Below are 71766 nucleotides of genomic sequence, written 5' to 3'. Positions count from 1 at the left end.
TGTGCACTATATTGAAGTAAAAAATGTTTAGTATAAGTAAATAACAACCATTAGTATATGCTCCCACGGACGAGCAAAATAGTGATGAAGTACTAGAGAAATGCAGAGCAGCACCCGGGTGCCCCCCTCACCGACGTCCCTGTCTGACACATGTCCTGGGTCCACTGCATGCTGCATGCTGCTGTATTTTATCGCTATTATTTGGTGTATCGACTGTTTTCATGGTAGCGTATTTCCGGCATAACCGTACCACCTGGCCCACCGCTTTAAACTATGTGTACTGGTTCTCTTCTCACGCGCTCATCTCCCTATTCTCCTCCGCGAGTGTCTGAGAGAGGCCAAAGCTTTCCCACCGCGCCGTCGCGTCGCATCGACGCTCCGGTTGCCTCCGACACTAGCCAATCATGCCAAGCTCTTCACCTCGCCGCCCTCATGGTCTACACAGAAGCAATCGAGCCCGCACCCCTCTAATCGACGGAATCGTGCTCGCCTTCCCTAGCTCCAATCGTCGCCCCTCGCCACCGATTCCACCATGTCCGGTGTCCCTCGACCTTGCCGACCATGCGAGAGTCCTCAGGGTGAGCCTCCTCCCCGTTTTCCCCTGCTCCCCGTCCCTCTAGTGCCTCTGAACGTGCCCCTTCAGCCGGAGAGCCGAGCGTGGTCGCGGGCATGACCTGGCCAATGTAAGAGCATGTCTAACAGGCCCCGTATTTCTCTGCCCCGTATAACGCGAGTATTTCGCCCCGTATAAAAAATTGCTCACGGAAGAACCATTCCGTCTAGCAGACCCCTATTTTGCCCCGTATTTTTAAAAATTAAAACCCCGGGAAATTTATTGATAGCATTGATCATATGGCGGATCATACATACATTGCAAGATCCTACATTGCGCGATCCTATCTACTCGTCAAGGATGACGAACCGGATGAGCGGCCCCCTGGCGGCAGCCGCCCGTGCCTCGAATTCCCTGGCGGCAGCCTCCCGCGCCTCAAATTCCCTGACTGCGGCGATGGCCGCCGCCTCCTCCACTGCCTCCGCCCGAGCAGCTTCAGCGGCATCCTTCTCGGATGCGGCCACCGCTTGCAGGAACAGGGCCTCCACCTCTGCCTCCTCCGCTTCCTCCTCGCCGGCTCGCGGATCTCCTCCGCTTCCTCCGTCGCTGGTGCTACCGATGCGCGTCGCCCATGCCGCCTTCGAAGCGCGGTCTCTCTCCCACTCGGCGCGCCACTTCTCGAAGTCCGCGCCGCTCATCGGCTTGAGCGGCGGATCTTGTTGGTACCACCGCCCGCCCGCGGCGAACTCACGGAGCGACGGCGGCACGTAAAGCGCGCCGGCGTACCGGCACGCTGCACGGCGACTCCCCGTGGCGGAGCGCTTGCATTGGCGCTGCCACGCCTTCTCGACGGTGTCCGGCGAGCGGGATCGCTTCGATCCGCTCGCCAGACACGCGGAACGGCTTCGGCGACCCGACATGGCGACCTGCGGCTGGAATGGGGAGGCGTGCAGTGGGGGATTGCTTGCCGGAGCTTTGCGGGAAGGCGGTGGCGCACGGAGGAGCTAGGGTTGCGAGTGAGGGTCGAACCCCCTCACTCGCACCTTCTCCCGGTATAAGTAGGGGGCAGCGGTGCGGATTTCCTGGGCTCGTATTCCGCCGAAACGGGCGGGCCCGAATACGGGGCCTGGTAGACAGCCCAAACCACGTCTGCCCCGTATCCCGCCGGAATTTTACGGGGTGGGCGGATTTTAAGGGGCCTGTTAGACATGCTCTAACCTGGCTAGCCCGGGCGAGAAAAAAAAAACACACGCCGCCGGGATCGACGCCGACACCCTCGACGCCTGCGTGAGGATGGGCGGCAAGGACGCAGGCTGCTTCAAGTCGCTCCGTCGTTCCGCCTTTGCGCCGTGGTGCGTGCAGGCCCAGCCCACGTCGGGCAGTTTCCGGCCCAGGTTCGGCTTCTCGGCGCGAGGTCAGGTCGGTGGTGGTCTGCAACAAGATGACGTCATCAGCGTCCACGTATTCCTGGTGTAGTGGTGTGTTGCAGCTCAGCTACGTCGACATGGGCGTCGTGTTCCTGGTGTGTTGCTGGCTTGCTGCTCAGCTACGTCGACATGGCCGGCGTGGTCGTGGTGCGTTGCTGCTCGCCTACGCCGACATGGCCCATCGTGGTCCTGGTGTGTTGCTACTCACCTACGCCGACATGGCTGTCGTGGTCCTAGTGTCTTGCTGCCTAGCTGGCCACCTACTCCTGTGACCTCATCGGGAAGCTGGCAGACGTGCACGGAGCTCGCCGGCGACGTCCATGGCGTCGAGCATCGGCGCAACGTGCGAGCACTACCTTTTTAAAATTGAAACAAGCTTTTCCTGTACTCATATGTCCGGGTGCAAAGTTCTTCAATGTGGGCCGCCAGCTTTAACTACGGTGGGGAAGACGACAGGGTATCTGTCAGGTACACATACCTCTATACACTGTATTGCAAATAGAAACATGTCCGGTCCATTCACTTTTCCTTACTTTAGCTCCATCTCAAAGGAAAAATATGCGATGGATCTATGGGGTGTGTAGCATCCATGAGCCAAAAGTCTGCGTTATGAAGTACTACCATTATTATGTCGCGTAACAAAGTACATAGGTTTAAAAATTTACAAGACAAAATTTGATTGTAGGAAACTAGTTTTAATGTCTAGATCTAATTAAGTTAATTAGAATACGTAACTTAATTATGAATTTACATTTTGTTTATCAAAATTATCTTCCTTTAGCATAAATGTTGTACATAGCATATCGATGTATCAGGATGAAGATGAAAATTTCAGCCACTTAAGTTTTCTTTGGTTGATTATTTGTTTCAGTAGAAAAATAGGTGGCTGCAGCCACTTAGAAAAATGAATATAAGAAATAAAAAATGAAATGTACGGTAGTTATGATTATTCTTAAGAAATTTTTTGAGAAATATGGAAATTTTAAAAATGGGAAAGATTAATATTTAGGGCAATATATTTTGAATTTATACCAAATTCAATGATATATTATAGGAAAATTTCTGATTGATATGATCTTTTAATTCACAAAATCTTTGATGAAATTACGAGAGTATTACACTACTAGGAAACTGCATATCTGTGGCGCACGTTTTTAATTCCATGTGCCACAGAAATCACGCCGCTAAATTTTATTTTTGTGGCGCATATCTACATGCGCAACATAATTATCAAACTTCTGTGGCGCATATCCATGATATGCTCCACAAAATTCTTAAAAAAATCAAAAAAATAAAAAAGAATCAGGAAAAATAAAAAATGAAATAATTCAGAAAAAACTAAATATTTGAATTTTCTTTACATCTAGTAAAACTACGAACATACCTCAAATCATATTGAAATAACAACTTCTCGCTTGGTCACTCATCCTCAAATAGCTCAAATCCACGCTTAACTTCTAAGTTCTATTCAATTAAGCTGCCCTTATGGTACTATAATTCTTATTCATATTAGTATCATATGAACCCTCTTAAGACAAGAATTTCAAAATGAAATTAAAAATGTCAAAAAATCCAAAAAATTGATTTTTTTAAGAATCTAATTTTTTATAAAAATGGATTAATTTTAAAAATTCAAAAAATGTAAATTTTATTAAAAATTAATTTTTTCAGATTATATCAAAACATTAAAAAATAAATTCAAAATATCAAAATAAAAAATAAAAAAATAAATGTAACAAAAAAAAGTTTAAAACAAAAATATTCAGAGAAAAGTAAAAAGTATCAAAAGAATATAGAAAATAGAAATTACAATTAAGGATGGCAATGGGCAGGGTGTAGGACAACGTTGCATAGAAAACAAAAATTTTCCTACCGCGAACACGAAATCCAAGCCAAGATGCAATCTAGAAGACGGTAGCAACGAGGGGATTATCGAGTCTCACCCTTGAAGAGATTCCAAAGCCTACAAGAGGAGGCTCTTGTTGCTGCGGTAGACGTTCACTTGCCGCTTGCAAAAGCGCGTAGAAGATCTTGATCACGATCGGTTAGAGGCGCCACGAACGGGCGGCACCTCCGTGCTCGGTCACACGTTCGGTTGTTGATGAAGACGACGTCCACCTCCCCGTTCCGGCGGGCGGCGGAAGTAGTAGCTCCTCTTGAATCCGACAGCACGCGGGGGTGGTGGCGGGGGCGGTGGAGACGTCCGGCGGAGCTTCGCTACGCTCCGCGGGAGATATGGCGGCGCGGGGGGCGGCTCGGGTTTGGGCGGGGGGGGCCGGCCACTTCAAGGGGGGCGGCCAGCTTGTGGTCTTGGGGTGGCCGGCCCCCTCCCTTGGCCCCTCATTATATAGGTGGATTCCCAAGAGTTGGTCTCCAAGTCTTCGAATAAGACCCGAACCAAAAACTTCCCATAAAAGGAGGAAACCTAGCCAAGCTAGGACTCCCACCAAAGGTGGGATTTCCACCTCCCATATGGGGGGGTGGCCGGCCCCCTAAGGGGGAGTCCACTTGGGACTCCTCCCCCACTAGGGTTGGCCGGCCATGGAGGTGGAGTCCCATGTGGACTCCACCTTCCTTGGTGGTTTCTTCCGGACTTTTCTAGAACCTTCTAGAACCTTCCATAGAACCTTCCGCGACATTTTAATTCACATAAAATGACATCCTATATATGAATCTTATTCTCCGGACCATTCCGGAACTCCTCGTGATGTCCGGGATCTCATCCGGGACTCCGAACAAATATTCGAACTCCATTCCATATTCAATTTCTACCATTTCAACATCCAACTTTAAGTGTGTCACCCTACGGTTCGTGAACTATGCGGACATGGTTGAGTACTCACTCCGACCAATAACCAATAGCGGGATCTGGAGATCCATAATGGCTCCCACATATTCAACGATGACTTTAGTGATCGAATGAACCATTCACATATAATACCAATTCCCTTTGTCACGCGATATTTTACTTGTCCAAGGTTTGATCTTCGGTATCACTTTATACCTTGTTCAACCTCGTCTCCTGACAAGTACTCTTTACTCGTACCGTGGTATGTGGTCTCTTATGAACTTATTCATATGCTTGCAAGACATTAGACGACATTCCACCGAGAGGGCCCGGAGTATATCTATCCGTCATCGGGATGGACAAATCCCTTTGTTGATCCATATGCTTCAACTCATACTTTCCCGATACTTAATCCCACCTTTATAGCCACCCATTTACGCGGTGGTGTTTGGTGTAATCAAAGTACCTTTCCGGTATAAGTGATTTATATGATCTCATGGTCATAAGGACTAGGTAACTATGTATCGAAAGCTTATAGCAAATAACTTAATGACGAGATCTTATGCTACGCTTAATTGGGTGTGTCCATTACATCATTCATATAATGATATAACCTTGTTATTAATAACATCCAATGTTCATGATTATGAAACTAATCATCCATTAATCAACAAGCTAGTTTAAGAGGCATACTAGGGACTTCTTGTTTGTCTACATATCACACATGTACTAATGTTTCGGTTAATACAATTATAGCATGATATATAAACATTTATCATAAACATAAAGATATAAATAATAACCACTTTATTATTGCCTCTAGGGCATATCTCCTTCAGTCTCCCACTTGCACTAGAGTCAATAATCTAGATTACATTGTAATATACCTAACACCCATGGCATTCGGTGTTGGTCAAGCCTTGCCCGAGGGAGCGCTTTAGGCACCGGAACAGCTACATTCAGATCAGTGGGTACTTTGCAAATCTTTACTTCTCCATCTTCGATGTACTCGCGAATCGAGTGGTAACGCAGCTTGATATGCTTCAGCCTCTTGTGTGACCTTGGTTCTTGTGCATTGGCGATGGCACCCATGTTGTCACAATATATGACTAGTGGGTCCAATGCACTAGGAACCACACCGAGCTCTATAATGAACCTCTTCATCCATACCGCTTCGATGAAGCCTCAGAAGCCGCTATGTACTCCGATTCTGTTGAGGATTTCGCCACCGTGCACCGCTTCGAGCTTGCCCGACTTGCTGCTGCACCATTCAATATAAACACGTACCCAGATTGTGACTTAGAGTCATCAGGATCAGTGTTCCAACTTGCATCGGTGTAACTTGTTACAACGAGCTCTTGGTCACCTCCATAACAAAGAAACATATCATTAGTTCTTTTCAAATACTTCAGGATATTCTTGACCGCTGTCCAGTGTTCCATTCCTGGATCACTTTGATATCTGCTAGTCAAACTAACAGCATGTGCTATATCCGGTCTTGTACATAGCATGGCATACATGATAGAGCCTCTGCCGAGGCATAGGGGATCTGATTCATCCTTTCTCTTTCTTCTGTAGTAGCCGGACCTTGAGTCTTACTCAAGACCTTGCACAGTAACATAGGTAAGAATCCTTTCTTACTTTCGTCCATTCTAAACTTCTTTAGAATCTTGTCCAGGTATGTACTACTCTGTGATAGCCCTATTAGACGTCTTGATCTATCTCTATAAATCTTGATGCCTAATATATATGATGCTTCACCAAGGTCTTTCATTGAAAAACTATTATTCAAATAACCCTTTACCTTTGCTTAATAGTTCTATATCATTCCCAATCAATAATATGTCATCTACATATAATATCAGGAATGCTACAGAGCTCCCACTCACTTTCTTGTAAATACAGGCCTCTCCATGACCTTTGTATAAACCCGAAGTCTTTGATCACCTTATCAAAGCGTCGGTTCCAACTTCTCGATGCTTGCTTCAGTCCATAAATTGAACGCTGAAGTTTGCATACTTTATCAGCATTTTTAGGATCGACAAAACCTTTGGGTTGTACCATATACAACTCTTCCTCAATGTCTCCATTAAGGAACGCCGTTTTGACATCCATCTGCCAAATCTCATAATCGAAAAATGCAGCTATTGCTAACAAAATCCTCACAGATTTTAGCTTCGCTACAGGTGAGAAAGTCTCATCGTAGTCAACTCCTTGAAGTTTTCGGAAAGCCTTTGCGACACGTCGAGCTTTATAGTCCGTAATATTACCATCGGCATCTGTTTTTCTCTTGAAGATCCATTTATTCTCAACAGCCTTTCGGCTATCAGGTAAGTCTACCAAAGTCCATACTTTGTTATCATACATGGATCCCATTTCGGATTTCATGGCTTCTTGCCATTTGTTGGAATCTGGGCTCATCATCGCTTCTTCATACGTCACAGGGTCCTCATCATTGTTATCCACAATCATGACATTTAGACAAGGATCATACCAATCAGGAGTGGCACGTTCCCTTGTCGATCTGCGAGGTTCGATGGTTTCCTCGTTCGAAGTTTCATGATCATTATCATTAGCTTCCTCTCGTTGTCGGTGTAGGCGGATCTTGGTACAACTTCAGTGCTTGCGCTACTCGATCAACGAGTATAGATTCATCAATCTCATCGAGTTCTACTTTTCTTCCAGTCACTTCTTTAGTGAGAAATTCTTTCTCAAGAAAGGTTCCGTTCTTAGCAACAAAGATTTTGCCTTCGGATCTGTGATAGAAAGTGTACCCTATAGTTTCCTTAGGGTATCCTATGAAGACGCATTTCTCCGCTTTGGGTTCTAGCTTGTCCGGTTGTAACTTCTTTACATAGGCTTCGCAACCCCAAACTTTCAGGAACGACAGCTTAGGTTTCTTATTAAACCATAATTCATACGGTGTCGTTTCTACGGATTTTGATGGTGCTCTATTTAAAGTGAATGCGGCTGTCTCTAATGCATAACTCCAAAATGATAACGGCAAATCAGTAAGAGACATCATAGAACGAACCATATCTAAGAGAGTTCGATTACGACGTTCGGACACACCGTTACGTTGTGGTGTTCCCGGCGGTGTCAATTGTGAAAGTATTCCGCATTTCTTTAAATGCATGCCAAACTCATAACTCAGATATTCACCTCCGCGATCAGATCGTAGAAATTTAATCTTCTTGTTACGTTGATTTTCTACTTCACTTTGGAATTCCTTAAACTTCTCAAAAGTCTCGGATTTATGTTTCATGAAATAGATATACCCATATCTACTCAGATCATCTGTGAAGGTTAGAACATAACGATAACCACCGCGTGATGCTACACTCATAGGTCCGCACACATCGGTATGTATGATTTCCAATAAGTCAGTAGCTCGCTCCATAATACCAGAGAATGGAGTCTTAGTCATTTTTCCCATTAGACATGCTTCGCATCTATCAAGTGACTCAAAGTCAAGTGATTCAAGTAATCCATCGATATGGAGTTTCTTCATGCGTTTCACTCCAATATGACCAAGACGACAGTGCCACATATAAGTAGAATTATCATTCAATTTAATTCGCTTAGCATCAATGTTATGTATATGTGTATCACTACTATCGAGATCTAACAGAAATAAGCCATTCTTTTCAGGTGCTTGACCATAAAAGATATTATTCATAAAAATAGAACAACCATTATTCTCAGACTTGAATGAATAACCGTCTTGCATTAAACAAGATCTAGAAATAATGTTCATGCTCAACGCGGGTACAAAATAACAATTATTGAGGCTTAAAACTAATCCCGAAGGTAGATGTAGAGGAAGTGTGCCGACAGCGATCACATCGACTTTGGATCCATTTCCAGCGCGCATGGTCACTTCATCCTTTAGTAGTCTTCGTTTATTCTTTAGTTCCTGTTTCGAGTTACAAATATGAGCAACCGAACCAGTATCAAATACCCAGGTACTAGTACGAGAACCAGTAAGATAAACATCTATAACATGTATATCAGATATACCTTCTTTCTTCTTCTTGACAAGGCCGCTCTTCAGATCCGCCAAATACTTGGAGCAATTACGCTTCCAGTGTCCCTTCTCCTTGCAGTAATAGCACTCAGCATCAGGCTTAGGGCCAGTCTTAGGTTTCACAGGAGGCGTGGCAGCTTTCTTGCCACTCTTCCTGTTCTTGCCTTTAGACTTGCCCTGTTTCTTGAAGCTGGTGGTCTTGTTGACCATCAACACTTGGTGCTCTTTCTTGATCTCAATCTCAGCAGATTTTAGCATGGAGAAGAGTTCAGGTAACTCTTTGTTCATGTTCTGCATATTGTAGTTCATCACAAAGTTCTTGTAACTAGGTGGCAGTGATTGAAGGACACGATTAATCCCCAGTCTATTAGGAATCACTATTCCCAAGTCACTGAGTTTCTTCGCATGCCCGGTCATGGCGAGCATGTGCTCACTAACGGAGCTGCCTTCTTCCATCATGCAGCTGAAGAAGTGTTTCGATGCTTCATAGCATTCCACGGCCGCATGAGTCTCAAATATAGTCTTTAACTCATTGATCAACTCATGTGGATCGTGGTGCTCAAAACGTTTTTGAAGATCGGCTTCCAGACTGCATAAGATGGCACACTGAACTTGAGAGTACCGAGTTTTCCGAGTTGCGTAAACAGCTTTTACTTCATCGGTTTCAGTTTCTGCAGGAGGGTCACCTAGCGGTGCATCAAGCACATATTGCAGATTTCCGCCATTGAGGAAAATCCTCACATGACGGAACCAGTCGGTGAAGTTGCTACCGTTGCTCTTAAGCTTTTCGTTCTCTAGGAACTGGTTAAAATTGATTGAGGACGCCATATCTACAACATATATTTGCAGTAGTTTAGACTAAGTTTATGACAAATTGAGTTCAAATTTTAATTCAACTTAATTAAAAACTAGGTGAACTCCCACTCAATGTAGGAAAACGTTGCATAGAAAACAAAAAATTTCCTACCGCGAACACGCAATCCAAGCCAAGATGCAATCTAGAAGATGGGAGCAACGAGGGGATGATCAAGACTAACCCTTGAAGAGATTCCAAAGCCTATAAGAGTAGGCTCTTATTGCTGCGGTAGACGATCACTTGCCGCTTGCAAAAGCGTGTAGAAGATCTTGATCACGATCGGTTCCGGTGCCACGAACGGGCAGCACCTCCGTACTCGGTCACACGTTCGGTTGTTGATGAAGACGACGTCCACCTCCCCGTTCCAGCGGGCAGCGGAAGTAGTAGCTCCTCTTGAATCCGACAGCACGACGGCGTGGTGTCGGTGGCGGTGAAGAAGTCCGGCGGAGCTTCGCTAAGCTATGCGGGCAATATGGAGGAGAGGAGCTTGGCTAGGGTTTGGGAGGGGTGGCCGGCCACTCTATGGGGGGCGGCCAGCTTGTGGTCTTGGGGTGGCCGGCCCCCTCCCTTGGCCCCTCATTATATAGGTGGATCCCAAGTGTTGGTGTCCAAGTCTCCGAATAAGACCCGAAACCAAAACCTTCCATAGGAGGGGGGAAACCTAGCCCAACTAGGACTCCCACCCAAAGGTGGGATTCCCACCTCCCATGTGGGGGTGGCGGCCCCTATGGTGGAGTCCACTTGGGACTCCACCCCATCTAGGGCTGGCCGGCCATGGAGGTGGAGTCCCTTGTGGACTCCACCTTCCTTGGTGGTTTCTTCCGGACTTTTCTAGAACCTTCTAGAACCTTCCATAGAACCTTCCGCGACATTTTATTTCACATAAAATGACATCCTATATATGAATCTTATTCTCCGGACCATTCCGGAACTCCTCGTGATGTCCGGGATCTCATCCGGGACTCCGAACAAATATTCGAACTCCATTCCATAATTCAAGTGCTACCATTTCAACATCCAACTTTAAGTGTGTCACCCTACGGTTCGAGAACTATGCGGACATGGTTGAGTACTCACTCCGACCAATAACCAATAGCGGGATCTGGAGATCCATAATGGCTCCCACATATTCAACGATGACTTTAGTGATCGAATGAACCATTCACATATATTACCAATTCCCTTTGTCTCGCGATATTTTACTTGTCCGAGGTTTGATCTTCGGTATCACTCTATACCTTGTTCAACCTCGTCTCGACAAGTACTCTTTACTAAACCGTGGTATGTGGTCTCTTATGAACTCATTCATATGCTTGCAAGACATTAGACGACATTCCACCGAGAGGGCCCAGAGTATATCTATCCGTCATCGGGATGGACAAATCCCTTTGTTGATCCATATGCCTCAACTCATACTTTAGGATACTTAATCCCACCTTTATAGCCACCCATTTACGCAGTGGTGTTTGGTGTAATCAAAGTACCTTTCCGGTATAAGTGATTTACATGATCTCATGGTCATAAGGACTAGGTAACTATGTATCGAAAGCTTATAGCAAATAACTTAATGACGAGATCTTATGCTACGCTTAATTGGGTGTGTCCATTATATCATTCACACAATGACATAACCTTGTTATTAATAACATCCAATGTTCATGATTATGAAACTAATCATCCATTAATCAACAAGCTAGTTTAAGAGGCATACTAGGGACTTCTTGTTTGTCTACATATCACACATGTACTAATGTTTCGGTTAATACAATTCTAGCATGATATATAGACATTTATCATAAACATAAAGATATAAATAATAACCACTTTATTATTGCCTCTAGGGCATATCTCCTTCAGTCTCCCACTTGCACTAGAGTCAATAATCTAGTTTTACATTTGTAAAGATATAACACCTTGGCCTTCTGGTGCTTTATCATGTATTGCTCACGGGAGAGGTTTTTAGTCATCGGATCTGACATGCTCAGAAACGTATGTATTTTGTAATTCATTTGCGTCTCAACGCATCACTCATTTCCAAATGAGTTGGCATTATATATGTTTGATCTTCTGGTGGAACCTTAATTCCGCTGTCTGAAATATGTCACTTATATTGTCACACACAATATAGCTTCAAAGTTCTGACTCTGTCGGAACTACACCAAGTTCTCAAAGAACCTCTTGACTTAACATCCTTTGTCATTGTCAAAACAATGACATACTCTGCCTTCTTTTGTAGAATCCGTCATCATATTTAGAACCCTTTCTAAATCTAGCATAGACAACTTCTAGCTCATTGTGCTACCTTTTAAACAACACTTCGTCTAATTTGAGATTGAATTTATATTTTATATGTGATAAAACCAATATCGATGTAACACCTTACATCGATTTGTTTGTCATTTCTTCATACAAAAATATATATATATATATCCTTAGTTCTTCTAAAGTACTCAAGGATATTCTTACTGTCGTCCAATGATCATCATATGAATCATTCTGGTATATGCTCATAACACTTTATAGCACATGATATCTGATTGTGTATATATTATTCGTGATCTATAATCACTCATGTGTTTTTAATCATTGAGTGTCAGATACACTCAAGTCTTGTTAAACCTTCACATGACAAGAACATTTTCTTAATATTTCTATATTGAACTACTTCAATATCCATCATATGCACTTTGACTTAAACTTATTTATGTGTTTCAATCTATCTTCATAGATCTTGACACTAAATTTGTTTCAGTCCATATCCTTTCATTGAAGTTAATTCTCAATGAAACCTTTTAATCAAGTATATAATTACATCATTTATAACCAACTATATGTCACCTACATAAAGTATTATAAATGTGTCTTAGCGCTCCCACTTAATTTCTTGCAAATGCAAGCCTCTTCATTGTTTCTGATGAAATAAAAAACTCTTTGACTATTTCATCTCGTGAAGATTCCAACTCCGTGATACTTACTTCATCCAATTGAAGCTTGTATAGCTATCTAGTATTCCACGGACCAGCAAAACTCTTGGTTGTATCTAGTATACACCTTTAATACATACTTCTGATAAGTAATGTATTTTGCCATCCTACTAGCATATCTCATAAAAGAAATATGTAGTGGTTACTAGAATAATCCACATAGACTATAAGCATTGCTACGGAAGATCTAATCTTGTTGTAGTCAACTATTTGAACTTTGTCGTAAACAACTTTTCGACAAGTCAAGCTTCTTCAAGGATATTTCATCCAAGTCCATCAATTTTATAGATCCATTTACTTTCATAAAGTATTCATCTATCTTGGATTTCATGGCGTATAGCCATTTTAACGGAGTCAGGGCCCATCATAGCTTCTTTGTTTGTAGTTGGTTTATCATTGTTCATAATCAATCCTTTGTCCACAAATCATTTATTTGATCACAAAGTAAACCATACCTACAAGGTTCAATATGTACTTTGATTTCCATGGCTAAAACACTTTGTAGTCATGGGAGCCATAATCGTCGTGGCCGCTTCCGAAACAAATTCCGATGCTGCGCTACTCTGATCATTATGCTCAGGTTCATAAACCTTATCAAATTATATTGTCCTCCCACTCAAAAACTTCACTAGAAACAATTTCTTGGAAATAAGAAACATTGACAAACACTTTTGTCTTTGTCTACATAGTGGGAAGAATTCCCAATCAATTCTCTGGGATAACCAACAAAGACATTCATCCGATTTTGGTTGTAAACTTATTTACTTATGCTATGCATACCAAAATTTTAAGAAAAGACTATTAGGATTCATACCCATACCATAACTCGTATGGTGTCATTTCAACGGATCATGATGATGCTCTACTAAGTGTAAAAGCGGTAGTCACTAAAGCATAATCCACAAAAATATAATGGCGTCATAATATTTTATCTCATCATTAATCCAACAAGGTTTGGATACATCTCTCGGATATTTCATCATCACTATGATACTCCAAGAAACGTGAGTTGTAGAACAATTTCATAACTCTCTTAGATGTTCGCTAAAACTCGTAATTCAAATATTTCCACCATGATCCAATCATAGATACTTGACTTTTCTATTACGATGATTTCCACTTCATGCTGAAATTTATTTGAATCCATTCAAAAATGTTTCAAACTTTTCCTTATTGAATATATCCACATATATACTCAATTCACTGTTTGAAAGTTTTCATGAAGTAGAAGAATCTCCCGCACACAACTATGCCCAGTGAACCACATACATCATCATGTATTCACTAAGTTAGTTGCCCGTTCAACTTTTGGCCTATGAACGGTATTTTAATCATTCTCTTTAGAAAAGATTTGCAAGCGCCAAATGATTCAAAAATCAAATGACTCCGAAAACCCATTTGCATGGAGTTCCTTCATGCGTTCCTTTCTAACATGACCTAAATGGCGGTTCCACAAATAAGTGGAATTCAAATCATTTGCCTTATGGCATTTTAGCGTCAGTGTTATGTATGTGTGTTTCACCATTAAGATTTATAATAACTTATCCATCGTACATGGAGTAATGTCATAATTTAAACAACTCATTGTTTTTATTTGACCAGAGCAAAATAACAATTTATTAAGCTCTTTATTATAAATTCTAAGGGCTAGATAGAATGCCAATGACGAACATAATAACACTTTATTTTTGTTCCTGACGTGCATTCCTATCATATTCCTTGTCAGTCACTTAGGCCATTGTATTCTTGTATTGCGTTGTTTTGTATGACACTTCATACCAACCAATATAGTACTAATACCTAAGAATTTCATAGTGTGAGTTAACTAGGAATACAACCATAACATGTATATCATTTATATACACCTGAGCTAGACTTTCTAGTCTTCTCTTTTCTTTTTGCCAAAATATCTTTTGTAGTTTCTCTTTTAGCTTTCCTCATTATTCAGAAAAACACTTCAACATCATTAACTTCTAGGTTTGTTGGTCAAATACCAATAACCTTGAGGTTCTTACTTTGAAGTTGATCATCATATGACAAGTGTTCCAGATTTCACTATTAGTAACTTTGTAATATGATGAACAATTTCACTCATAATTTTATCCATCATATCATGACGACTTTCCGAGACCATGTCTGTACATGCTAGGCTCGTAAAGTTTTAACCTTGGTATTTGCATGTGCAAATCTAGCTTGCACCCGTTTTATGCACACGTAGAATCTATCACACCCGATCATCACGTGATGCTTCGAAACGACGAGTCTTAGTAACGGTGCATATATAAGGATGGTCACTTCATGGATATGCGAATATCGTTAGTGCCCCAATAGTTGGAGGATTGTGACGCCTTGCGTCTTCAACCTTCGTACATTCCCATAAAACTTATGAGTTTATGTAGTCTCACCAAATTTATATTCTATCATCTTGCAATAAGGTCTTAGATATCACATATATCTCGTACCTTGATTATTTCTGAAAACTAAATTTTCAGCTCCTTACTTTTCAAACAAATTTGAACTTCAAGTTTCACGGAGACAAGATAACTTTAGGTACTTAATTGAAACCATAGCTATTTGAATCAACAATGTGAGGTTTACTAAAAGTTTGCAATAGGACTTAATCATTTCTTGATTTAACAATACGGTACCAATCCGTAAAGTTTCTTATCAGATTTTAACAGTATTTCTATCTCAATAACAAGACTAGCGCATAGTAGAAAACGGATGCCAAAACTACAAAATTAATTCAAAATACTACTTAGACTATGTTTATGATAATTAGTTCATGTTTTAATCTAATTACTAATGAACTCCCACTTAATACAACATCCCTCATAGTTGTTAAGTGGTACACGATCCAAATCCACTACACCAAAACCGATCATCACGTGAGATGATGTAGCTTCAATGGTGAACATCAACATGTTGATCATATCATCCATATGACTCGTGTTCAACCTTTCGGTTTCCGTTGTCCCGAGGCCATGTCTGTACATGCTAGGCTCGTCAAGCAAACCCAAGTATTCCGCGTGTGCAACATGGCTTACACCCGTTGTATGTGAATCGTTGAATCTATCACATCCGATCATCACGAGATGCTTTGAAACGACGAACTGTTACAACGGTGCATACGAGGGGAGAACACTTTATTATCTTGATATTAATGTGAGGGATCATCTTATAATGCTACCGTCGCGTTCTAAGCAAAATAAGATGCATAAAGGATTAACATCACATGCAATTCATATGTGATATGATATGGCCCTTTTGTCGTTGCGCCTTCGATCTTCATCTCCAAAGCACGGACATGATCTCCATCATTAACGGGCATGATCTCCATCATCGTTGGCGTAGCGTCAAGGTTCATGACGCCGTCTTCATGGTTGTTCACCTCATGTAGCAACTATTACAACTACTTTGAAATACTACTCAACATGAAAATTAAAGACAACCATAAGGCTCCTGCCGGTTGCCACAATACAATAATGATCATCTCATACATATTCATCATCATATCATGGCCATATCACATCACCAAACCCTGCAAAAACAAGTTAGACGTCTCTAATTTGGTTTGCATATTTTACGTGGTTTAGGGTTTTCGAGAGAGATCTAATCAACCTACGAACATGAACCACAACGGTGATACTAGTGTTGTCAATAGAAGAGTAAATTGAATCTTCACTATAGTAGGAGAGACAGACACCCGCAAAGCCTCTTATGCAATACAAGTTGCATGTCGAACGAGGAACAAGTCTCATGAACGCGGTCATGTAAAGTTAGTCCGAGCCGCTTCATCCCACTATGCCACAAAGATGCAAAGTACTCAAACTAAAGATAACAAGAGCATCAACGCCCACAAGCCATTGTGTTCTACTCGTGCAACAATCTATGCATAGACACGGCTCTGATACCACTGTAGGAAAACGTTGCATAGAAAACAAAAAATTTCCTACCGCGAACACGCAATCCAAGCCAAGATGCAATCTAGAAGATGGGAGCAACGAGGGGATGATCAAGACTAACCCTTGAAGAGATTCCAAAGCCTATAAGAGTAGGCTCTTATTGCTGCGGTAGACGATCACTTGCCGCTTGCAAAAGCGTGTAGAAGATCTTGATCACGATCGGTTCCGGTGCCACGAACGGGCAGCACCTCCGTACTCGGTCACACGTTCGGTTGTTGATGAAGACGACGTCCACCTCCCCGTTCCAGCGGGCAGCGGAAGTAGTAGCTCCTCTTGAATCCGACAGCACGACGGCGTGGTGTCGGTGGCGGTGAAGAAGTCCGGCGGAGCTTCGCTAAGCTATGCGGGCAATATGGAGGAGAGGAGCTTGGCTAGGGTTTGGGAGGGGTGGCCGGCCACTCTATGGGGGGCGGCCAGCTTGTGGTCTTGGGGTGGCCGGCCCCCTCCCTTGGCCCCTCATTATATAGGTGGATCCCAAGTGTTGGTGTCCAAGTCTCCGAATAAGACCCGAAACCAAAACCTTCCATAGGAGGGGGGAAACCTAGCCCAACTAGGACTCCCACCCAAAGGTGGGATTCCCACCTCCCATGTGGGGGGTGGCCGGCCCCCTATGGTGGAGTCCACTTGGGACTCCACCCCATCTAGGGCTGGCCGGCCATGGAGGTGGAGTCCCTTGTGGACTCCACCTTCCTTGGTGGTTTCTTCCGGACTTTTCTAGAACCTTCTAGAACCTTCCATAGAACCTTCCGCGACATTTTATTTCACATAAAATGACATCCTATATATGAATCTTATTCTCCGGACCATTCCGGAACTCCTCGTGATGTCCGGGATCTCATCCGGGACTCCGAACAAATATTCGAACTCCATTCCATAATTCAAGTGCTACCATTTCAACATCCAACTTTAAGTGTGTCACCCTACGGTTCGAGAACTATGCGGACATGGTTGAGTACTCACTCCGACCAATAACCAATAGCGGGATCTGGAGATCCATAATGGCTCCCACATATTCAACGATGACTTTAGTGATCGAATGAACCATTCACATATATTACCAATTCCCTTTGTCTCGCGATATTTTACTTGTCCGAGGTTTGATCTTCGGTATCACTCTATACCTTGTTCAACCTCGTCTCCTGACAAGTACTCTTTACTCGTACCGTGGTATGTGGTCTCTTATGAACTCATTCATATGCTTGCAAGACATTAGACGACATTCCACCGAGAGGGCCCAGAGTATATCTATCCGTCATCGGGATGGACAAATCCCACTGTTGATCCATATGCCTCAACTCATACTTTCCGGATACTTAATCCCACCTTTATAGCCACCCATTTACGCAGTGGTGTTTGGTGTAATCAAAGTACCTTTCCGGTATAAGTGATTTACATGATCTCATGGTCATAAGGACTAGGTAACTATGTATCGAAAGCTTATAGCAAATAACTTAATGACGAGATCTTATGCTACGCTTAATTGGGTGTGTCCATTATATCATTCACACAATGACATAACCTTGTTATTAATAACATCCAATGTTCATGATTATGAAACTAATCATCCATTAATCAACAAGCTAGTTTAAGAGGCATACTAGGGACTTCTTGTTTGTCTACATATCACACATGTACTAATGTTTCGGTTAATACAATTCTAGCATGATATATAAACATTTATCATAAACATAAAGATATAAATAATAACCACTTTATTATTGCCTCTAGGGCATATCTCCTTCACTCAAAACAATATCCCTCGCATTGTCTTAGTGATCACATGAACCAAATCCACCGCACCTAAGTCCGATCATCACGAGACAAGGTGTGATTTCAATGGCGAACATTCAAAGTGTTCATCATATCAATCATATGATTCATGCTCTACCTTTCGGTATCACGTGTTCCGAGACCATGTCTGTACATGCTAGGCTCGTCAAGGCCACCTTAGTATCCGCATGTGCAAAACTGGCTTGCACCCGTTGTATGCACTTGTTGATTCTATCACACCCGATCATCACGAGATGCTTCGAAACGACAAGTCTTGGCAACGGTGCTACTAAGGATGAACATTTTATTATCTTGAGATTTTAGTGAGGGATCATCTTATAATGCTACCGTCGCGATCTAAGCAAAATAAGATGCATAAAAGGATTAACATCACATGCAGTTCATATGTGATATGATATGGCCCTTTTGTCTTTGCGCCTTTGATCTTCATCTCCAAAGCACGGACATGATCTCCATCATCAACGGGCATGATCTCCATCATCGTCGGCGAAGCACCAAGGTCAATGGCGCCGTCTTCATGATTGTCCTCCATGTAGCAACTATTACAACTACTTTGAAATACTACTCAACATGAAATTTAAAGACAACCATAAGGCTCCTGCCGGTTGCCACAATACAATAATGATCATCTCATACATAGTCATCATCACATTATGGCCATATCACATCACCAAACCCTGCAAAAACAAGTTAGACGTTCTCTAATTTGGTTTGCATATTTTACGTGGTTTAGGGTTTTCGAGTAAGATCCAATCTACCTACGAACATGAACCACAACGGTGATACTAGTGTTGTCAATAGAAGAATAAATTGAATCTTCACTATAGTAGGAGAGACAGACACCCGCAAAGCCACTTATGCAATACAAGTTGCATGTCGAGCGTGGAGCAAATCTCATGAACGCGGTCATGTAAAGTTAGCCCGAGCCGCTTCATCCCACTATGCCACAAAGATGCAAAGTACTCAACTAAAGATAACAAAAGCATCAACGCCCACAAACCATTGTGTTCTACTCGTGCAACCATCTATGCATAGACACGGCTCTGATACCACTGTAGGACAACGTTGCATAGAAAACAAAAAAATTCCTACCGCGAACACGAAATCCAAGCCAAGATGCAATCTAGAAGACGGTAGCAACGAGGGGATTATCGAGTCTCACCCTTGAAGAGATTCCAAAGCCTACAAGAGGAGGCTCTTGTTGCTGCGGTAGACGTTCACTTGCCGCTTGCAAAAGCGCGTAGAAGATCTTGATCACGATCGGTTCCGGCGCCACGAACGGGCAGCACCTCCGTACTCGGTCACACGTTCGGTTGTTGATGAAGACGACGTCCACCTCCCCGTTCCAGCGGGCAGCGGAAGTAGTAGCTCCTCTTGAATCCGACAGCACGACGGCGTGGTGTCGGTGGCGGTGGAGAAGTCCGGCGGAGCTTCGCTAAGCTACGCGGGAGATATGGAGGAGAGGGGGCGGCTAGGGTTTGGGAGGGGGTGGCCGGCCACTTCAAGGGGGGCGGCCAGCTTGTGGTCTTGGGGTGGCCGGCCCCCTCCCTTGGCCCCTCATTATATAGGTGGATTCCCAAGAGTTGGTCTCCAAGTCTTCGAATAAGATCCGAACCAAAAACTTCCCATAAAAGGGGGAAACCTAGCCAAGCTAAGACTCCCACCAAAGGTGGGATTTCCACCTCCCATATGGGGGGGTGGCCGGCCCCCTAAGGGGGAGTCCACTTGGGACTCCTCCCCCACTAGGGTTGGCCGGCCATGGAGGTGGAGTCCCATGTGGACTCCACCTTCCTTGGTGGTTTCTTCCGGACTTTTCTAGAACCTTCTAGAACCTTCCATAGAACCTTCCGCGATATTTTAATTCACATAAAATGACATCCTATATATGAATCTTATTCTCCGGACCATTCCGGAACTCCTCGTGATGTCCGGGATCTCATCCGGGACTCCGAACAAATATTCGAACTCCATTCCATATTCAATTTCTACCATTTCAACATCCAACTTTAAGTGTGTCACCCTACGGTTCGTGAACTATGCGGACATGGTTGAGTACTCACTCCGACCAATAACCAATAGCGGGATCTGGAGATCCATAATGGCTCCCACATATTCAACGATGACTTTAGTGATCGAATGAACCATTCACATATAATACCAATTCCCTTTGTCACGCGATATTTTACTTGTCCGAGGTTTGATCTTCGGTATCACTTTATACCTTGTTCAACCTCGTCTCCTGACAAGTACTCTTTACTAAATACCGTGGTATGTGGTCTCTTATGAACTTATTCATATGCTTGCAAGACATTAGACGACATTCCACCGAGAGGGCCCAGAGTATATCTATCCGTCATCGGGATGGACAAATCCCACTGTTGATCCATATGCTTCAACTCATACTTTCCGGATACTTAATCCCACCTTTATAGCCACCCATTTACGCAGTGGTGTTTGGTGTAATCAAAGTACCTTTCCGGTATAAGTGATTTATATGATCTCATGGTCATAAGGACTAGGTAACTATGTATCGAAAGCTTATAGCAAATAACTTAATGACGAGATCTTATGCTACGCTTAATTGGGTGTGTCCATTACATCATTCATATAATGATATAACCTTGTTATTAATAACATCCAATGTTCATGATTATGAAACTAATCATCCATTAATCAACAAGCTAGTTTAAGAGGCATACTAGGGACTTCTTGTTTGTCTACATATCACACATGTACTAATGTTTCGGTTAATACAATTATAGCATGATATATAAACATTTATCATAAACATAAAGATATAAATAATAACCACTTTATTATTGCCTCTAGGGCATATCTCCTTCACAGGGTATGGGCAGGGTTGTAGAAATACCATACCCATACCCGTATAGTCGATGGGTACAAACTTCTACCCATATCGTGCCCGTGGGTATAACTTTACCCATACCCGGCAGGTACCCGTACCCATTGGGTACCCGTACCCATTGGGTACCCGGTGGGTAGGTTAAATTGTACACAAGTTTCTAGCAATTTTACATTTACCGATAATAAATTCGATTAAAAAATGAATTATCTCAGCTCGATAATAATTAGTTGAGTACATAACTGTTACAAAAATATAGAAATCTCACTCTCATATATTAACTCATAAGTCAACAAAAATAGACGTGTAACATAAGAAATTAACAATAAACAGACAGGGTATGGGTATAACCGCGGGTACAAAGCTATACCTGTGCCCTACCCATGACTTAACGCGTAGGGTATGTGTACTACCCATGGGCATAAAAGTGTACCCACACCTTGGCATACGGGTACGGGTACCCGTGGTATGGGTACCCGTGGTACGGGTACCCATGGGTAAAATTGCTATCCTTAATTACAATTTCAACATTCAAAAAAATAAAATTATAAAATTCAAAATTTTGAAATTTGGGAAAAAAATCAAAAAATGTCAATAATATCAAAAGTATATAAATATTAAAAAATAAATTTTAGAAAATTTTGAAAACTAATATAAAAAAATCTTATAAGTTCAAAAATTGGAATTTTTTGAAAATTTTAATATTTCAAAAAATCTATTTTTTTAAAAAAATCTAGAATTTAAAAATCCAAAAACAATTATGGCGCATGTAGCAATATGCACATGTATGTACCTTAGAAGCCTCAATTTTGTGGCGCATTTTTTATGCGCCACTAAATTCCAACAATTATGAGAATAATTTTATGCGTTAAATAAATATTTTTGTGGAGCATGACTTTTTAAATGCGCCACAAAATCCATTTCTGTCTATAAGCATTTTCCTAGTAGTGATATAGTTCCATACTATAAAATTTTCCTTCTACTTTTCATATTTATATTTGATTTTCCACATCATCATCAAAATTGTATCAATATAGCAACATGCAAAATCATATCATTTTAATACTCCCTCCGTTCCTTTCTATAATGCCTATTGTTTTTTTGCATTTGTTTCATATTATAAGGGTAAAGCTGTGTTTATTTTGCAGAAACACCCTTCCACCGATTTGCTTAAGTTCTACAAATAAGGAAACAATCACGTAGGTGCTAAAAATCTGGAAACAATCAACGTACCTGCTAAAAACATGGAAACAGATCGTCTCACGTCCCGATCACGCGATCTGTTTCCATCTCATGCGATCGGTTATGGCAAGTCCACGATTTCCTCCGATCTGATTTCGTTTGCTTTTTCCTCTCTCAGATCGGTAAGGGGTTTTCTGTTAAAACGATTGCTTGCGCTAATTTCCGTGCTAAAAATCAATAGGCACTATAGAAAGGAACGGAGGGAGTATAAGAGAACACGTTTCCTGTCTTGTACAGGTTTAGAAATGCATGGAAAACACATGCCAAATTTCTTCCCTCGGGCCTAGCCGTTTGGCAAAATCTATGAAAATAGAGTGTAGTGAAGCAACTTAAAGTTCCTTTGTTCCTCCTTTGTTATAAATTAACTACATTGATTACTCTCAGTTCCATATGGGCCTGGAATTAAAACTAAAAAATTGCAAGCTTAAACGAGTAACTAGCGACACGACCCAACTCGTCTCGACTCGAACTTAACATATAATGGGCCGAGCCAAGTTTCAACTTTTATCGTCAAACGGGTTCAACCTAAACAAGCCAAGTTCACCTAGCTCGCAAATAGCTCGTTTAGCTCGGTAAAAATTCCTACGGCCCAATGCTCACTTATGTTATGTGATAACTCAAGTACACTGGTGGCTTGTTGACTTTCCTTTAAACAGTTCTGGTTAATATGATTTATGCCTTGTATCATAATCTAATTTTTTGACATAATTATTGATTATTGTGGTTTATCGACTATATTTTTGTGCAAAAACATTTCTAATGATTGTTGTGTATCATTCATGCCTAAATAATCAAATAATCAGAAACAATACATCATATATTATACATGTTTCTTTTGTTAATTTTTAACGAGCTACTAATGAGCAACTCAAGAACTTTATGAGTCGAGTTGAGTTTAAAATATGGACTCAAGTTGTTAAATGAGTTGAGTCGAGTTCACTCGCTATTTGAGCATTGGTGGCTCAGCTCGGCTCGAATTCCAGGCCTAGTTCCAGAAATCACAAAAGAACTGAAGCTGGAAATAGAAGTACTGATATGAATGAAACTAGCAGGAATAGGCGCGGCGGCACGCCGCACCGACCTGTATTATGATGGTGTTAATAATTTTAAGACCACACTTGAATTGATAGAAATAATTAATACTTTGCTTTTAAGTAATGGATCAAGGTGGTTGATAACGAAATTTGATATATCATACATTAAACTTATGTGCATAAAAAAGCTGATCCTGAGAATCAAGTAAATAAGCGGGCATCAGAAAGAAACCAAAATTAAATCTAGTAATAATAACTGACACTACATATTGACCATCGTACGCCACGCCTGTGAGGTAACATTGGTGGTTGCAAGGAGTTCGTCACAACATTGGTGAGTGGTGACACTTAGGAGGGCAAATTCAATTATAAAACGGAGGTTAGCCGGTCGTATTAATTTATACCTGGAACTTGCTTACATAGTTCATGGAACTGCCTTGCATAAATATCATAGATCCTAAATTCTATTTGGTATACATGACTTGCATAAATATCATAGATCCTAAATTCTATTTGGTATACATGACAGCTCTTTTCTAGCGAGAAAAGCTAAGCAGAGATCCACAAGTACGTACCACAGTAGGATGGGTGGTGTCAGTGTTCCCACGTCTTTGAGTTGTCATTGCTCGGTGCCGTCATCTTCATGGTTGGATGAGAGGATGGTGAGCTCTTCACTTGGTCCACCGTGATCTTCAGTAACCGATAAAACACCCATATGCAAAAGAGGATCCTTCTCAGCTCCAGTGCCTCTATGATCTTTTCATCCCCTAGAATAGAATGAATTGCTTTATTAGTTGCCAATCTCTAAAACTGAGAGGGGTACTCTTCTTGAATCGCTCATAGCCTTAAACTTGGCATGTACACAAACAGTCGATGTACTATGAAATTTAGATTGTGTGTGAAATGAAAATAGATAGTCGAACTCTAAAAACTAAATAAGTAGTAAAGAAAAAATTCTGTTAGGGACGATTTCAGGGAAAGGACATAAAAATAGTGAAGAGTTTTTTTTTATTTGGGCATATGACAAACATTTTAAGAGTACAAAAGAAACAATTTTTCTGGGCTGGTAAAAAAAATTCGTAGCAACAAAAAAATCTGACGAATAACATAATATTATATCTGAAAAGAACCAACCAAAGTAAGCAAAGATAGGTGGATCGTTCTTACCTAGAGCAAGAACAAACATCCAGTCGACCATGTATGTATGAAGAAATCTTTGGTGTTGCTATTGGAAGTTCAGACCTTTGGCACCTTAGGCCGCAGCCATCAACCTGTCAGGGTAGGTATTCTGTAGAGTGGCCAAGACTGTAAGGTAATGGCTAGCATTGTTTTCCTTGCAGTAGTTCCATGATGAGCAAGTATATGTTTGATTGTAGTGTCGCTCTCAGGTCTCTTCTTTCCATCAAGGTGGAGAATCTAACCGTCAATCCAAATAGATTACCTAGTGTTGAAACATAGGGGTACAACTACAAATGTAACCATAAATTTTCTTTTTTGCCCTAGGTAAGAAATATATAAAAATATTTAGCTAACAAAATTGGTGTTCAATCGGTAACAGTATTGAATTTTATGTGGGCTCTCGAAAATGTGAATCATACTGCCAACTGATATCATTGAAGCATATAAGTACGTTTTTCTGATAGCTGCATGTTAGTAATAGCTTATAATAGACATTTTTCAATGGTTGGATAGAAGAGGTAGTATGTGCATATAATATTTTTGTAAACATATTTAGAAAAATGATTGACATATTGCAAAGAGGATATGAGAAGAACACAATCGCACAAACCAGATAGCATTTACATATGCACTAACACTGAGAAAGCAAATAGCTGATTCATTTCCATAGAGAAGAGTGGCAATCTCAAATATCCCAAATGAGTTGTTGACACGACCTGTAGGGATGGTAAGTATCTGCTTAAGCGCACTCCATAGAATCTGCATATAAACAAAAAAGTGGATCACTCGACTTGAGATCAAACGCACATGAATCAGCTAACTGGGTTGAATTGTACTTAATGGCTCCAGCATTATATTATTACATTGTAGAGCTAATTAGGGGAATTGAAAGTGTACTGATTCAAAGAGAGAGACATATTGTACTACTTAATTTTGTTGCCGATGCGACTGCCATAGAGCTGTGTTGCCTCTTGTGTCTAATTGAGAGAGTGAAGCGGTCTCTACACCCAATCAAGACCAATCGAGTATTACCCCGGATGTCAATCGAAGATCACGCCACCATGTGCAAGATTATAATAACGAAGGCACAAACACAATAATCTGGAAGCTCCTACGACAACCTTTTCTATATTAAACATTAGCAAAAAAATAGCAGGTGTAGTAATGACAACCACTGAATTATTATCAATCCAGTTTCTAGGCAAAAACATCAGGTAATACATGAGTGTTAGGACATGATGAGTGGGTGAGTAACAACAAAAATTTCAACCTAAAAATCCAATGAGTGTCACCTGAAGTGCACTAATGCCTGCCACTCAACATCAGGTATTCCTGACTTCACCGTTGATCAAGAGCCTACCGTGCCGTCGTCCAGGAGCAGGAAGCCTGCCCAGTGCATGAACCAATATGCAATTTATGTTTCTCTGCATGCCACTTGCTCAATAAGGAAAACCCAGAATATGAAGCTATACATAACCATAGCTCACATAATAGAACAATCCAGGTCTCAAAGAACTCGTACAAATTAGTCTAGTGGGGCTGGTGATCTGGCAGTGTATAATCCGTGTCGTGCCAGCTTCTTGGCTTAGGTATGAACATGTCACTGGAGCTTAGTTTACTGTCATGGAACATATGACAATGTTGATTTAGAAATGCAGTGTCCCTTAAATTGAACACAACGGTACAATCTTTTCTCAAGTGCAAACAACCATGAGCTTGCTCGAACACAACATTTTATTTAAGTAGGACACCATCGTCTTTATTATCTTGTAGGAAAGAATTTGATAATACTTCTTGCAGTCTATAAGTGAGATTGCAGAGGGCGCAAATGCACAAATATTCGCAATAATTAGTACTACTCATACTCTCAACAGAACACTGCATCTCTAGACCAAATTCTAAGTAATCACTCAATTAGTCACCATAATTAGTCAGCTAAGATAATTGTTAAACTGAGCCGACAGTTATCCTAAATGAACGACTTAACTGATTAACTAACTGGCACCATATGGATCCAACATATAAAATGTAGGCCTACCGAGGCATGAGCTACTTTAGAGAGCCAATTAAAATGTTTGGTAAGCATGAAGATTGTGGAGTCAGATCATAACTTTACCACCAAATAAAATGTTTCTATACCTCTTAGTTGGTTGGGCTAGCTTGGTTCAGAATAATAACTGACAATCTAGCTCTCAAAATTATGATATGGTTTAATTTAATAAATAAAGCCACAAAATTATGTTGTTCAGCTTTGCTTTGGCAGACCGGGACGCAGCTGTATCAATCACATGTAAAATTTCTGAAAAACGTGAAAAAAATCTTCATTTACAGAAGGAGTGGTATTCTGATTGCCAAGTTGTTCAGAAAAGCATGAATTCTAAAGGCCTACAGGCCAAGATACGTAGAGGCTGACTCGGCAGCAGAATCAGCCGACATAGCCATTAGAGGAATTTCCCCGTGCAGGATCTGAAGGCATACCTGACGGCCGGAGGCCGGCCACGCCTCGGACACTAATCACCAGGTGAGCACGGGCACGGCATCTTGAGCATCGAACAGGGGCGGGCAGCATGGCAGGACTCTGGCGCAAATAGGGGCGGCGTTGAGGTGAACAGGAGACGCGGCGGGACTCGGCGTCCAGCATGGGCCTAGAGCTGCGTGCGGCGCGGAGGAACTCTGCAGTGAGCAGGGGCAGGAGGGAGCTTTGCGCTGCGCGACGGAACTGCCGCGAGCAAGAGCTGCCGGGAGGTTGGCCGCAGCGAGTTCAACGTCACTTACCTGTGGCGCGTCGCCGTCGTGCTCTCCACCGAGAAATCCGCCACCACCGCTCGTGGCTCGTCGTCGGCGTCGGTGGCCGCGCTCGAACCTACCGCGCGCAAGACCTGGAGACCGACGGCACCTCGGACGTGCACCCAGGCGCGACGGTGGCTAGGGAGAGAGAGGGCCCCGGCAACCTTCAGCGCCCCCACTCCAATCCAGCCGCTCCGTCAGCGACACTATGAGGATGGCCGCGTCAGCTCTTCTCCAATACATGTCGGGGAGAAGAGGAGGGCGCCCAGGTCCTCATCGGCTCATCCACGCCCGCAGCCGCCTCTAGAAGAGAGGGGGCCCCGAGCTCCTCCACCGTGCTGCGCCGGGGGCAGCACCCGGCCAGGGAGAGAGAATAAGGGGCGCCGCCAGCACCATCGCGGTCCCTTCTGCTACCGACACAGATTCTCGCTTCCCCCCAACGCCGACCCCGGCCGCCGACCTTCGCAGCGCGCCGTCGTCGATGCCTCCATGGCCGCCGTGCTGATTCCTCTCGTCTAGAACAGCACGATGACGTGCCGGACCTGCAGGGGGTTGGGGGAGGCCGCGGTCGCCTCTTTCTCCGTCCCATCTCCATACCGCCGCCACCCCGTCTCCCTCCCGAGTTCGTCGGAGGCCGGATCGGCGAGGCACCGCACTGCCATGGCCGGCCTAGGGAACTCGGCGAGATGCCCCTCCTCCTCTTGTGCTGCGCCCGTGGAGGTCCACAATGGCGAGCAGAATAATAGAGGGGCGGCCTGCCGGCATTGCCGTGGGACGTGACCCCATGGAAGCCCGTGAGGCTATTCTCGGGAGGGGAGGAAGAGGATAAATCGGGAGAGGAGGAGAATTCCAGAGAGAAGTTACGCCGCTTTGACCGAGTTGTGCCTTTACGGCTACAGCTTAAGATACCCAAATAACTGAGTAACAGAGGAAAGGAAATTAAAAGCTCCTACATAACTGCTAGAGAGCACCAAAGCGTACACAAGAGGAAAAACTTGTGGGAATTAAACCACCACGGAACACACGTGTTGGCTCAGCCTTAATTGCAAAAAAAAATCAAAACTCTGTGAAAAATGGAAGCTGTTCATGTTTAGTATAGTAATATAATAAGGACTAAGGAGTACTCCCATTTAACAGTGGGGTGGCTTTTGCTAGGAAGTTACTTTTTTTTTTGAGAAAGCTAGGAAGTTACTTGGTGACTCTTTGATATAGTACTCCCTCCGTCTATAAATAGATGCTAAAGATTTATTTAAATTCGGATGTATCTATACACTAAATCGTGTCTAGATACATTCAAATTTAGACAAACTTTTGACATCTATTTATGGACAGAGGTAGTAGTATTTTTCGTGGGGCGTTCCCTATACATTGCTCCAATCTATATTATCTCTACCGGCGTCCTGTCGCAAGTGGACAAAACCGCCCATCTGCCGCGAATATACAAGACGAGATGTGCGTCGTGCACGAGCAAACTGACTCTCAAAGCACCCAGTATCCTGGAAAACCAACGCCCCCGCCTGTTTTACTCCGGCCCTGCCAGCTTGCCATCTCTATATAACGAATCCCATCCTCGCTCTTCTTCCCACCAACACAAGGATCGATCAGCATTCAGCCCAATTTCACACCCCACAACAGAGAAATCACAGAGCTCGTACAGATCAGTCAAGTCAACAATCCCCTCCAACGCAACAACAAGAAGAGAAGATGGCGGCTGCAGCGAAGGCATCGTGGACGGTGGCGATGAGCGTGGGCGCCGTGGAGGCGCTCAAGGACCAGGCCGGCCTCTGCCGCTGGAACTACGCGCTCAGGTCCATCCACCGGGCCGCCAAGGCCAAGGCAAGCGCCCGCGGCGCCGTCTCGCAGGGCAAGAAGCAGCTTCCGGTCTCTGCGGCGGCTGTGGCAGAGCAGCGGCGAGCGCAGAAGGCCGAGGAAGGGTTGAGGACGGTGATGTACCTCAGCTGCTGGGGACCCAATTAGTAGATGCAAGCTTGCGGTTAGCAATCACTAGCTAGGTGTGTTTGCTGCAACAACCGTTGCCTGAGACTTGGCTGGTTGATTGTTTCCCCATTGTAATATACCACGAGACGATGATGATGAAACTTTTCAGTACGCTCATTCGCAAAATCAAAAGAGAGTTTATACTACCCTCCTTGTTCGTTTGCTTCTGTGATCGTTTTCGTGGGACATTCTGAATTGGTTGAGAGTAGTTTTCCGTGCTCGATTGTTGTGCGGCCGGTGAGAACATGGCGAATATTATCTGAAATCTTAAATCTTAAGTAAGTGTTTCTTCACTCTTGCACTTGCTGAATTGACATGATAAAAATTCTCCTATCACTAGTGAAGGGATCATATTCGTAGTCATTTGGGAGGAACATGCCTTCAGTTCTTTGGTCCGACCGACCATATTAAACAGCAGGCCGGATCCATCTCCATGTTATCATCAAAATGACAGAATGAGCCACATCAGAGTCTCACGGTTCCAGTTTCAACACTAAACGACTAGGAGAACTGTTGCCTAGTGTCTTTCTGGGAACAAGACCAATCTTCTTCTTTTTTCAAACCATGCAAGAGCTTTTTTTGCGATTTTTTTTTCAATCTTCTTTTTTTTGGAACCATACAAGAGCATTGCATGTAGTGTATTATATTCGAATAGGGAAAACCACCAATGAAGCTGAAGTTTTACAAGATGAGCGGCCCACATCAAGAATACAAGAACGACCAATAATGCTAGACCTACGGACGCAATGGTCTTACAAAATCCTTACGGACTGACGTGTGCGTATTCTGTTGGTTCAGTCGGAAATTCACCCCTAAAAAAGCGGGCCAAGTTTTCATGTTTTGCCTTCGTTTTGTGAGTCCGTAGGGTGATTCCGTAACAAATGTCCGTATGTGTAGCATTGTTGCAAGAACGACACAAAGTTCAGAAACAAAAATAGGCACCACTAGCCCAAGATTCAGAAGCTCAACATAGAGCTACGCAAAACAAACAGATGGAAGGCTTACTATCGATGAGCGACAAACGACCAACACTAGTTATTGCCTAGCACTTGGTTTCGCTTTGATCTGATAAATCAGCACATTCACAAGCTTGTACCCCTTGTCAAAAAACCCTGGAGTTCCTTTCACACCAGATCGACCATGAGACCTGCATCACAATGGAGCTTTTTTTTTTTGAAGGGTCAACAGTGGGGAAAAAGCCCCCACTGCAATTTTTATTATTAATTATAAAAGGAGTTTACAGATGTACAAGATGTACAATTTTTTGAAGGGTCAACAATGGAGCTTAGCTTTGCCCCAATCGGTTTTGTCCAGCATAGGTCTTCCCTGTGTCCACCATTCCTTCAACGACCCATCCATGAGAGGGACGACCTGTTGCAGACTAGCCCAGTTGAGGATGCTACTGGATCAAGACCAATCTCTCCACTTATTTTTCGATAATGAATTATAAAGCACACAGGAGGTCCATTTCAAATTATCAACCCGATCGATCTGTGAGTATAAAAGTATCGGCCTCACACTCATAGGACAGACAACACTGAGGTGTCTCAGGTGCGGCGCGCACGCTCTCATCAGCAGACGCTGACATAGAAGCACTAAGTCCCTGGTATCGTGGAAACAATGGCCTGTAGCCTCTGGTTTTCCCCACCACGTCCGCGTCTCCCGTACCTCCGCTCTCGCCGTCACCACAAGGCCCAAGAGCATGTGGTGAAAATCTGATAATGATATATTGTACCTAACACGTATGTGTCGAGTTCAGGATGCTGACTGAGCTTTAGGAAAATGGTCAAATGGATATCATATTGAGAGCGACAACACACGATCGGCCGGCACACCGCACTCCCCAATCAGAGCCTCCACAAACAACCTGAAACGCCATGGCCGACGCGTCATGCACCCGATTTCCGCCCACCAGTTCATAAACCATGCGCGTACGTACGTACGAGGTAGCGACGACGGCCGGCTAGCACTCCGCACAGTTACATCGCAACTGCGGCCGGCCTTTCCTATAAAACCACCATGACGAGTACCGCCATATCGCCAGCTCAATTGCCACACACACACACACACACACACAGCATCGAACGAAGAACTCGAGCACACCGTCGATACGAGACCATACGATCGGATGGCGAGCGGCAAGGCGAAGGCGTCGTCGTGGGCGGCGGCGATGAGCGTGGGCGCGGGCACGGCCGAGGCGCTCAAGGATTGGCATGCCGCGCTGTCAAGCTGGAACCACGCGTTCCGGTCATTCCAGCAGGGCGGCAGCACTACTGCGGCGGCCGGGAACAGCAAGAGCAGGGCGGTGCCTGCTGCCGGTGGTGCCGCGACGAGGAGGAAGGCGAAGCAAGAGCAGGAGGAGGAGCTCCGGACTGTCATGTACCTCAGCAACTGGGGCCCCAACAACTAACCGGTCGATGAACCAACAGCTAGATGTTCTTAATTAGATGGCTAGATTGGGGTACTAGTTGCTCTTTCTCGATCGGCATGAACATTCTGGGGCTTGTGTTCTGTTGTGTCAGATACGGTACATGAACCAAGATCAACTTGCGTGTTTTACATTGCGCGATGTTGGGTGATCGCATCCCACCCCACTGCTGCTTGAGCTTTCCTGATTAGACACCAATGCAATCCTTGACAACGTTGCTATGACAAGGACAACTTGGAAGGGTTTTTCAGTCACGAAGGGGTTTCGGATATAAAAATTAACATCCATTCCAGCCTCATAGCATTTTGAAATCTTTCACTGAATTTGCAGCATCAGGCGTGAAGGCCTTGGACCTTCGCATAATTCATGCGATCGACAAACGAAACCTTTATATAATTCATCGTCGTTGGTTTAGCGATCAAGGGAGAAACAGTTGGTGGGAAAACAATATCTCCTCAAGCATACACGGCGACCATGCCTATGCGTTTGGTAATTGGTAAAGCTGAAATGTCCCATCCATCCTACCCACCGGATTCTATTACATGTGTGATGCGCAAAAAGGGGGAAAAAGAACTATTGGACGTGCAGATTCCAAAAAACATAAAAATAATATGGTACAAATGCATTTACATGAGAGAATTCAAAATCCATATTTTTTGGACAAAATCCACATTTTCGAAAAAATTGGATGTTTCGGTCACATGAATAGGAAAAAAAATACGAGAATCCTAACAAGGTCTAGTATCCACATCTCTTTGTTGCTCATTCCCACAAAGTTTTCGATGATATAACATGTTCATCTTAACTTGCAAAATCCGCCGCCTTTCTTGTTCATGAATAACTACATACTTCCTCCGATCCATATTAGTTGCAACTAATATAGATGTATCTAGATATATTTTAGCTCTAGGTACAATCATACTTATGTCAAATAATATGAATCCGAGATTTGTGCGCAGACCGAAAGACAAATGATATGTCGATGATGCGTGCCAAACCAATAAATCCACTTTAATTATTTGAATTTGTGGAGCCAAATTGGATACAATAACATGCTATACAAATATCTGGTCAATTCTCCAGGATAAATAAATATGCAGCCTACTCCCTTCATGTAGAAGTTTGGCAATCAAATTGATCATGGATTTCAGATCATGATGCACCTCATGTGTTTGGGGACATATTAGTTGTTTCGTTTTTTCTTGAAATAAGGACAATGTTCCAATGATCGTACAATATTCAACTACACATATAGATATATTCCAGGATATATACTCCATGTTAAACTAGTTTTGCATTTTTATTTACATAATACGATTTGATTATTTTCCTTGCGAATTTTTAGTGGAACTATGATATGCATGCAACAACTAATTGATCACTACTTGTTCTCTCCCAACACGAGTTTCTCTGGAAATTCGATGCAAATATGGCATCATACATTCATTTGTTCTAGGGTTTTGTCTCCCATTCTTATGATCGACCTATTTATTTGGGTTTTTTCACCACCAATAAGAGATTGAAAAACACAAAGAGAAAACACATCACATCTCTGTATGCTTTTCTAGAGGCAATTCTCCACTAAATTATCGGCCTCACTAGTCCGATGATGAAGCGTGAGACATCCTCCATACAACTACGAGCTTATAGTAGAGACTATGTAGTCAGCTCTATATTTATGGTTATGTGTGTAAGATCAAATGAGCTTCCGACATCATTATGATCATATAAGTTATTTTGATGGTGGATCTATTATTTTTGTATTGGTGTTTATTTGAACATTGATTTGTTTAGGTTATTTATTTTAGTTAATCTTGTCCATTATGGTCTACGAAAAATAGAGGGGATCTGGAATTTTTTATCGTTTTTGATAAGATTCAGTTTCAAACAAGCAAGAGGGATGTCCGTGGAGACCTTTTTATTTCTTTTTTGCCGTCTTGTGTGTCTCTATTAGATGGATTGAATCTGTGTGTAATTGTCCTAGTAAGACAAAAAGGTAAAAAGCATTGTGATTTTATTATTTCATTATAGTTATGTGAAGTACATTAATTCTTAACTACATGTCATAAAGCTTAAATCAATTTTTTGTGTTCCCTACTTAATTTTTTGATGTAGCCATGATCTACGTCGGGTGTTGGGGTTCCAACGAAGTAGTAGTTAGCTAGAGGTACTCGGTGCTCCTAATCCTAGTTACATGCCATCTAACTTGGATATTACAGGATGCCCTCTTGTTATAAGTATATCATCAAGGGCGAGGGTAAGGTAATTTGATGACATTGTGTAAATTCTAGATTGTCCCTTACAAGGGAACCTCGTATATTGTAGTCTCCTTTGACCAATAAGAAATCATACATGATTCTCATCTTGTGTAATTTTAACATTGATATACTTTTGAAAACAAACTCAGTGGTATAATTCTTTTGGAATTTAATATGTTTTATTGGCACAATTAATGGTTGATTTTGAGTCTTAAAACATATGGGCGCACATAAACTATATTGGAGGAGAAATTGTATTGGCCATAACAAAGTTAACCAAACTTATACTAAGATATGAGTTAGCATTATATGTTTTAAATCGGCATGCGAAGATATTTAAAGATACTAGAATAGACACAAATATATTATAGTACATCAAACTAGCACCAACTCTTTCATACATTAAATTGATATTTGTTTCCTCTGATCTACGTGATTTATCTCGGTGAAATACCCTAAACTAACAAAACATAACATAAAATAATTTTGGGACAAAATGGAATTAGTTTATTTTTAATAATAAAATATTTATTTGTATATTTTTGGTTAAATTTTGTAATCTTTGAAAATACATATATAATGAAATATGATCAATAATGAAGTAAAAAAATTAGTATAAAAAATAACAACCATTAGTATTGATTTTTCACGGTCAACATGACTATCATCAAACTGGCTATCGAGGTAGATGGATACCCATATCTACAATGTTATATTTCTCACATTCTTTTGCATGTGTAATATTTTACATTGACCTTAGTTAATTAGGATTGTAACTTAATTAATAACGTTGAGTTTGTTTTCCAAAAGGGGTTTTCTTCAACTATAATTTTATATAGGAGATTCATATGTCATGATCATAGTGAAAATGTGTAAAGCTTGAGATGTTAACTGTCCGACAATAATTACATGTCCCTACATGCTTCTGTATTTTCTGGAACATTACTTTCCCTAATTCAATTAGGTTTCTAATTTGACTAGCACATTAAACTAAGTCATGGACAACACTACTTTATTTTGGTATGCAAGTTTTATAATTGAACTGGCATAATTGAGCCATTAAAAAAATCTAGTAGACCATAATATGGATTGAAACATGACTATTGTAAAAAAAATAAAAAATAAACATAATATTATTCCATTAATCAACCATATACAGATTAAGTTCTATAGCTATAAGATTAACAATTTGTATATTCTGCATGATTCTTATGGCACACGACTATTCTATTTTTTCAGGGAATTATTGTTATAACTAGCTAATAATTAATAGTGGAATTCAAAGAAGGATGGAAACTACAAGGAGGTGTGGGGGACAATCAAATTGACGGTAAAAAGATTCTTAAGGGACATCAATGTTCCTGAAGATTTGGCTCTTGATAGAAATGCATGAAAATTAGCAATTCATGTGTTGAAATCTTAGTTTAATTATTCTTTTCTCTCTGTTTGTTTTGGTTTCCTCGTTGTTGCTTTGTGCCCCATACCCTTTGTTGCATTACATGAGAAAGCATTCAAATGGTCATGAGAACTTTCCCATTGCTAAATGTCGATCTCAAGGATATATCAATAAAGAACAACATACTTCAACATCACCGGGTTTGTTTGTCGGGGCAAAAGATATTCATACATGTTACAACCTCCCTTAGAATACTGACCCTAGTTCCTTGTGTTCTATGTGTTGAACTCGAGATGGATTACAAGGGGTGTCGATAGTTTTACACTACTAATCATGAACAAAAGTAAAACCATGGTTTTTGGTACCATCACTTGTACCTATGGTCTCATTGACACCCCAAGAAAGTGTAGTAAAACTTTTTGGTCGAAGGGGCTAGAGAAATGTGATGATCCCATGTTTGCCATTGTAACAGAAAAATAATTATTTGATTGAAAATATTAGTATTGCTGTTTGTTGAATGGTTTCTCTTTATATGTGTTCTTGTTCTACTCAATTAAGATACAGAACTTAAAGTGATTTATTAAAAAAAAATTATGTGTTATTTCTTGTATTTTATATGTCATGAATGACCTATTATTGTACTTCGCAGAGCTATATCATAAGTAGTATTTTTTCCGGGTATGCGTCCATTCTTTTCCTTGCATTAACCTGTTGGCTTCCGCTAATAGCATTGGTTGTGTCTTGCATATGTCCAAATATGTAGACATTTGTCAATCAGGTCTAGTTATAGAAATTATTTTGACTCTCACTTACTCAATTTATACAAAGTCTGTGGGTAAATGTTTGATGGTTTGCACAATAAGAAAAATGTAGGAACGCTGGAGTAAACATTTGCAGATTCTTAACTGACCGATAAACAACTTTAAGAGTGATTATGATAGTTCATACGTGTGGTGCAACTGAGACATTTACACAGTTGGAACACACTATGAAGTTGAAATATGTTCACAACCGCTCTCGGTTGTAAACCCACATCACTCTTAATAGCATCACTCTCAACTACGTACTTATCAATTTACCGCTCTCTACCGCACAATTAATTGCACCGGCCTCAACCGCATGAAAAGCGTGAATGATTTTTTCACGAAAAAATAGTGAACACCACAAGTAAATGATAATGCAGGCGAGAAAACACTAGATTCTTATACTCCCTCCGATACATATTACTTGATGCTAAAATGAATATATCTGCAACTAAAATATGTCTAGATGCAACTATATTAGAATCAAATAATATGAATCGGACGGGAGTAGGTTAAACATACAATAGTTACCAACCGTAGGCAAATAACTGTAAAATGTAAAAAAAAGATTAGGCCTTGTTTACTCTAATAGTTCATTTATCATGCCGAGTGTGAACGGGATAATCTGAAATATATCACAGTTTTTCACTAGTAGAACCGGGACTAAAGGATATACCTCTAGTCCCGATTGGTAACACCAACCAGGTGTCCACAACCAGGACTAAAGGTTTTTCTGGTTTTTTACTCCACACGCACCTTCACCCCTCCACCCCCGTGGATCGCCTTTTTTTGCTTTGTAAAATACAGAAGAAAATGATAGAAAATTCAAAAAATAAAATCTTTTCAGATTCTTGTATGTTATGCAACCTACTATTCGGTGAAATTAATAAATTCGAATTTTCACTTTTTTGCAAAAAAAGTTTGAAAAAGGTAAGACCGCATTAACTTTTGCATACGACATCGGAAAAATACGTATAATATATCAAAACCGGTTTACCTGGTTAGCCAATTTTTAGATTCTTAAAATTCCAAATGAAAATATGAACGCAGGAAGATTGAGTGTGGATTTTGTACACCCACGTATGGGTGTGGGTGTATTCTGAACCGTTCGTTCGGGTCTTGAGATTCGTGCAAGGAACAGTTGAGTTGAATATTTTCCACCCCTTGATCAATTTTCCCGTCGCATCACCAGATCCTTTTTCTCTAGCTTTTTCTCTGCGCGACCCCCTGCCCGAGTCTAGTCTGTTCATGTCTGGGGTAGTACCGTAGTAGCCCCTAGGTGGAGACGCTCCTGCTGACTCTGCCCCAAAATCACTAGGGGACCTGTCCTCCATTCCCCCATCCTTTTCACTGATTCCTCGTGCTCTTGCCGCCGACCATCTTCCCCAAGCGCGGCGGCTGCTCCGTCGACCACCACGCTCCACCGCGCCGCCGGGAGCATTTTTCCCCGCCTGCCACCTTGCCCGCTGTTGTGGCCGTCAGATCTGCAACGGCATGGTGGCTGCTCCGCCGTCCCTCTAGTCGTCTCCATCGTGCTGCCGTGCAGCCTTGCCTCTAGTCGTCTCCACTGCCCCGCCGTTCTGCTGTCGTACCTCCAGTCTTCTATGTTGTTCCACTGGCCCGCAGGTAGGGATACATCGACCCCATCCGTTCTCTCTCCCCCCCTCCTTGTCTTCTTCTCATCTTCTGTACTGATTGCGAGTTGTTCTACGTGCAGGCAATGGCTGCCAGTGCAACTCGGATATTCCCAGAGTTTGGTAGTGGACGGTTCGGAAGATGTCCTATCCGCCATTGTTGTATGCGCGCGACACCATCTCCTCCAGCAGCTTCATGCCCACCGTGCTGGTGCCCGTGGAGAACGCGCGAGCGCGGTGCGCACGAGGCCGGACGCCATCTCGCGCACCAGCGACGCCATGGGCGCGGTGAGCGCCTGGAACACAAGGTGGATGTGGTAGCGGTCGCTGTACAGCGTGCTGGTGAGCCGCTCGCCGAGGCCGACCTGCTAGTGAGCAGCTAGCCGTGAGTTAATATTTTCAAAACTGTAATTAACTCCAGGTGTCTTCGAGTTCATACAATCTTGTTTCGAACAAATACATGGCATGTTGTTCCCGGCCATGCCGTCGAGGAGGAGCATGGGCTCCGGTGGCGTCGAGCTTAAAGCCAGGCTAGTTTCACTCGATCGAGGAGGGCGACTCTTCTTCAGATGCTGGGTTCCAAGTTTCGACGAGGGCGACGATGAGCTGCTTAGATACCGTCTTCATTTTGGCGACGACGCGTCCGAAACATCATGCAGCGACGGGTCAGCGCTTGGCTCGTTTGATTCTGCTTTGGCCGGCAGCAATTTCTCGTTAGTTAGCAGTTACGCGCGAATGGTGGCAATTTGCTATGTAACAACGTCAGGTTGTTCTGTTTGAAGCCATTTATGGGTTCATTTTTATCGACAGGAGCTTTTGCCCATCCTTTTGTCATTTTTTTCTCGATCTTTTATTTGGTAGCGATCTAGTTCTGTAAATGAAATACTGGAAGATTCCTATTCTCTAGTCATATATATAACCTGCGCCAATGTCTTTCTACTTGTGAACTAAACTAACCACCAATGGATAAATAATCCCACTTACAAGCACAGGGTACAGTAGAGCTTTGCATTGGTACATAATCGAACATATGGATCGCCATCTTTTTATCCCGCTGTTGTTCTTGTTTGCTCGATCTCGGAAGTTGATCAAAGAACAGAGAGAGGTGGAGGCATGGGTGCAGGTCGCACGAAGCAAAATTCCAGGATTCACCGTGTGCCCGTGTGGTATAGTGCCCCTGCTGATTTGACTGGACATGGTGCAAAAGCAAGGTCCCATACTCCTGTCCTGTGCAAGGCAGCAAGTGTAGGCTAAAAGGCTGGAGAGCCGGCCATGTGTTCTGTTCATCGTGCAATCAGTTCACTGGCCTTCTGCTTTTACTAGTTTGGAATCAATTAGAACTAACACACTGGAAAAGTTAAAACATATTATGCTGTGATACAGGAAGATGCTCTGAAACAAATAAAGTCTATTACGGCTAATACATATAACATGATTAAGCTCCCTTGAGCAGGGCAGTCCCTGTTGTTCTGGTCCTTGCGGCATGACTGAACATGCAATCCGGAGCGGACCGCCGTTGTCGACGAAGATACGAGCACTTCCTCAAAGTCACGACGGGCTTCGAGGTACCCTTCACCGCCGCCATGGCTATGGTGTCGCGCGACGGCCATGGCCTCCTCAGCGCATGCAAGCCGAATGGCACGCGGCTCAGCGTCATCGTCCAGCGTCCGCGTGGCTCACTAGCGCTAGCCAGAGCGTGCTCGTCCGGGCAATGGCGTCGACCGCAAACTCTGCTCGACGCGCATACCGTGCTCGGCAGCGCTGTGTCGCAGCATGGAGAGCAGCCATGCGACGGCGTTCATCTTCCACTGTATGGCACCGGACGGAGTGGATGGCCTCTTTCACCGTCGCTGCACCGTGCTTCGCGTACAGAAGGTCACCGTGCTGCTCGACGAGCCTATCGCGGAGCGACTGCCACTCCTCCGGTGCCATCGTGTGGGAGAGCGCCACGGTGACCCTGGTCCGCGACGACCTCCACAGTCTCTAGGTGCCGGCCTCTCCACCCTCGCGAGCTATCACTGCAGGACCAGCACCAATATGGCATAGGATCTTGCCTCTGGAGTTCTCCCGCCGTCGAAGTTGGAGACCTTGAGCATGGGCATCCATGTGGCAACCACGGCTCCTGGTGGTTCCATGCCGCCGCTGCTCGCCGTTGCGTGAGCCGAGCCCAGACCGAGCACCTTGGTGGCTTCGGTGGACAATACGTCACCGTCACCGTCGCCGCCGTATCCGTCGCCGGTGCTGCGTCGGTGGCTTGATGCATCGCTGTTGCGCAGAGTATACTGAGACATGGTGTAGCAATGGTGCGCGCGAGGAAGGTGTGGACGAGAGGATGGCGCGTGAGGAAGGTGGACGAGACAGTGTGCCTGTCGGGTGAGAGAGGAGATGCAGGGCGGCCTGGATTCCTGGTGTAAAAAGCCATGTTTGGGAGGCTTTTGCCTTTGTTGATGGGACCCAACACCTTTGCAAAATTGAAGAAAAAGCATAATACGATTTCTCTCTCCTGACATCTTATTTGAATCTCCAAGCATCTAACGGCTGTGGAAACACCCACACCCATGCTTGGGTGTACAAATGTATTTCCGCAGGAAGATTTTAGTTTTTACTATAAATTACGGATTTTATATTTTATATTTTTTAAAAAATAAAATTAATAATTGCATCCTGCATAAAGATTACTACTACTTTTACCCAATTTTTAGATTTTCAAATTTTTAGGTTTTAGGTTTAGCAAAAAATAAATATTAAAAAAATACAAATAATACAAATTAAAAATTAAATGTTTATTTATTTATTCAAGATTATTATTACATCATTATTTTTGTTTATTAAAAGAATTATTTAAAATTCAAATAATAAAGAAATATGACATCGACCAACATGTTAATAGTATAGATATGATACTAGTATCACATACATGCGCGCGAAGCACTTGGATGCAGGACGGGATGGAACTCGGAAGTTAAACGTGCTAGTGCTGGAGTTGTGGAAGGATGGGTGACCGAGCAGGAAGTTTGATCACGAGTAAGTTATTTGACTAGAGATATGTGTAGTTAGAGATAAAGAATAAACTATGCAAATAACTGAAATAATAGAAATTCCAAAAAATAAAAAAAAATGGATGAAAAAAATTAGGAAAAATAAAATAAAAAATTTCACCTGGAGGCATTTTTGCCCCGATGCATGCAGCTAACGTGAATGGACCTTTAGTCCCGGTTTAAACAACCAGGACTAAAGGGGGTGGGCTTTAGTCCCGCTTATTTAGTCCCGTTTGCACAACCGAGACTAAAGCCCCTTAGGCTGGTGCCAATGCATCACCACACTATTGCCTGCCACGTCAGCTTTTTTCCTCACTCTCACCCCACTCTCACCCCACGGTGCCAGTGCACGGGCTATAGTGCCAGCTCTCACCTCTCTCTCCTCCACATCAGCTTTTCTCTTTCCTCGACATTAGCATTTCTTTTTCAGATTACAACATTCAAAATAATGCAAGAAAATTAATTTATTCAACAAAAATTGTTACCGATTACATTATAAAAAATTACATAAAAAATTGGAAAAATTACATAAAAATTTGAAAAAATTACATACTAGGCATTAGCCCACACATGCTCAATCAAATCATGCTGGAGCTGTGTATACATCGGTGAGTCCCTCATTTCGTTGTCCATTTGAATCCTGGCTGCTAGGTTTGGTGGTGCATGGTTGTGTATCGCAGGGCCGACATTGGAATCAACTGTCTCATAGATGTTCTCCAAATTTGTATCACGCTCATCGTCGATGATCATGTTGTGCAGAATGACACATGCACGCATGATCAACCCAAGAGTACGCCTCGAGTAGGAGCGTCCCGGAACTGCTAGAATGTTGAATCTAGCCTTCAGCACTCCAAAGGCACACTCGACATCTTTGCGCCAAGATGATTGAGCAGCAGTGAACAGTCGATGCTTTTCACTTTGTGGAAGAGTAATACCTTTCATGAACACCGGCCAGGAGGGGTAGATGCCGTCGGCAAGGTAGTAACCATAGTTGTACTCGTATCCATTCACCGTGAAGTTCACTATGGGTGCTTCTCCCCTAAGCACATCAGTGAATAACGGCGACTGGTTGCGTACATTGATGTCGTTGTTGGGCCCGGCCACTCCAAAAAAGGCATGCCAGATCCAACGATCATACGACGCAACGGCTTCTAAGATTATGGTAGGGTGTGGATGAAATTTTGGGGTTTTTGGCATTTTTTCGAATTTTTTTAGCCAGCAACGACTACCCCAACGGCTAGCTGAGGTGGACGAATCAGATTGCGCCACCTCAGCTAGCCGTTACCCCTCCCTCTCGCCCTGCCTATCGCCCGCTGGTGCCAACGCTGCCGCCTCCCCCTCGCCCCCTCTCGCTTCTATCGCCCCCGCGGGCGGCGGCGGCCGGCGGTAGCGGGCGCTACCGCCGGGCGCCCGCGCCACTGACCCGCGCTCTCGTCTCGCCCCCCTCTCGCCTCCCTCTCGCCCCGACGCCGACGCTACCGCCCCTCCTACCGCCTGCATTGGCACCAGCCTTATGAATCGGGACTAAAGCCCCCTTTTATACTAGTGTTTTATATTAATCTAGATAAAAATATGAAGAGACCGACCGTACCCTTGGGTTAGTGTGTTGTTTGCTCGCATATCTTGACATGTTACATGCTTATAAAGTTGTTTCAGCAAAAAACGATTTGTTTTGTGTTCTATGCTAAAATGACAAATTTTGGTGCTAAAATAATCTATTTCTTGAGGTATTTTTTTTACACAGAGTCTAAAAAATATCAATTTTATATGAAATTTCACGTATGAACATAGAACATGCTCCTTTACATACAAAATTTGTTTTTCTATATTTTTAATGTTTTGAAATATGTTTTATACATACCCGAGTGTATATGCACCCGAAATCAATTTTGAGTTTCAAGATCGGTTAGAGAAAAATAAGCCGGAAGGCCCAACACGGTTCATGCATCCGAAACTTTAAGCGATGCGTCCCGTACAGGTACAGACGTACAATCAATGGGTAGGTCATAGGCAGCACACTGACTTCAGCACAGTAACAGCACACAACAACTTGCGAGTTGCGACACAAGCGGCAGACGCCGCATTTCCCAACCTCGGCCACAAGAGAAAAGCAACCTGAGAGACGCCAAAGGCCGGGTCCACCCTGCACCCGGTTTCCGCCCACGAATCCATAAACCATGCACGCGGCCGTACGTATGAGGTAGCGACGATTACCGAACTTGTGTGGTGTGTATAGTTCTAGAGTCTAACGTACTTGTGCACTAGTGGTGTGCGTGTGTATGGTGTGAGTGTGGTGTTGAGTTAGTGCATAAGTTCAGATGCTACAGCTGTAACACAGATCGAGGGGTCTCAAAAAAAAAAAAAAAAAAAAAAAAACTCCGGCCGGCCGGCGTTTCCTACAAAACCATCACGACGAACACTTGCATCTCGCAGTTTACCGCGCACACACAAGAAACAACACCAAACAAATCGAATCACTCGACCACGTCTCATAGACCATACAGTTAATCGGATGGCGAGCGGCACCGGGAAGGCCGTGGGGTCGCCGTGGGCGGCGGCGATGAGCATGGGCGCGGGAACCGCCGAGGCGCTCAAGGACCGGCACGCCGGGCTGTGCCGCTGGAGCAATGCGTTCCGGTCCGCCCAGCAGCGCGCCGGCACCACTCCGGCGGCGGGGAACAGCAAGAGCAAGGCGGTGCCCGCTGCCGGTGGTGCCGCGGTGAGGAGGAAGGCGAGGCAGGAGCAGGAGGAGGAGCTCCGCACAGTCATGTACCTCAGCAACTGGGACCCAAACAAATAGCTGACGAAGACGAACCATTAGTTGCAACCTAGCTAGTAGATCTTGTAAGATGGCTTGGATCGATGAACTCAGCATCGGCAAGAACCAGGAAGTAGCTCTGTGTTTACGCAATTCAGTGATCGTTTCCCCACTCCACTCCCCAGTGCGTGAGCTTTCGGGTGACACACTGGTACAACCCTTGACTGACAGTGTTTCATGAACCACCATTACAAGTCCCCAAAGCTCGGCTTCTATGCCATTTTCCGCTTTGACTTTATCATGGAACCAAAAATACGGGTCTCATGGTTGTAACACATAGGAGAGCTTCACACTACTTCCTTTTCAAACCCAACGGTTAAAAAGACATTGGAATACATAACCAAATTTACCAGATCAAGAAGGACAAGCATCAATAAGCCCTTCGCCTTGACGTGAGAGAAAACCTATGACAACCACCTTTATTCTTCAATGCAAATGAACGTGCCCACACGCCGTCATCCCCTACCAGGCGGCGACAAAGGAGGTTTAGAAAACCTCCACCGTAGTAAGAAAATGACATGCTCACCATCAACATATGGGCAACACGATCCCATCACCAACCAATCGCTCGCATCCGTCGCCGAGTACACGACCACCTCGCACCTACCAGGGCCTTACCTCTGCGCGAAGAGGATCAACGTACCAATGCACACTATAGGAATGGCGCAAAGCAACGATGGCATGCTGATACGCCGATGGCCAAAAGTCGGGGATGTCGGCTTATGGCCCGGCCCGGCCAGCCTACAAAGAGAGCCGTCGGTGTATCGACGCTAAGAGCGTCGGTAACGCTACGCTCACAGCTACCCTCGACGCACTCTGGGCCGTCGGTGTAGGCCTGGACACGCGTCCCTCCAAAGGCAGCCCGTGACGGCATTAGAGCTACGTTGAGAGCTGTCCTCGGCATAGCCTCCTCCCCTTTTTTCTTTTATCTACGCCGATGGCCACCCTCGGTGTAGCCCTAAACTTTTTTAAGTTTCAACGGAATGGGAAAAAATGATAAAAAAAATTCAAAAAATAAAATTGTTTGAGATTAGTGTATGTTACGCAAACTACTATTAAGGGAAATTACCACGTCACAAAACAAATGTATAACCTATCAAAATAATGGTCTCAAAAAGTTACATCCGATTTCACCTTGAATTACTTGGTTGCTATTTTTTAAAAATTCTCAAAATTTCAAATGGAAATATGAAGCAGGAAGATTTTAATTTTTGTCAGAAATTCATGATTTTTTTATTTGTTTTTAAATTAAAACTAATAATTGCATTATGCATAAAGATTGTTATTACTTAACCACTGATTTTTATTTAATAATTTTTTAAAATTCAAAATAATAAAATGTTGTGATATCGCGGTCTAAGGATTAATAGGATTGATATGGTAGTATTATCAACAATGTTTTGTTTCTTATATCGAAACTTAATTGGAAGAACGAAGAAGTTAAGCATGGTAGGGCTTGAAGATGGGTAACTAAATTGGAAAATTTGACCATGAGTGTAATTTTACCTAAGATTAGGTGTTGTTAGAGTTAAAATTATCAATGTGAGAGATGAAAAAGAATTTAATTTTTTTTTTTTGAAGTGTAGTCTAGACGGTGGAGGCGGTCATCGAAGTATACGGGCTACATCGAGGATCGTATCTACGCCGACGGCTCATTGTGGCTACGCCGAGGGTTTCCGGCAGTCGGTGCCTTGCGTCATTCTGTAGTGGCACCTCCTAGAGATTTTGTAGCAATGGCCATTCAACTAATTAATCTAAGAGTGAAATGCATCAATAGTCCCAGAAGTTACCAACGATGTCTAAAAAGGTCCTCAGAAAATGCATCAAATCAGTCCTAGAACTTGTCCTCAATGTCTGCATACGGTCCTCGATACGTATAGAGATGACATGACAATGTAACTAGACCCACTAAACTACTGAAGCGGTCGGCCCGCGACGGTCGCATGCTCTGCCAAACTAGAGAAGCTTGCGGCGACGAGGTGATGCAGCTAGCTAGCTAGTACTATTTGTGATGGTCTCCTGGGAGTTGCGTGGTCAGACTTGTATGTTTAATTCTTGACTTGCAAGATTAGACTTGTGATGGTGTTGTATTCATAGTAGGTTTATAAACTGTTGGTTATTTCAGCTGTTCGGGAAAATAGTGGAGGTTATGCCCAAAATTTGAATCGATACGTAGTAATATTAGCAGTTAATCTTTACTATTAAATTGCAATAGGTGGCTGCCTGGTGTCACACCTGGGCCAGTTTTTTTATTAGGGCCCAAAGTTCCCGTCCAATCCAAACAGGCCCGATTGTTTCGGTTCTTACCTACCAGGTACGATCTCCCTCCAAACAGAGTCCAGGTTGACCTACGAGTGCTAAACGCTCATACATACACCGATGGAGGTATCCAACGACCAAATCGACCAACTTGAGCACAAGTTCGTTTGCGAGTCACGGGTCAACCGAGTTCTACGAGAATTTCTTCATCAAGGATCCAATGAAGACGAAGACGAATCAACCGAGAGTTATGCGAGAGTTTCTTCGTCAAGAATCCAGTCGAGAGCATATCATCACACCACCGGTAGACGAGCGATTCCCGGTTGTGAAATGAAAATTTAGCTCGCTGAGTGGCACGCTGGCCCATCCACCAGCTTCAAGTACAAGGTCTTCCGACAAGATCGCCGAGGCGCCGCCGGTTCCCGCTTTGCTGGCGATGATCCGCGATTCCCCTGTATGTTTCTCGGTTTGGAGATTTTTTTGAGAGGATATGGGTTTGCAGAATAGTTGCCGGAAACGGGGTCGATGCCGCGTTCAAGGATGAAGAAGATTACATGGCAGGCATCCCTACGCAGGTCCGCTCGCGCGCCGTCGTTCGAGCCATCGATCGGCATTTACTCCCACGCCGCCGCCGCATCACGGACTTATGCTGCTCCATCCATACTTCGACTCCATCAGCTCTTGGTCGCCTGCGTAGTCAGTGGAGGAGACCGGAGTGCCGGACTGCTGGAGCCACCGCTTGCCGGATTGGGGATGGCAGATGCCTTTGTTCTTCGTGTGTAAAAAAGCAGATGGGATGCCTTTACAGAGTCAACTGACGAGGGATGAAGCTGAACCGTGGAGCACATATTTTAAACCCATTTTTATCATTTTTATTTGCTGAATTATATCTTTTTGGGAAAAAAATCTGCTGAGTTGGGGTGAATTTCTGGTGGAATATTTTACTGCACGTAATATCTGAAAAATTAAGTGGATAGTGACCATTACACATATCGAACCAGGGTCGTCGACCCGAAACCAAGTAGATCGCGACCCACGTCCCAAATTGGATTCCCGAAGATGTATACCCCTCGCCGAACCTTGTTCCCTCGGAAGACGACCCACGACCCTCGACCCTGTTCCTCGACCCAGGTGACCCGGATTTTTGGTAATAATTATTTGAACTTCATAGGCGACTAGCAGAAAAAAATTCGTTTAAGGATATGGGTGATTGAGGTAGCCACGCATGCTCGGCGTACATGGTACAAGAGGCGTGCACCGATAGGAGAGATGGCCAGCGGGGCTTCCAAGGGGTTCTGGTGGTATGCGCGCGCGGGCGAGGTGGATTGGGATGGCGCGGGGCACAAGGTAGGCTCGTCGGCGGGGAAGAGAAAGAGTAGCAACATAGCATTCATGCTGCCGGAATCGATAGATCAACCTAAGAGCGGCAACCCGTGTGGATAGTGGCGACGATACGATGCACGGCGATTTTCAGCAAACGCTTTCACTGTGTCCGCCCTGGTGGTACTCGGTGGCGGTAGGGAGGAGGTTGATGGCTCCATGACACACTGTACAAGCCTAGGAACAGGTCAATGACGTGGAGTACGGCGATCGTTTCTCCATAGCCTATTGCACCTGTCAAGTTGTCGCCAACTTACACAGCAACCAGGAAGCTGCGCCACCTCCATCAGAGGGAACCAAGCTAACCATTCGTCTGATATATGTCAATGAACACTATTATGAAGAAAAGAGCTCTGGAGGTAAGTTCTGAATCAACGAATCAGGAAGGAAAAGAACGTTTTTGGAATGGAGAACCAGTTTCGTTCTTCCTCATTTCGGTCTCGATTAATTTCTAATTTTGATTTGTGATGGAACAAGTTGTACTCACAATCTGTGATCTTATTTCATCGTATAAGGGAGCAAAATTGAAGGAAAATGGTGATTTTGTGCTGCATGTTTGAGTTCAGATTCCAAAATTTCTCCCACCTGTTCTACCCGCGGCCCGAGACGACGAGCCAAGTGGTGAGGAGTGAGAACATATATGTTCCTGCATAAAAAGGTTCAGACAAGATCAAGATCATGCATGCCTTGCGCACCCACTTGACCTTAATCTAGCGTCTTACTCTTCGATATGACAATGCAAGGGCAAAACGGGAGTTTTATTGAATTATCAAAAAGTAGTTTCAGGGTTAGCTTTCAGACTTCAAATTATCAGTCGGGGTGTTTTTCTTCGTGGAGTACAAAATTAATAAATGTATAAAAAAGGGAATAATTTATTGTCTCGTTCTTTATTTTCTGTTGCCTACAAAAAAAGAGTCAAAGACTTTGCAGGGCAAAAAAATGAATTGGAATTGCTTAACAACAATGTTAATTTTTTACTATATGCACGGATCCATCATTCATGAACGTTTGAATGTAGTATTATCTTCCGTACCTAGGAGACTCTGGTTGATTCAAAAAATATTTTCAGGACCTCAGCTTTAAGTTTATGGACTTTTCTTTAATATGGATTTATTCTGCATTCATCATATTTTTAATTATGTAGCAATAGTAACGCACCCGTATAAAAATCGGTCTTCGATTTATATACATATAGTGTTGTATTAAGCAAAGTGAAACAATGGTTTCCAAATTTATGCGCATATCTTTTCTATATAATTTCTATATAAGTAATTGTAACATTTTTACACACATTTTTCTATATAATTTCTATATAAGTAATTGTTCATATACGGCGATAAAAAAATAACAGCCCGTAGCAACGCACGGGCATTCAACTAGTTATAATATATGATATAAAGTGCAGCTTTACTCCAACTTGTTTTGTCATGAAATTTGCTGGATATAAGTGGTAACTATTAAGGTCCCAAATTATGGTGTGCAAATTTCAGTTGAATTAAATTGCCGTCGGAGCAGGCGGAGTCTCGGCACAGTCTGGTTAGCATCTCTAGCAGAGCCCATAAACACGTGAACTGAAAAATGCGAGTTCAGTTCCCGAACTCGTGTTTACGGCCGGAAAACCGTTGTCACAGATTAGAAACCGTAAAAGTGGAATTGAAAAGCGGAATTCGAAATGGCGCGGGTAAATTAGGCGATGATCATAGTTTGACATGAAATTGATGCTCCGATTGAGCATCAAAACTTACATTGTTCAACAAATTAAAATTATATTACTGGTACACCGACGAGCGCTACTTTAGCTAAGCAAAATACGGCCAATATAGTGACCTACGCGCGCGGCGGTGCCGGTGGTGGCGCAGGGTGTCAGCGGCAGACGGCGCCGATGTTGTTGTGGACGAGCTTCACACGCCGTCGGTGTCAAACTCGACTATTTCGACCTTGACGCGGCGGACGCGGGCCTCCCGGCGGGCCGCCTCGTATTCTCGGAGCTTGCGTGCGCCCTCCGACTTCTTCCATTCCCACCGCTCCGCCTCGGTGCGGAACACGGGCGGACGCGGCGGCGAGTCGCCACCGCCCAATCCGGCGCCACGGCCTTCGGAGCCGCCATGGGACGCCATCGCGCCGACGCGGGGGCTGGATCGCTGCTCGGGGCTCGCTGGATTGCTCGTCGGAAAAAGTTCTTGGGGCGACCGATGGATTTCTCGGGGTGTCTGAACTCGCTTTACGGGCCAGGCCGCGAGTTTGGGCTCCCCGAATCCTTTTAATAAGGGGCGACCGATGAATTTCTCGGGGTGTCCGAACTCGCTTTACGAGCCAGGCCGCGAGTTTGGGCTCCGTTCTGGCCCAGTTTCGATCCGAACCCCTATTCTCGCCAAAATTTTACGATTTTGACCGCGAGTTCGGGCTCTGCATGAGATGCTCTTAGACCTGCAGGCTACTCGTAGATCGCAAATATGTTGGGCGCGCGACAAGTGCAGCCATGGAGGAGGCGATCCAAGGCATGCATGAAATCTTGTTAACCACCTACGGATTCATGTTTGACATAGATGCACACATCACGTACGTACGCTGTACGCATGTACATGTATGTGCATATATATACAGCTGGTGATGTATTTGTTTGTTAATCAGAAAAGAAAGGCAAAATAAGAAATCCAAGCAATTTGCGGTGCATGTTAAATTTAATTTGATATCTTGAAGGTGCAAATCCATCGAGGCGAGCACGCATGCTCGAGCCAGTCCATCTGCACACCGTGCGGCTGGCGTGGGCCATCCAGGACTGCATCAGACATCAGTATGTGGGTCCATTTGTATAGCCACGTCACCTCTATACGTATTCAGGACCGTATATGAACTTGGAGGACAAGTTTTGGGACTGTTTTGATGCGGGATCCTTTCGAACATTGCTGGTAACTTGTGGGACTGTTGATGCATTTCACTCTTAATCTAAAGCCGGATTTTTAACCCCTTGTCAGTTTTTTCGAAGACTAAGGTTCATGCATCTGAAACTTTACCGTACAGTACTAGTGCTACTGCTCACAGTCGAAGCGAGTGTGGATAGGTAGCACACTGACTTCAGCACAGTGACAGCACACAACAATAACTTATGAGTGACACAAGCGGCACGTCGCATTCCCCAACCTCGGCCTCCGCAAACAACCTCCTGAGACGCCAAAAGCCGGCTCAATTCTGCACCTGGTTTCCGCCCACGAGTCCGTAAACCATGCGCGCGCCCGCACCAGCGTACGTGCGAAGCTCGCTAGCATTCCCTGCACCTCTCCATGTACGGTTACAGACCAGCTCCGGCCGGCCTGTCGGCCGGCGTTTCGTATAAAAGCACCACGACGATCGAACACTGGCATCTCGCAGCTGACCACTTCACACACAAGACACAGCATCGAACGAATCGAAGCATACTCGAGCAGCTAGCTCGTAGCAGACCATACAGTCAATCGGATGGCAAGCGGCACCGGGAAGGCGATGGGGTCGTCGTGGACGTCGGCGATGAGGTCGTCGTGCGCGGGCACCGTCGAGGCGCTCAAGGACCGGCACGCCGGGCTGTGCCGCTGGAGCTACGCGTTCCGGTCCGCCCAGCAGCTCGGCAGCACTACTGCGGCGGCCGGGAACAACAAGGGCAAGGCGGCGCCCGCTGCCGGTGGTGCCACGGCGAGGAGGAAGGCGAGGCAGGAGCAGGAGGAGGAGCTCCGCACAGTCATGTACCTTAGCAACTGGGGCCCAAACAACTAGCTGGCGAAGACGAACCATTAGTTGCAACCTAGCTAGTAGATCTTGTAAAGATGGCTTGGATCGATGAACTCAGCATCGGCAAGAACCAGGAAGCAGCTGTGCTTACGCAGTTCAGGGATCGAGTCCCCACTCCCCACTCCCCAGTGCGTGAGCTTTCCGGTGACACACTGGTACAACCCTTGAATGACAGTCTTTCATGAACGCATACATTTGGAGATAATTCGGAACCACAAATTGCCATCTTTCCAGCCTAGCACCTTAAAAGCTTAAACCTATAATACCGATTTTACTAGTAGATGATGTTCTACATGTGTGACAATCTGCGAATATTCTAATCCTTTTGTGGATCATGATCGGGATAATCTGCGAATCTAAAACTAAATGCAAAGTGCCTCCGAACTGAATTTTAGCTGCCTGTGAGGCTGCGAACAGCTAACTGGGTTATACTGTTTTGTGTTTTGAGGCTGCTGAGAACCAGCAGGACGATGCTCAGCTTTTCCGTGTTGTTGTGATGTAAGCTCCCGGTTGCAAGATCAAAAGTAAATTTCCACGCACCGGGATTCATTATAAGAAACTTAAAAACTGGAATTTGAAGACTACTGAGAATATATTTCAGGAAATTAATATTGAGTGGCAGTGTCTAAATGTTGTCATATAGTATAGTGGTCATGAACTCTTACTACCTCCGGACCTAATTAATCCACACACCCACCAGCTAATGATATGCGTGCGCAGCCCTCCCTCTGTATCGATTAAATCCGACCGGAGGAAGTATTAAGCAACATTTCTAATGCATGACGTCACCTTAAGGGTGTGGTCAAAGTATATGATTTCTCTCTTGCTAGACTTTTCTAGCAATCAGACCAACATAAAATAAAATAGAAGTACAAACTAGCTAAATGCGACATGCTTTGTAAGCCTAAACTAGAACTTACGTTTCTTTAATCGAAATCGGGGAGAAATCCATGTGCATCTAAAAACAAGTTTACGCCGCGATTATATAGTCTATGTGTTATCACCAGAATTTGACCGGATCAGAGGTGGACCGCGATTAAAGATGGGCTTGAAGGATATACATGGAAGAAATACATGAATCGGCCTTATATGCAAAGTTTGGGCTAGTTTGCCCGTGTATCTGTAATATAGTAGGATACGTGTCGGTTAGATAGAGTTTGGCTCGTGCCCGGTTGGGATTATTCCCACGATTAGAAAGTCTACGGACTATAAATATGTATCTAGGGTTTATGAAATAAACAACAATCATGTTCACCACAAACCAATCTAGGCGCATCGCCAACTCCCTTGTCTCGAGGGTTTCTTCCGGGTAAGCATCATGCTGCCTAGATCGCATCTTGCGATCTAGGCAGTACACGTTTATTCGTTGTTCATGTGTTGCTCGTACTGAATCCTTTTTGATGGCGATCAACGTAGTTATCTTAGATGTGTTAGGGTTAGCATTGTTCATCATATCATATGCTGTCGTCGTGCAACCCTTAGACGTCTAGCCGCCCTTACACCTATCTTAGGGTGTAGTTTGCAACCTTCTTGAAAAATGGTGAGTTCTTGCAGAAGAGGATCACTGAGCTGGTGGGAGGAATTTAAGGGCTCTCTTGAAGGCAAGGGTCTTCCACATTATCCACCAGATCTCAAAGTCATCAGTCGAAGAGTTGAAGGATAGATTGTGAAGAACCGATGTGTTGCCATCGGCTCATTGAGCATTGGCTAAGTGAACAATCGGCAAAGTCAGTATGAGGGGAAATCGGCTAAATTAGCTTAAAGGGAATCGGCAAAATCAAACTGGGGGAAATTCTTCATTGATAAAAATGATTTCTTACATAAAGAGCTGATTGCTCTCAAAAGGAAGTACTAGGGGATACATTGCCCCATCTACTACTACTGATCCTATGCTAAGGGTCCTATCTACGAGCCGTCGCTGCCCTCATCGTCGCCGTCGTCGCCGCTGTCGGCGCTACTCCCGGCGGGCTCGTCGTCGCTGCTGCAGCGGCCGCCGGCAGGGCCCTCGTTGTCCTCGTCCTCCTCGTCAGCGTCGTCATCGTCGCTGTCGAAGTCGCTGACGTTCCCCGGTCAGGGGCAGAAGCGCTTGGCCGGCGGTTCGTCGGAGGAGGTGTCGTCCTCCTCCTCCTTCTCCTCCTCCTCCTCCTCGGGGGAGGTGAAGTCATCATAGGAGAAGCGATCGTCATCGCTCTCCTCCTCCGTTTCCCCGTCGGCAAGGAAGCGGAGGTCACTTTCCCCGTCGGTCGAGGACTTGTCGTCCTCAGACCAGATGGAGAAATCGTGACTGGACTCCTCCCCGGCTTCGATGGCGCGGCGGATGTTGGCCGCATGGGCCTCCTCTGGGTCCCACTCCGGCGTCGGCTCGCGGGAGGAGGAGGATTGGGTGGAAAGACCCGATGAGGCAGAGGAGGAAGAAGACATGGTGGCGCAGGAGGGCTTTTGGAGTGCTAATGCGAAGGGGATGAAGAAGCAAACTGTTTGGAGCGGTTAAATAAAGGGGGATATAGTGGAGATTCAATGCCACAGCAGTTTCCGAGGAAGTGGTGCCCAACAAAAAAAAAATTGCCAGGTCACGCGGAGAAGTGGAAGAGGCAAGGCATCATGGTGAAGGATACTGCGACGGTTCTGCTCTGCCACGACATGACCCGACGAAGAAAAGGCAGAGTGATTTTGGAATTATCATTTCCAAAACCAGGGGGGCATGTGTTATCACCAGAATTTGACCGGATCAGAGGTGGGCCGCGATTAAAGATGGGCTTGAAGGATATACATGGAAGAAATACATGAATCGGCCTTATATGCAAAGTTTGGGCTAGTTTGCCCGTGTATCTGTAATATAGTAGGATACGTGTCGGTTAGATAGAGTTTGGCTCGTGCCCGGTTGGGATTATTCCCACGATTAGAAAGTCTGCGGACTATAGATATGTATCTAGGGTTTATGAAATAAACAACAATCACGTTCACCACAAACCAATCTAGGCGCATCGCCAACTCCCTTGTCTCGAGGGTTTCTTCCGGGTAAGCATCATGCTGCCTAGATCGCATCTTGCGATCTAGGCAGTACACGTTTATTCGCTGTTCATGCGTTGCTCGTACTGAAGCCTTTTTGATGGCGAGCAACGTAGTTATCTTAGATGTGTTAGGGTTAGCATTGTTCATCGTATCATATGCTGTCGTCGTGCAACCCTTAGACGTCTAGCCGCCCTTACACCTATCTTAGGTGTAAGGGCGGCACCCCGCTTGATCATTATTTAGTAGATCCGATCCGTTATGGTTGCTCCTTGTTCTTCAAGGATTAGTTTAATATCTGCATAGTTAGGCCCTACAAACGGGTTGAAGGATCCAGTGGCGCGTAGGGTGTAGTTTGCTAGCCCTAGACAGGATGTTCCGGGGATCAACTTCATGTTGGTTTTTAGGCCTTGTCTAGGGTCGGTTTACGATCACCGTGCGTGGCCGCCAGGCTCAATCACGAATAGGATGTTCCGATTATGTGGTGAAAACCCTAAATCGTAGTAGGTCGTTTTAGCTTTATGTTGATCAAGCAGGACCACCATATATTCGTACACCTCGTACGGATCATGGGTGGATCGGCTCTTTGAGCCGATTCACAGGACAACCTGAGAGCCGATCGAGGCTCGTATTTAATGTTTACGTGTATGCCATGCAGGAAACTAAGCGAGGCACATCCATCACCTTCCTGACCAGGTATAGGTCAGGTGACATGCCCTTGCACCAGCATCGGACGTGCGTGCCGAGTCTTTGCGGGCCGTCACTCGGAGGGACCAAGGCCAGCCGCAGTCCTGGGAGCCTCCCGACTCTAATGTGTTGTCCGTCGCTGCTCGCCGGTGGGTTTCTGACCGCAACACTATGTTTGTAATAGTAGTATTGATTCCATGGTATCGTGTTGATTGTGCAACTCTGTATGCGTTTCAGTTACGCTATTGCAATTATAGTTAAAATAAACCTGGAAAATCTCATAAAAAAAATCAAAGAATAGAAAGAAAAGGGAGCTAGCAAAACATAAAAGCGCCGTTGCCGGGGATCGAACCCGGGTCACCCGCGTGACAGGCGGGAATACTTACCACTATACTACAACGACTTGGTTGTTTACTATTTGAGAAAATTATTATTCTTAGTGTAATTTGATTCTCGCTAAACACGACCGTTTTCTTAGGTCTTTTCTTAGTGATGAAGGTGCCAGTGCCACCTACAGCATCACGCGAGCCACCCCACATATCGCTTCATTGCCTTCCCTCGCACGCCACCGCGGCGGCGAGGGATCACGATGGCCGCCGCCGGCGGGAGCGGCGGCGGCGGCGGAGGCAGCCGCCGCCACTGGCTAGCGGACGATCCTGGCTTCCGCTCCGTCGTACTCCGGAAGCTGTAAGTGGCACCTACCACTCCTCCCTCCCCCTCCCATTGCCCTCGTACCGCGACGCGACCCCCCTCCGCCGTTCCGCTCGCGATCGATCGATTGCCCCGGAGCTCGATTCTCTGGAGGATTTTTACGTTTCCGTACGGACCGAGACTCTTCCCCACTGTTGGGTTGGGTCGAATGGAACTTAGCGGATTTGTTCAGGGCTTAGGGTTTCCGCTCGGTCGACGGGGGTTCAAGCTAGGCCTCTCGGGCTACTGGTTTTAATCGACTATCTGTTACCATTTCTTGCTGCGATTTAAGGCTGGCAGGCAGCAGGCTGCATTTTGTGTGCCCTTGCTTAGTTCGATCGACCATCAGTCCATGTCCCTACCTGCTTGCTACGTTTGTTTTGATTTGTGACCGCCACTGAATATCAATGGGGTCCGGTGATCACGGAATTTCTCCTGTGGCTAAAAGGGTTTGCAAGTAGTGTGCTGGGGCTCAGCTTGGTTATTGTCTCGGGGCAGGATGCCATTTCTTAATACTTTGGTAAATTGGTTTAGTTGGTTAGCCAGCTGTCTAGTGAAATGTTTATTTTAGCTTAATTTGAAGATGTCTCTCAGTTATTGACACACCTTTTTACAGGCTACCTGGTGCCATGAATCCATGATCACATTTCTAGTGTATATTTTGTGTGCATCGTCATGAATGATTTTATTGGTTTTAATAGTTAATTTGATTGTGGGGGCTGGATTGTAAATACATAAGTTGAGCTCAGAGTGTTGTATGATCTTAACCCCATTTCTGTCTAATTTTATTCAGAACTACCAGATTGAACCCATATCTCGAGCCTAGGTATGCTCCTGGTTCCCAAGAGGCCCAACGTTTTGTTTCCAAATTTGAGGAGGAAGCATTCAGTGGGGCCAACAGTAAGGTGTGTTTACCCAGTCTTGGTTTGTTGCACCAGTTATTTAGCCTTTTTCTGTTATGTTTCAGATCAGGGGGAAAATATGGCATTATTAGGTTATGCATACAATGATATCTTTCTGCTATAGTTAATTGGTTAACTCGAGAAAGTAAATGTTAGGCACTTGCAGTTATGCATTACATGTTTTTTTTTTTTTTTTTTTAACTTGGCTCACATTTGAATATGGTTCGTTCTTGTCTCTCATGGTTTATTTTAATTTTGAACTTGTCCAGGAAGACTACATGAGAAATATATCAAACAAGTTGCTCTTATTTGAGAAAAGAAGAAGTGAACAGATGCAACGACGAAGGCAGTCACGTAGCCAGTTGCAACAGACTAATGCACCTCAGGCTTTACAAGGAGGCAATTCTTCTGTAATGCCAGAGGCGGTGATGATGGCTTGTCCAAGGCCAACTTCTCAGCCTATGACACCTATAACTCCAGGGCTAGTGGAAAACCAGATGCAATTAGGAGCCAGTCAGTGTCAGAGCCAATACCCATCCAGGCAACTGCAGGCTACAAACTTTGTAGGTTGCAGCCCAACAAGTGTGTCAAAGCCAGCTATTCAACCAAATTCTCAGCAGAATCGCCTACTTGGCAAGAATGATAGTGCCATTGGTAGGCAGCAGCTGACAAGGATGAATCAGCAAACTTTGGGAGCCAACCAACAAGAGATGGACTTGCAAAGGTACCATATCCTTGGAGCACAACAGGCTGATGCCTCTAAGATGCAGGTCGGTCAGCTTGGAGGAAAGAATAATCAGCAGGATTCTAGGCTGACAGATCTACTACATTCACAGTTCAAGGCATCTGAACCTGAGCATATGGCTCGAACTCTACAACAGATTAGCGCTGCTCAACAGAGCACTTTTGTCTGTCAGAATTCTCAGATTCCAGGTATTGACTGCTGATTTATCCATAAAAAAATGGATAATGCAATATTAATTTATTCGATGTTTTCCTTTGCCTTGTTTATCTTTCACAAGTTACAGTTTTTGCTATTTCAGCTACTGTTGGAAGTGCTAGAGAATGTGACGTAATAGAGAAAATGTATTGCCAGGTGAGAATCCAATATTTTTATATGTGAATTAACTGTTCATATTTCTGTAGTTATTGTTATGTCCCTAGTATGCGTTAGTTATGCAAAATTTGCTGCATAAACCCAATTTAGTCCTTTAAGGCTCTAATACAATATAACGGGCCTGGTTTCATTGACCTTGTATTTCAACATACAAGCATTACTAGCCGAATGAAAGAATCACATTATTGAGTTGTCGATGTTTTTTTTTTTGTTAAATTTGAACCTCAGCCTAATCGTATTACTGCAATATTCCATTTCAGATCAAGTCTTGGAAGGATGCGTATTATTTACAGCTTGTTGAATTGGAGGAAAAGTTTCGTGTTCCAGTACTAACAGAGGTCATCTGTCCTTTTCCTAGAGATGAATCTTCATCCATTGATAATTTGCAGTGAATCTCTGTTACTTACAACTTTTGTTCCATCTCCATACAGGAACAATTGTTGTCACTACCTGGATCGAAAGCTAATTCATACAGAAAAAAAGTTGATCTCAAGAAGCAAATCAGAAAGATACTAAATTTTTTGCAGTTGAGGAAAAGTGATGTGCACGAGGGTTTAAGGTTGGAGTTCAGCAAGTACGAAAAATATATACATAATTTGGTGGATTTTATCAAGAAGACTAAAGCTCACGATGGAAAGATGAATATAGGATATCAGTTGCAGAATTTTGGTCAGCAGTCTGCAGCCATTAATCTTACTGAAAACGTATCCCTAATCGCTGGTGATAAAAGGTTGGTAAAAGCGATAGCTTGGACAAATCTGTAGATATTAAGATCAATTCTTTCGTTTGATGCAATTCTATGTATTTACTTCAAATACCAAAATATAATGCTAAGAAATATTGGACAGCGTAGACTGTCACCCTAGCTTCGGAATCAACAGAACATGCCATCCTTAATAACATGAAGTAGTAGTAATGAGGTGTTGGATTTCTTCCTAAAGTATTTTTCATTTTTGTTTAACATTTTGTAGTAACCAACATCGGTAAGACGATAACAATTCTGTTCACTCTTAACCCCATTTTTCAGAAATTATCATGGCATATGTATGTAATCTGCAATGCTCTTTTTAATTAAAATGTTTAACCTTTTGCCATTGCAGTAGACAACAAAAGCAACCTGGAGATGCAAGCATTTTGCAGTCAAGGCAAACAACTACAGCTCGAACATCACCAGATCATCAACATAACAATCACAGCCACTTGTTAGGAATAACAAGTCCTTCCTCGATCAGTTCACCAGGATCATTGCAATCTTGGTCTACCAGTATGCTTGAGTACTTGACCCCCTCACCAGTTGCCAAGCCAGGGGTAGCACCAGACTCACCCTGTGCTCCGGTGATGTCCAGATTCTCAAAGGACGTTGGCAGCATATCTGACTTTCTGTTGCATGATAATGCAGCAGCACCACCACCAAAAACAAATAGTTCTAACCATGTCACTCCTACTAAACCAATGTCAGCTTCATCACTTCAGACAGAGATAGCAGCTGGTCAAGTAGAGGATCAGGTGCGATGTAGGGACAGAACATCGGTGACTAAGAAGCCCATCGATCGTCTCATTGATGCGGTATGTCTACCAGATTTCTCAGCTCAGTCACAGTTCATGAATTGTTGCAATCCCTTATACTGACAGTTCCGTGCTTATTTTATATGTAACATCAGATGAGGTCTTCATCACCAGCAGCGCTACGCAGCTCAGCTAATTCAATCTGGTCTGTTCTTAGCATCGGTGACATTGTTCCACCTGGGAAAATTGGCACAATTTTGGATTGCAAATCCTCTCAACGACAGCAGTTTGGTGGATCTAATACTGTGAACAAAATGAAGCGTGTATTCAATAATACATCATCATGCTCTGGATCGCTACTAGCAGGAAGTTTTGATAACAGTTGCATGTCATTTGAGTGCGATGCCTCTGGCTCTGGTTCGAGCAGCAAAAGAAGCATCAAGAGGCAGAAAACAAAGGTAACATGATTGATCATTAGGTTCTTAAGTTGGCAACCCAGTGCAATTTGTTCTCTTATCTATCGGAGCACAACTGATTTTCTGCTTGTCATCACTTCTTAACAGCCTAACATACTTTGAATATCTCTTGGCAGAATGCTAATGATGCTCTCTTGGAAGAGATTAAATCTATTAACAGCACACTTATCGACACAGTGATCAGCATGTCTGGTGACTGTGAAACAGATGGGTTTGCCTCCTGCGGTGGCGGGACAACGTTGAAACTGTCTTACAACGCTGTGTCCATTTCACGTGCCGTAATATCACTCTTTGCAACATCTGAAATGGTACTTTGGCTTTCACTTCCTGCACTTTACACCACATGCCGTGCACACCACAGTGTACTGACTGACTCTAACTGATGCAGTCGCTTGTCTGCCCCGCAAAGCTTTTTATCCCCCCAGATTATCCAAGTAGCTCTCCGGTACTTATTAATGACGGAGGAGATGAGGTGCTAAGGTCAGTGGCTGGTTTATGCTTGTTTACTAATTGATGAGCAGGATGTCCAAATCTGGCCCGGCTTCATAATAGCTTCGGCTACCTGCAGGAAGAATTCCAGTGCCATCTCGGTCTCACTGGACGTGGCGTTCCGGCATGTCCTCGCTGACCTCCCGGAACCCCGATCAATCAAGGAGATAGCCAGGGCGTGGGATGCTTGTGTGCGGAAGGCTGTAACGGAGTTTGCGCAGCGGCAAGGCGGAGGGACGGTCAGCATGATGCTTGGCCGTTGGGATAGATGCGCTGCCGCATGAGAACATATATAGGATGCCCTGTGTGTCTGGTTTGCTGTAGAACGGAACATAACTGATAAGAAGGTGAGTCCATACTCCTATCCCTAGACAGATGCATATGTAGAATCTTTGGTAATCGCACCGGAACTGTATAGACTTGGGTTTTCAACATATAGAGATTGACATACCATAGGATGATAGGAGTTGATGTTGACTCCAATAGATGTAACATGTTTGAAAGCAGTAGATGTGAAGTGCTGATCACCAATGGACGGCAGGAAAAAAATGCAGTTGTAAACTCTGAACGAGGAACAAGAAAGACGTATAGTTTTACTTGTGTCTGAATAATATTTCTATTCTAAATCTGAAGAGGTTTCATGCCTTCGAAAGTTGCTTTTTTTTTCAGTCTTATTCTGACTAGACAAAAAAGACAGACAATCCATGCATGATAACAAGAGTTGAATGGACAAGGATCACGAGAGCATCAGCTTTACTAGCACCTTGTTTTGTTGAGAAATTTCACATTCTGATAAGTTAGATCGTTCATACCTGTGTCTTTTATGTGTACATCTAATGTTTTTCTTCTTTGGAAAGTACTGCAAGATATAACCATCTGATGCAAACAACGCTAATGTCGGATCAGTAATCACCTTTGTTCGTGGACAATAGAAAAGAAACTGGCCTGATGTTGCCATGGGAACTCTCATTTCATAGTCCACAAAATCTTAGAGAAACCATAGTTATGTGCCTATGTATCATGTCCAAGTCACATGTCATTATTATTTGAGTATAACAACCTTCGTACAATGTACAACGAAACAAAATTGATTGTACTTTATGCTTCACATGTGGAACATGGTGAGGAGGTATACCCATCGATGTAATGGAAGCTTCATTCGAATAGATTCCAAAAAAAAAATGTTGTTTTTGTCAAGCTTCATGCAGTCCACGTATCCAAAATTCTGAACTGGTAGAAAAGGCTGGGCAATCCATATATATAGTTTTGAATACGATATTTGACGAAGCTTGTATTCAAGACACGTTTGGCTGAATCTATGAATGTTTTGCATTTTATACGATGATATATTTTCAAATCTTAAGGGCGTGAAAAATAACCTTTTTGGTCGCTGTAGTATTGTTTGCTGGTGGTAAGGTCTTGATGGGGTAAGAGCATCCCCACTCGTTGGCGCTCTCCACGCCTAAATCCGGCGAAATTTTCGTCCGGATTGGAGGAAGATTTGGCGTGGGGGGCAGTATATTTCCAGTCGTGTGCTCCCCAAGCGGCGTTTTTCGGGGAAAAATAGGACGGCTCGGGGAATCCGGACGAAAGAGGAGACACGTGGGCGTGGGCGGTTGGTTTAGCTTCATCCGGAGTCCCCGAGCGCTTCCCGGGGGGCCGGGGATGGCATGGGGAGTCCGGACGAAAATAGGCTCAAATCCGGATCAAAACGAGAAACCGGGGGCCTGACTGGGCCGTTTTTCGCCGTCCGGATGAAAAAAAGTGGCCGTGGGGGCTCTGTGGGGAGACGAGTGGAGATGCTCTAATAGCCTTTAGCATTCATCAACACAAACAAGATTGGTGATAAATAAGTATTTTACCAATTATGGTTCACAAAAAGATTGTTGGTAAATAATAAATTTACAGCGCATAACACCTGATACTACCACCAGTAAACAATAGTGCAGAAACCCAGCGAGGTGCTCGTCGTCTGCGATCCCTCAACGCCGCGTACATGAGCACCATGGAGCTCGTCAAACAGGAACTTTCAGTCTCCATGGGGAGGCTCACGCCGTGTTGGACGGTTGGACGCTGTGCAAGAGCCTGCGAGGTTGCAGGCAGACCAAGCTGTTCCTGCCGCTCATCAATGCGCGGAGGCAGCCCAAATCTCGAGTCTGCAGCGGCGGCGGCATCCTCGATTCGTAGATCGACTCGCTCCTTGATGTCTTGATCTACGCGGTGATAAGCACGGCGACGTCGACCGTCTGGCTCTCTGAGACGACGAGCTGGTGAGCCTCGTCTCGGAGTTACTCGGCGCAGGTCGTGGGCTGCTTGGAGTGGACGCTCGCCTACCTGGTGGTCGTGGACGTCCAGGACAAGCTGCGATGGTGGCTGGTGAGACGGAGACCAACGGCGGCATGCCGTACCTGAACGCAGTGGTGCTCGAGTCGAGAGCCGCCGCATGCACCCATCGGTGCCGTTCATCTTACGCGGCGTCCATGGCCAGGGAGCCGCCACAGTTGGCGCGACCCATGCCGTCCGACGGTTTGAGGGTGCAGTTCGTTGCATGGCGTCTCTAGAAATTTAGGATCCCGATGCCAGATGCAAAATGAGGTCCAAGTTTTTTTTTTAAAATCACAACTATTTTTCTTGAATAGGGAAGGGGCATCGAAGGATCCCGAACATTACTGCATTAATTCTGAATGGTTACATAAGCTTTTATACAGGACCCTAAGAAATTAAAAATTACAACATTGCCATGATATTTTGCGCAAAGAATCCTAAACATCACGTTGGAAAAGCAATCTGATCCTTGTATTCCGCCCCCACAACGCCGGCCACTCTTGCTACCACCGAGGACAAATCCACTTGGGGCGGTAAGGGCATCTCCAGCGGCGCGACGCATTTCGGACGTCCGAAATGTCCGTTTGCGTCGTGCGGCGGACGCGAGACAGACCGTTTTTGTCCGCGCGTCCGTTTGCACCCTGGGGTGGCTCCAGCGGCGCGACGCATTTCCGCGTTTGCATCAAATATGAAGTTTTGAAACAACAAATAGGATTTCAACGAAGTCATAGTTATTACATTTAAATTTTAAAAAGTCTACATGAAAATAAGATACTAGTCCTCTAGGCATGATCTTCATGGCCAGCCATGGTCCATTGATGCTCAATCAGATCCGTCTGCAGCTGTTTGGAGACGGTATCGTTTGTGACTTCTACATTCATATGTAGATAGTCCTCCCAAGTAGAAGCTCCAGGAATTGGCGCAACCAACTCACCTTGGAATTCCCACTGGTTCTCATTGCGGCCATCAGGACGCTCGTTCTCAACGATCATGTTGTGCATGATCACGCAGCATGTCATCACCTCATGCATGGTCTTCAGCGACCATGTTCTTACCGGGTGACGGACAATTGCCCACCGAGCTTGGAGCACACCAAATCCACGCTCCACATCTTTCCTGCAAGCCTCTTGCATCTTGGCAAACCTCCTCGTCTTCTCGGAGTTTGGATTACGGACAGTCTTCACCAATGTGGCCCAGTCAGGGTAGATGCCATCAGCAAGATAATATGGCTTGTCATATGCATTTCCATTGATCTCATAGCTCACCCGGGGAGCTTTGCCTTGCATGAGCCTTTCGAAAACCGGTGATCGGTGCAACACATTGATATCATTGTTGGAACCGGCCATGCCAAAGAATGAATGCCAAATCCATAAATCTTGAGATATGACAGCTTCAAGAATGACAGTCCGTCCCTCCTCATGCCCGATGTACTGACCCTGCCATCCAAATGGACAGTTTTTCCACTCCCAGTGCATGCAATCTATGCTGCCAATCATTCCTGGGAAGCCTCTAGACTCGTTGATAGATAGGAGGCGCCTTGTATCCTCAACAGTTGGCTCCCTACAGTAATACTCTCCGAACACGGCAATCATGGCTCGGCAAAACCTGTACATGGACTCAAGGCAGGTGCTCTCACCCATTCGAAGATACTCATCGAATATATCAGCAGCCATTCCATATGAGAGCATGCGAATAGCCGCAGAGCATTTTTGGTAGGAGGTGAAGCCTAGCGCACCTGTTGCATCGGGCCTGCATTGGAAGTAGGGGTCGTAGTTCCTGACGCCCCGTAAAATGACCAAGAACAGGTCCCTTGACATCCTGTATCGGCGCCGGAACAATTTTTCCGGAAAGATCGGATTGGTGAGGTGGAAGTAGTCCTTGTGGAGGCGGGCCTGTCCTGCCACTCTGTTGCGCGGCAGGTTTTTCGAGCGCCCCTTCATAGAGCCCCGGTGCTGCGGCCCCGGGTTTGAGGTGAACTCGTGGATCATGGAGGCCGCAGTAGTTGCCAATGTGTGCGCCGACTGATCGTACTCGTCGTCCGAAGAGGAGTCAACGATCTCCGCGCGGAACTTCTCCACCATATGCCACGCGTCCATCTGCGTCGATACGAACTGTTGATCAATGGCCGCGCACAAATCGCGCCGAAAAAACGAGAAGGAAGGGCGGCGCGGAAGGGCGGCGCAACCGGCAACGTTTCGCCCGAAAACAGCCGGCAGGTTCGCGCCGGAGCCAACCCCGAGTACGATCCTGCTCTCCCGCGCGGCGACAACGGTGCCGGCGGCGAGTACTGCGGCGCTGCGGCGGACGGCGGGGATTGGGGCGGGGCGTCGCGATGAGGGGCACCAACGAGGGTGAAAAAAGAAATCAGGTCGAAGCGGTCGATTTTGCTCTCGCTGACTTGCGGGACCGGGTAAGAAATGGAGGACGCTCGGCGCGTCTGCCAAGCGTCCGCGGAGACGCAAACCTGGCGCATATTTGGGCCAGGTTTGCGTCTCCGCGGACGGGCCGGTCACTTTGCGTCGCCCCGCTGGAGCAGGGCCCAGACGCATTTCCGGTCACGGCGGACGAAAACGGTCGCTCAGGGACCATTTGCGTCGCGCCGCTAGAGATGCCCTAAGAGCGATGAACGTCGTCGATGCTCCATGGCTCCATGGAAAGGCTTCCACATCGGAGGTTGCATTGATGCCAACAAAGGCATCTGGAGAGACCACCTGCATGACCACAGATCATGGCGACAACAAGCCATCATGTGTTCTTCTCCAACTTCCAGCATCAATATTCCCCAATCTCGTCCACAACCGCATGCCACCACTCTCTTCAACACCTTCTCGCCGCCACGGCTGGCCAGAAGGAGTAGGAACACACCAAAACTGCAGCAGCAGCAGAGGAAGTCCAAACCGAGCTTAATTATTTTGGGCGCTATCGCAAGAACCCGACCCAAAAGCAGCCGAACACCAAGGATGACCGTCAGGGGAAGAAGAAGATGAGCTCCCAGACGCCGCTCGGAGACGCCCAGATGCATCACCGTGGCATTGCGTCATACGCCATGAAGGCAACACCTGCAAAAACAGTAGATCTAAACCTGCAACTATAGGTGGCATATAGAGGGGGAGAGAGAAGCTATACCTCTCTTCCCCTCCACTCAAGCGACAGCGGGCGGGGCTAAGGAGAGCAGGAGATGAGAGATAGGGAAGGAGAGAGAAAAGAAAGAAAGGACCTCTCTCTATAGGATCTGCAACTCAACTTCACTCATAAATAGGATGGCAATGGAGCGGGTTTGGATGGATATACCAAAACCAGATCCATGCCCATATCCATTAGTTTCATTGTGCCCCGCCCACGAAAGTATCCGTGGGCATGGATGTCGCCCCAAATCCAAACCCGCTGGATATCCCTACATCCATGGATATCCATGTGTTTACACACTGTACACATCAACATGGCAACATTTGAGCCAACGCGAGCATTTCGACAATATTTCAGCAATATGAACAATAATTATGAGGGAAATGCATAGAAATATCAAAGAAACAATAAGGATTAGGGTAACCGGGGTTAGAAAATATGGTCCTTTGGTGATTTGGGCCTTAAGAGAGGCCCAACTAGGCCTAGGTAAAATTATATGTCCCACTAACATGTGGGTCCCACATGTCAGGTGGATGTCTATTGGATATCCATAGGGCAAAATCTCTACCCGTGCCCGCTCCATGAATTATTGGATATCCACCCCGTGAAATCCTTGGGCACAATTAACCCTCCATATCCATGCCCGACGGGTCGAATATTCGTGGATATCCAGATCCGTGGATAAAATTGCCATCCTTGAGTCATAACTGTTTCAAGGAGCTATATTTTTGCACCCTGCAGGGCAGCCCGTGTTGCACTGGGCTTAGGCCCAAACCTGCATTTAACCTCCTTTATTTTTTTTGGTAAACTCGTGTAAATAGTAGTTCAATGTCTACACACGGGCCAACTCCGTGCGTGGCCCATTTCTAGATCTGCGCAGTGTTAAACTGTCAATTTATATAATCTTGAAAAATGTATCCAATACATATGCTAAAGACTAAATGTAGCAACAAATTTATAAACTAACCTCATGTTCTACCGTAAGGCATCAGTGCATCACCCCTCTCGTATTTCTTGAATAAAATCTTTTGTCATAGTCCCCTAAAAAAAAACTTCTGTCATAGGCTCATAATTGATCTTCTCTATCACCAGGTTATCACCAATATTAGCATCGGAAGAATTTCTTTTAAGGACTAACTTAAGTTTCCCTTCAGAACGGATCTACTATCAACACAGGAATGACACTCGTGTTTCCAGAAGAAATGATTTGTCTTGTTCCCTAAACTAGAAAAGAATAATATAAATGAATTTAAAACACTTCATGAATGAAATTGTAGAAATGTCAATATTATAACTTATTGGAACCGCCAATGTGAGACCTCTTTTTACCAACGGCCAAGGCTACAGCGCTGATTTTAGAGCATGTAAACGGAAAAAAGAGGAATGGGTATGAGGCAGCAAGGAAAACAAACACTTTTTTTTTTGCGAAACTCCAATTTATATTAATCACCCATCAACGTTACAATCCTCAATACAAAGTCTAGGTATATCACGTGGACCCGAACGAATCCAAACATTAGAAGTTGAATCCGTCCGCCTCAAATTTGCCAGAGCGTCACTCACCAAGTTTTGCTGACGGCTAATAATCTCTACCTTCGACTCAGCACCCACACTCAACAATCGTGTAATCTCCATGACCAGGAAAACATTCTCCGATCTGTCCTTCGCCCCACTCTGAATTAGAGAGGCGACTTCGACACTGATTTCAACAACAAACAGCAGCGTGCTCCATTGGATAGCTAAGGCAACACCCTCCATACATGCAGAAAGTTCAGCCTCGAGGGGAGACGAACACTTGTAGCTAAGCCTAACGTGAAAACAGTCAAAGTCACGGATCAGGATAGGACCAGGACACATATAGTACCAGTATAGATGTCAGTGTAAAAGTGTGTTATCAGAGAGATCAAACCATGATCAGACTTCAAGGTTGGATTGCTAGTTTGAATCTTGATTACGAAAAACCTCGTTCAAATTGATCAAATCTAGACGTGCCGCAGTTAGGGCGGCACTTGACGGACATGCGCTGGCGGCTAGCAGTGGGTGCCATCCGGAATCTAGTGTCCGAGGCGGGCAGGCTCTACGCATGCAAGAGTAATCAGATTTGATCACCACAAGTATCTTGCAAAGCTTAGTATGCAGACGCTGATAAATATGTACATACATATAGGGGGTATTTGTTTGGGCTTTTTCTAGCTTTTCAGTGAAAAAAGCCAACAAATCGAAACAAACGGATGGCTTCACATCATATCATATCTCTATGAACATTTTCAAGAAGTAAAAGAGACTGATCTGATGAATTTTAATATTGACGAGATCACCACAGACGCCTCGCTATTAACGGAAAAATTGAGTTTTATTCCGACCATATGAACAGGGAATCGGGATCTAAGTCATGCTAGTCGTTCGGGTTGATACGCCACCATGGATCGGAAACCATTTTTAATAACTTTCTCGAATCAAGAACTGATGTGTGCGTGGCTATTCAGAACCAGACCAAATCTATACCTAATAATAAAGGAGCTAAGGTTTCTGCCAAAATTTTCGTCCAACTTTTCATTGGACCGTTCTACCCTCCCACCGATTTACATATAACGCACCGGTGCCACCGTACCGGTTCAGATTGGTCGCTGAAGCAGAATCCGGTTGTCCGTCCTTTGTCTCCTCGTGGGCCTGGCCAAATCGCACCTCCCGATGGCTGCCTCCTCATATATCCAGGGAACGAGCATTCCTCTCCTCCAATCTCTAAATTAGGTTGCAATCGCATCGAAAATCCTAGCAGAACACGTTGATGATTCCGACGCGATCTTTGTCCTCCCCTGCTTCCCCGCCATGGGAGCTTCCACGGCCGGTTCTCCCCGTCCCCGAGCCCTGCCGCCAAGATCCGCTTGTTGGTGCAGAAGCACCGGCGAGGGTACTCAAGCCGGCGCCAACGTCCGTGGACTCCACGGACTGGTCTTGTCGCCGCTGAATCGGCGAGATCGGCTCCAGGCTTCAGGATGTGGTCGTGGTTCGTGGTGCATCGAGCGCCGTGGAGCTCCTACTTGTCGATTTGAATGGGAGGAGGACTAGATGCGCCGGCCCGCCGGCTGCAGTGGTCCTTGCCTGCTGGCGCAAAACCGGCGGTCTTGGCTGTTGGTCCGGCGCCAAAACGGAAGGGGAGGAAGAGCGCTGGTGGCGTGGAGCACCGCTGATCTGGTGAGATCCGTCCGGCCAGGCAAAAAAATACACATAGATCGGTTTCAAGCCTCCGCCGCCGCCGCGCTGTGTTCTTGGCAACGATGGATCGATGGTGCCATGGAGGATAACGCTCCTCCTCCAATCCTCATCGCGTACCGTGGAGAGAGGGGACAGGGTGGAGCCGTGGAGGGAAGCCAGCGATGAGAGCACACGACGGTTGGTACGCCGCCTCCGCTGCCGCCAGATCGATCTGGTGGCCACCTGCTTAAACGATTCAGCAGAACGGACATGGGGCTGTTTTCGCACAGGCTCGACTAAGGATGGCGAGAGGCCGTCTTCGTCGCACCCACCGACCATCGCTGGAGTGGTCAACACTGCCTGAAAGCTCGCTGTGATCCACCCTCCCGACCTGGAGCGGAGGCAGACAACTTTTCCTAATACTACCACCGCGAGCAGCTTATCTCATCCGTGGTCGGTCGTGATGGAGCTGCTCCGCACTGCAGAGCTGATGCTATTCTCCCCGCTGTGTTGGCCCGGCTGCTCGCAATGCAGCTCTCCAGCAGATTCCATGCCAAGGTAAAAACTAATTTCCCAAATAGGAATAATTCCCTCCACTTTTTTTTTTACATATCCAATGATATTCATAGGATGGATAATTGCGCAGATGTCACTGCTCTCCAACTCCAATTCCAGTTGTGTAAATGGTCAACTGATGAGTTATATAAGATCTAAATTCGCTACATTAGCTTAATTAACTTGGCTAGGACATATGTACTGAATAAACCATGATATGCATGCAGGGTCCCCTTTTGAGTACCTTTATTTATAGAAGATCTGAGTTAATATCAACGTTTAAGGGATATTTTTCGTTTGAACGTACACAAAACAATCTGAAGATTAGGTTCTTGATGGATTTCACACGCTTATCATGATATATAATTTACGAGTGATTGGGTGTTTGAATTGCATCTTGTAATAACTTATTAGCATGTTAACCGAGGTTTGTGATGATTTTGATTATCTCGTAGCAACGCATGTTTTTCCGTCATAATCGTGCTCCACCCTAGAAGGTAGCATGTCAACGATGTTTTCTTCGGTGGGTGAGATGGTTAAAGTTTATGTTCCATGCAAGTCGTTGATTGATTAAGATATTTGTGAAGCGGTATACAAAGTTTATAGATGTGAAAAGGCTGATGATGAAACCAAAAAGCATTCATCTTAGGTTAGGAAGAATTCGCCTCAGGTTCGTATCCGGGCTTCACATTTATTTTGTTGCCTATGTTCTGCAGAATAGTTGACATCAATTTCTCAAGAGTTTTTTTTTTAATTTGACAGTTCTGAATTTCCGCTAAAATGAAATCCGTACTAAATTTTGCCTAAGCCATTAATATCTGCTACTGTGGTTGCAATTTAATTTCTCCTCCTGGTAGTTAATTTCAGAGAAAGGAGAGTCTCACTGGAGAAATATGATATTTTTGTTAATTAGAGATTTACTTTATGCAACCTTTCACTCCGCGGCCTTAATACCTACTAAAGTGATTTTCTCCGCTTCTGAATTGCAGGACAAAGTCACGTACTCGGCCACAGAAGGCAACAAGTTTGCAAACAACAAACAACTGAAAGAAGTGTCCTCAAATTACGTATATAACAAGCCTGGACATCCAAGGAGACGATTCTACTGACTAAGATAAGACCAAAATTTTATGTGCACATACCAATCATATAAGGTAGGAGCCGGAAAACATATACATGTTAGTAGTCGTTAAGCCTTTGGAGGCAATTGGTGTCTCAAGCCGATGCCACTCTGGTAATCTGGCAAAAACTCACAAGCTCAAAGACAGCTAGATGTCACTTTCGTGCAACATTTTATTTCTGTAGCTTCTATAAGTATATCAAACTGAAGCAGTTAAATTCAAATTCAATAAATAAGCTCGAAGATGGCCTGCCAATCTGCTCAAAATTTTCAATATAGAAATAACAATCAGCTCCCTCAGTGCTATCATATACATACTAATCTATGGTGAATTTTTTCAGTTTACCTTCCTGACTTTTTATTTCTTTGGCTCAACTTTAATAAACTAATTCTGTATTCATGTATATTGGTCTAAATTTATATTCTAACATTGCTACACAAGGATCGCTTTCTCTGTATCCTTTCTCCCTTTTTAGGGAACACTTTCATTTTTTCCATACATCGGATCCATTGGTCTAGGATCCATTAATTGGTCTACCAGAAGCAAATCACCGGAATTGTTCTTGGTTTTGCAGTTGCTGCCTTTTGCAAAACTTTAAGTGACGAAAAGGGTTTTACTAGATTTTCTTTTCAAAATAAGTCGATTAATCCCTAGAAACATCTGAAATTGAGGTGAAATGCGAGGTAATAATTCTACCAGTTTGTGCATGTCATGTTTTGATGTTATTTTGTGAGTGCTATCGACGAGGTGATCGTTATCTGCATGCATTGGTGGATTTTGAAACTCCCCATTGGGGGAAGTTGGGGTCAAGCAACGGTAGTATGGAGCGAATTAAAGATGAATGTAGTTTTCAAATGTTAAAATCACAAATTCAATGAAAGATAAATTTACACTTCATCATAGCACCATCTTCATCTAACGTGGCACCTCAACCATGGCAGTGAAAACTTACTTTGCGCCGTTTACCTCCATGACACATTTTTTCTCCAAGGTGATCCCTCTAACATAGTGCAATATGAGCTGCTTCTTTTTCTCTCCCAGTGCAACGCACGGGCACGTTTGCTAGTCATATATACAGTGAAAAAAGAACTGAACCAAAACAAGCCCGCACACCCCAGGTGGTGTGTTTTGGGCCGGCCCATGGGTCTTTCTCTCTTTTCTTTACTTTTTTCATTTTTTATTTTTTCAAAAGATGAATATTTCTAAACCTGTTTTCTTTCAAATCTGGATGGTTCTCAAATTATGATTTTTTCTAAAATTTATTTTTTCTTAAAATTGAATAATTTAATTTAAATATT

At 44.3% G+C, this 71766-nt stretch overlaps 5 protein-coding genes, 2 long non-coding RNA genes and 1 other non-coding gene across 10 annotated transcripts; 6 read left to right on the top strand and 2 right to left on the bottom strand.

Moving 5' to 3' along the window:
• Window positions 1-23896: 23896 nt before the first annotated feature.
• LOC127337028 (uncharacterized) lies at window positions 23897-28476 on the bottom strand. 2 transcript variants are annotated; one of them, XR_011752797.1, is made up of 4 exons: window positions 27188-28476; window positions 26002-26327; window positions 24698-25468; window positions 23897-24297 (listed from the first exon to the last, which is right to left on the bottom strand). It is a non-coding gene; the product is annotated as an uncharacterized lncRNA (long non-coding RNA). The 2 variants fall into 2 exon arrangements; XR_011752796.1 differs by having other exon boundaries at window positions 24698-26327.
• A 520-nt stretch (window positions 28477-28996) lies between these two features.
• Window positions 28997-29661, top strand: LOC127337023 (uncharacterized). Its single transcript, XM_051363886.2, has one exon. The coding sequence runs from the start codon at window positions 29201-29203 to the stop codon at window positions 29471-29473; it is 273 nt and encodes a 90-aa protein (XP_051219846.1). The 5' UTR covers window positions 28997-29200; the 3' UTR covers window positions 29474-29661.
• Window positions 29662-31553: 1892 nt separating this feature from the next.
• Window positions 31554-32151, top strand: LOC127337030 (uncharacterized). Its single transcript, XM_051363889.2, has one exon. It carries the CDS (start codon window positions 31623-31625, stop codon window positions 31902-31904), a length of 282 nt encoding a protein of 93 aa, XP_051219849.1. The 5' UTR covers window positions 31554-31622; the 3' UTR covers window positions 31905-32151.
• Window positions 32152-37579: 5428 nt separating this feature from the next.
• On the top strand, window positions 37580-38919 carry LOC127337031 (uncharacterized). Its single transcript, XR_007873615.1, has 2 exons — window positions 37580-38005; window positions 38097-38919. It is a non-coding gene; the product is annotated as an uncharacterized lncRNA (long non-coding RNA).
• Window positions 38920-43496: 4577 nt separating this feature from the next.
• On the top strand, window positions 43497-44118 carry LOC127337029 (uncharacterized). The gene has a single exon (XM_051363887.2). It carries the CDS (start codon window positions 43564-43566, stop codon window positions 43849-43851), a length of 288 nt encoding a protein of 95 aa, XP_051219847.1. The 5' UTR covers window positions 43497-43563; the 3' UTR covers window positions 43852-44118.
• Window positions 44119-50896: 6778 nt separating this feature from the next.
• LOC127330850 (uncharacterized) lies at window positions 50897-51574 on the top strand. Its single transcript, XM_051356927.2, has one exon. The coding sequence runs from the start codon at window positions 50965-50967 to the stop codon at window positions 51253-51255; it is 291 nt and encodes a 96-aa protein (XP_051212887.1). The 5' UTR covers window positions 50897-50964; the 3' UTR covers window positions 51256-51574.
• Window positions 51575-55297: 3723 nt separating this feature from the next.
• Window positions 55298-55369, bottom strand: TRNAD-GUC (transfer RNA aspartic acid (anticodon GUC)). Its single transcript has one exon. It is a non-coding gene; the product is annotated as a tRNA-Asp (tRNA).
• A 114-nt stretch (window positions 55370-55483) lies between these two features.
• On the top strand, window positions 55484-60774 carry LOC127337032 (uncharacterized). Of its 2 annotated transcripts, none has more exons than XM_051363891.1 (11): window positions 55484-55653; window positions 56450-56561; window positions 56828-57491; window positions 57602-57654; window positions 57936-58013; window positions 58107-58405; window positions 58779-59241; window positions 59337-59639; window positions 59774-59965; window positions 60046-60137; window positions 60226-60774. In XM_051363891.1, the coding sequence occupies exons 1-11, from the start codon at window positions 55556-55558 to the stop codon at window positions 60428-60430; spliced, it is 2559 nt and encodes an 852-aa protein (XP_051219851.1). In that variant the 5' UTR covers window positions 55484-55555; the 3' UTR covers window positions 60431-60774. The 2 variants fall into 2 exon arrangements, with proteins under 2 accessions (XP_051219851.1, XP_051219850.1); XM_051363890.1 differs by having other exon boundaries at window positions 58776-59241.
• The last annotated feature ends 10992 nt before the right edge of the window (window positions 60775-71766 follow it).

The sequence above is a fragment of the Lolium perenne genome, chromosome 2 (assembly GCF_019359855.2).
Source record: "Lolium perenne isolate Kyuss_39 chromosome 2, Kyuss_2.0, whole genome shotgun sequence".
NCBI lineage: Eukaryota > Viridiplantae > Streptophyta > Magnoliopsida > Poales > Poaceae > Lolium > Lolium perenne.
The sequence above is the reverse complement of the archived record's forward strand: the minus strand, read 5'-3'. Positions and strand labels throughout refer to the sequence as shown.

Excerpts from the sequence above, each read along its gene's own strand:
- LOC127337023 (XM_051363886.2), top strand. The coding sequence starts at position 29,201 with ATGGCGGCTGCAGCGAAGGCATCGTGGACGGTGGCGATGAGCGTGGGC.
- LOC127337030 (XM_051363889.2), top strand. The coding sequence starts at position 31,623 with ATGGCGAGCGGCAAGGCGAAGGCGTCGTCGTGGGCGGCGGCGATGAGC.
- LOC127337029 (XM_051363887.2), top strand. The coding sequence starts at position 43,564 with ATGGCGAGCGGCACCGGGAAGGCCGTGGGGTCGCCGTGGGCGGCGGCG.
- LOC127330850 (XM_051356927.2), top strand. The coding sequence starts at position 50,965 with ATGGCAAGCGGCACCGGGAAGGCGATGGGGTCGTCGTGGACGTCGGCG.
- LOC127337032 (XM_051363890.1), top strand. The coding sequence starts at position 55,556 with ATGGCCGCCGCCGGCGGGAGCGGCGGCGGCGGCGGAGGCAGCCGCCGC. Across the intron at positions 56,562-56,827 it reads TCAGTGGGGCCAACAGTAAG|GAAGACTACATGAGAAATAT; the intron begins GTGTGTTTACCC and ends GAACTTGTCCAG. Across the intron at positions 58,014-58,106 it reads GTGTTCCAGTACTAACAGAG|GAACAATTGTTGTCACTACC; the intron begins GTCATCTGTCCT and ends ATCTCCATACAG.